The sequence below is a fragment of the Malania oleifera genome, chromosome 2 (genome assembly GCF_029873635.1).
Source record: "Malania oleifera isolate guangnan ecotype guangnan chromosome 2, ASM2987363v1, whole genome shotgun sequence".
Lineage (NCBI taxonomy): Eukaryota > Viridiplantae > Streptophyta > Magnoliopsida > Santalales > Ximeniaceae > Malania > Malania oleifera.
The window spans coordinates 134,284,499-134,356,587 of NC_080418.1; the positions used below are offsets into that span (position 1 = coordinate 134,284,499).

Consider the following 72,089-nt stretch of genomic DNA (forward strand, 5'->3'; position numbering starts at 1 on the left):
TTGAGTCTCTAACTCTACTTGCACTGCATGCTCATTGCTGTTGTAGTTTCTGGAACCTATTTCACTTCTTCTTCCTAAGTATGCTGAAACATGGCTTTCTCATTGAAAACCACATATGTACTAATCACCACCTTGTTTGTCATTAGATCTCACAACTTAAACCCTTTCATCCCTTTCTGATAACCCAGAAAGATGCATCATCTAGACTTTGTCTCAAGCTTTGATCTTTCCTCACTAGGAAGATGCATATAAGCTGGACACCCAAATATTCTCAAACCGGAGTAGTCTACCTCGATGCCTGTCCACACCTCCTTTGCAGCTTTCCTATCTAGTGCTACCCTTGGTGATCTATTAGTCAAGAAACACGTCATATTTACTACCTCTGCCCAGAAGTTCTTCGTGAGTCCTGCATTCAACTTGAGACACCGAGCCCTTTCAGCTATGGTTTAATTCATCCTTTTCGCCACACTATTTTGTTGTGGTGTCTTGCATACTGTGAAATGTCTCCTAATTCCATGTTGCTCGTACAACTCCATGAACCTCAAATTAGTGTACTCAATTCCATTTTCTAAACTAAGGCATTTAATCTTTCTCCCAATCTGATTTTCTACCTCAACTTTCCACAATTTAAACTTGGCAAACGTCTTTAATTGTGTCGTATGAAGTACACCCAGACCTTTTGTGAAGTACATATGCCCCCCTTGTGATGCTACTCTCACCGGCCCCCAAACATCTGAATGAATGTAGTCAAGGATTCCCTCTGTCTTGTGTGAGGCTGCCATGAACTGTACCCTATTATGTTTCCCAAGCACATAATACATGTAGAAATCTAGTTTGCATGATTTGACCCCCTTCAAAATATTTCTTATGAAGCTCCATCATTTCACGCTCTCTCATATACCCTAATCGCATATGCCACAAAACAGTACTATCCGACTCAAACTTTACAACTACAACTCCACCTACAATTGTGGTGCCTAGCAATGTATAAATATTTTCTGGTACTTTCTGCCCCTTCATCACAGTTAGAACTCCCTTACTCACCTTCATTACCTCACTTTTAGACTTGTAACTAAACTCATTACAATCTAAAGTGCCTAATAAAATCAAATTCTTCCTTAACTCTGATATATGCCTAACATCACATAATGTCCTCACCACTCCATCATACATTTTGATTTTGATGTTCCTCATTCCAACAATTTTGCATGAAGCATCATTCCCCCATCAGAATAGATATATATATAGAAGCTTGTTAATAGAATGGGAATATATAAACAGGAGAATAAGACATCTCCTTTCAAAACTTAGGTTATCCCAGAGAAAGTAAAAAGGAAAAACCAAAAAAAAAAAAAAAACACTAGAAACAACAAAAATTAAATCATCATGCCCTATCAATTCAACAAGGAAAGTCATTCACCTTGAATATCCGAAAAGCAATGCCGGTGAAGTTTCCGTTACGCACACTAACGATCCATTTGGATTAAGGATTTTACTTGAAAAAAAAAAAAGAAAAAGAAGGGAACTCAATTTTCATAGTATTTTTCTTTTACATTAAATTATATTAAAAAAGAAAGTTTGTTTTTATATGACTGAAAATTAAGAAAAACGAAAAATTAATGATGTGCAAAATCAAAATTATGTTCATGAATTTAATATATTTTTCATTTTCTTTCTTACCTTTCTCAATAACCAAACATGAAAATGTGGATTTCTTGATATTTTTCTTTCTTTTTTCTAATATTTTGAGAGTTCAAATGGAACGTAAAGAGAAACCAAATATTAAATCTTCTCCTAAACTAGCGAAAAATGACCCCTCAATCCCTTAAAGAAAATTCACTCCTTTCCATCCGTAGACTCCAAACAAAATACAGCAAATAGGGCACAATTTCACAGCTCTTTACCTTCCTTCCCCTGCCAAAATCGATAAAATGAATTGCCAAAAACTCTTCCACCACTTCTTGGACAAGCCAAATGAACATTTTGGTAGGATGTTGCACAAATCTAACACATTTTAGGCTGGTCATTAATTATCTAATGCAACCATCCTCCCTTATCTGGACTTGATATTTAAAGCATTTAATGCTAGATATTTTATATGAATGAAAGATTGGGTTGCTTTCCTTTGGAAGGTCTTGGGGCTCCCGACTCTTGTGTGGTATCAGAGCCATGTCCTTGCCTGGAGTCCAGGAAAAAGTTTAGGCCATAGAAGTAAATTATAGAAGTACTGAGGTGCAAACAGCTGAAAGGGGAAAAACCATTAACCATGGATTCTCATTCACAAAGCTTAGATATTACACCTGCTCGACTCTCTTCTTCCATCTCTCTATATCACTATTTTTTAAAGTTGACTAGCTGTTAATTGAATGTTACTTTCGTCAAAAAATTATAATGTCAAGAGAATTCTTAATATTTGTTAACAACTAAGGCAATGTCTTATTTAGAAAATTCAAGAAATCATTGAATTGTATTCTTATGGGCTTGGCATCCTTTTTCCTTGCATGGAGGCAGTTAGTGATGTGAATCTTGAGACACTGTATTGCTTATGTAGCTAATGCCACAATCCATAATTCTAAAATATTAAGATATTGAAGAATGACGAATTGTGTAGCTAATGAATCAATGGAAAGTGAAAGGAATTCAATGAATAGAAGATTCAAACTTTATGCCCCGTGATTCATGAAAAAACCCCGAAGGTCAAGGGCCAACAGAAAAATAGGCATGCTAAATTTGTTGATTGTTAGTTGTGCATGTACAAATGTATTTGTCCATTAAATGAATTGGAATAGGATTTGGATCTCAGCATCTTTTTGTGCAATTAGTTCAGTGCCTGAATTTTATAAGACTGAATTGGATCGAACTAGATGGGACATCCTACCCTTTGGTTTGCCATCTATAAATAACAAGAACCACAAGCTAAACCTTTGTCATACCAAAATAGCCTAAATATAAACCAATATATTCATCAAACACATTATTAATATAAAACCCTAATTGTTTCATATTGCCACGATCAAAGCTCTAGATTTAATGTCCACAATCAACAAAGCTCTAGATTCAAGAAACTTAGACATCCTTTGATTAGGATTTCAAGAACTTTCATGGACAACAAAGCTCTAGATTCTAGAAACTTGAATCCTTCAATAAGAACTTCACTAACCTGATCAATTTTCAAAGCCTCATTCTTGATACAGAGGATGACTTCCTCATTGTAAGACATCGGCAAGAGATATAGATTTCATAGAGGTTGTAACTCGAAACTGGCAGAGAAGTTTCAAGTGTGTACTCAACAGATTCTATTTCGACAGCACTTGAGAAATGGGAACAGCAGGGATTAAGATAGATATGAATCAAAGATGAGCAGGTTGGGGAGGAGGGGGTGGGAGGTTGACTAGAGTCGAAGAAATGAGCAAGGCATCCTCATCCCTTCTTTGGTTAGTCTAGGCTGGCCAGTTGTTTTCTTGGGAGGAAACCCTATCCTACAAATAGACCAAGACCCCTATTGGCCAATCTGATCTTGCTCACATCTGTTGCACCCAACATGAGTCAAAGGTCCTTAGCATAACCTAGCCTAGCCTACCTACTAAACCAAAAAGACCATTAAAGAATAAGGTAAACCTGAAGCATCCTAGGAAGCACGAACAAAATTTAACAAAGTTCAATGTACTATTGTCAATACAAGACCCTGCATTTGGGAGCATGGATTCGGGGCTTGAATTTGGATTCTTAAATTTGGACAAAATATAATAAATAAATAAATAAAAACTATATTAAATTTATTTTAAAACCCACACAAATTCAAATCCAAGCCAAAACAGAAAATATGGATATGGGCAATCCTACTTTATGCACATATCGGAGTAACAAGAACAATGAAAAGTCCTCACATCTTTTTGGACAAGTATGATGCTATATTCATCAATCAATCTGTAACAATAACCACCAATCATCTACCATCAGTAATCCAATGCCCAAAGTAATAAATTGTAGGTTGACAAACAGCTTAAATTCAAAAATATATGAAAGAAAATTTGTTACAACCAGACAGGCAAATAAAAGGATGCCTTGGTGTTAGGAAGAAGGAATTTGAAAGAAACAAAAAATCAAAAGAAAAAAACCGATATTACAGTCATATAATTCTACATTCTACTTCACAAGCCTAGAAAAATACTATATAAGAGAACTAAATATAATTACATTTAATGAAGTATACCGTGCAGGTCAGTCAAATTCCTAGAGGAGCTTTGTCATCTGGCCCAGCAAGCACAATCTAGCATTTAAAGCTATGTCAGGTAATAATTCTTGCAATGAAGAATAAAATTGAATGGGGGAAAGAAAAAGAATTAAAGCAAGCTGGTAATGAATTATAACAGCTCTCAAAATCAGTCACATAGATATGAGTGTCAGTGTGTGTATCCACATGCACACCCAATAAACATGTTTGAGAATTACTTACATTGCAGTCGAAAGCAAACCTCCTAGCCAGCATAATGGCTGCATTTCTCTCTCTCTCTGATTCAAATGCTAAGGCAAAGGAAAGCTCTTTCTTCGCTTGCCAAAACAGTGCCTGCACAGCAGCATTACCGCCACCTCTGACTCCACATAACTACAAGATCAAGACAAGGTTTTAACATTTGTCAATTTTCCATTAAAAAGAGAACTGAAATTTAATTTTGGCAGACAAGCCCATGCCAAACAAATAAAAAATCTTTCTTTTGGAAGATGAATCCTTTGTGGATAACAGCAGATAAAAAAGAGCAGATCATTTAAATACCAAGACTAAATTGGGTATTCAATAATATAACTACCTTAGTTATCAGCAACCATAACTCCCAACATGAGAGAGAAGGATGTTATAATTATTCAATCCACCAAAGATACCTTAATAGTTCTAACCATCTAGAAGGCCATATCCAGCATTGGTCATGCTGAGCAGGTTCTTGGGCATGGTGATACGTAGATGGTCCCAATCATCAATGTTTTTTTGGATAAAGCAGTCGCCATTAACACTACTTGCACTCACAGTTTTGTCAAGCCAATATGGTTGATCCAAGCAATGGCCTCATGGTTCAAGGAATATATCCTATAACTTCAACATGCCCATTCTCTAGAAAAACTCCTTTAGCATAAATGTCATAAAAGATCAACTATCTGGTCCAATTGAATAATTGAGCAATCACACCAAAGCTCAAGGCTTGGTGCTTAATAGTGATCCTACTAAAAGGTGGAAAACAAAGAAAGGTAAATCTGCATTAGGGACAGCGCAATTGTGGGATGGATTTTGTGTAGTTAAAGGAAATGGTGTTGTGTAGGATCTCTCTCTCTCTCTCATGCATGAATACATGCATGGACGCACATATGCAACATGCACATGCTACAGAACAAACTGATAGCATATTTATTATGAAATTAGCAAAAAGATAATTGCAAAAAGACACAAGCGTGTTGGAAAAACACACTCCACTGTCCACAGCACTTGGGAGGCTGGGCCTTGAGCAGCCAGTAAATAAAAAAATCAGGGATTTTCTTTGTAAATTTTCCCCCTTTCTGCTGTCCCTGCACAATTAGAAATCCTTTTTCTGAAGATTCTAGACTTCATGCGAATGTACCCCACTTTTAATTCCAACTCAGGCTTTCCTGTTGCAATGGATTTTTCCCCCAAATACAGAGATTTAATTCATATACCTGCATAGAAGTAGAATAGTACTCTTTCGCAATTGTTGCCTTTGCTTTGCAAAGCTTTATCCTCATCTTTCCCACATGAAGTACATGAATAGACTCTGATGGATGATCTGTACCATTCATCTGGGTAATAACCACCTACAAATGAACAAAACAAGCGTCAAAAGAAATTTTGCAATAGAGTTACAGCTGAATAATGTTTAGTACACATCGCATGAATCCATACGAATGGACAAACTGAAATCAATAAATATATTTTACTTGAAAAGGCCAACAATTTCAGATTAAATATGACCAAAATGACAAACCACCGAAACTTGAATTAGTTCCCTTCAGAAACCTCATCCTCCAAGGTTTCTGCAAGTACACTTACACCCGTGTCAGGTTTATTCCTCAAGTTAGATGTGAAGTAAATCATTCCATTTCTAGAACCTTCCAAGGTGTTCAATTCTATGAACCAAGGTACAACAACAAGAACAAAACCAAGCCTTAGTCCCACTAAGTGCGGTCGGCTATATGAATCATTTTCCGCCAATTTATGCGATCATGGACCATTTCTTTTGATAGATTCAAGGATATTAAATCCTTACTTACTATCTCCTCCCAAGTTATTTTAAGTCTACCCCTACCCTTTCTACTGCCCCCCCACAGTAACTAAGTCACTCTTTCTCACAGATACACTATAAGGCCTATGTTGCAAATGTTCATACCATCTGAGTCGTCCCCCCCTTATCTTATCTTCTATAGGAGCTACACCTAACTTACCATGAATATGTTCATTCCTTAATTTATCTTTCAATGTTATACCACTCATCCATCTAAGCATTCTCATCTCTGCAACTTTTACTTTTTAGATATTATGTTTCTTCGTCGCCCAACATTCCGATCCATATAGCATAGCTAGTCTTATAGCTATCCAATAAAACTTCTCTTTCAATTTTAAGGGTATTCTACGATCACATAGCACACTTGAAGCATTTCTCCATTTTACCCAACCTGCTTTAACTTTATGCATTACATCATCTTCAATTTCTCCTTCAACTTGCATAATAGATCCAAGGTATCGAAATCTACAAGTGCTATTTATTTCATCATCAAGTTTAACTTTGTCTCCAATATTCCTCCTATCATTACTAAAATTACATTTCATATATTCTATTTTATTTCTACTTATCCTAAAGCCTTTAAATTCCAAAACTTCTCTCCATAATTCTAACTCAGTCTCTACTCTGTCCCTAGTTTCGTCAATTAATACAATATCATCTACAAACAACACACACCATGGAACCTCCTTTTCAATACTCTTAGTTAATTGGTCCATCACTAAAGCAAAAAGATAAGGACTCAAAGCAAATCCTTGATGTACACCTATGGTAATTGGAAATTCTCTAGTTTCTCCATCTATAGTCCTTACACTAGTCATTACTTCATCATACATATCCTTAATGACATCGGTATACCTACAACATACACTTTTTTTTCTAAAACCCACCATAGAACTTCCCTAGGTATCCTATCATATGCTTTCTCAAGGTCAATAAATATCATATGCAAGTCCCTCTTCTTTTCCCTAAACTTTTCCATTAATCTTCTTAAAAGATAAATAGCTTCGATGGTAGATCTCCCAGGCATAAAACCAAATTGATTTTCTGAGATCTTTGTTTTTAACCTTAATCTTTGTTCAATTACCCTTTTCCATAGTTTCATCGTATAACTCATAAGTTTAATTCCACGATAGTTATTACAATTTTGAATATCTCCTTTATTTTTGTATATAGGTATTAAAGTGTTTTTCCTCCATTCATCTGGCATTTTCTTAGCTTTTACAATTCTATGAACCAAGGTGCTTAGGAGAAAAACCAAGGAAAGAAAATATGAAAATACATAGTTTACACCCATCAGGTAAATCATGAGTTCGAAAAACCATCTAGGAGGAACAAAAAAAAAATATGAAAAAACATATGCAATCTGTATATTTCTCTAACTCAAACCCTGCAGTAGTCTCCTGAATTTTTATGACCACAAATCCAGCTATCCACACAGAATTTTCAGTACTCGTTATTGCAAAGTCAAAAATATTACCTCAATTAAGCATGGGTTTAAAAACAACCATTCCTCTTATTGTCAGGCATCCCCTTCACTGTTACACCACAAAATATTGAAGTTTCCACAACTCCAGCCCTACAGTAGTCTCCTGAATTTTTATGACCACAAATCTAGCTATTCACACAGAATTTTCATTACTCGTGATTGCAAAGTCAAAAATTTTACCTCATTTAAGCATGGATTTGAAAACAACCATTCCTCTTATTGTCAGGCATCCCCTTCATTGTTACACCACAAAATATTGAAGTTTCCACAACTCACAACAGCCATTTGTAGTCCATTCCTGTTACTCCCCTCAATCTATGAATCGCATAAAATAGTTTTTCGCCAACACATTTTACCTTTTGTTTTACCCTTTTTTTTTGGATTTTTGTGTGGGAGAGGGGTGTGGGGTGATTTCAAGCTCCCAAGCTAAATTTCTCACATTTGCATCAAAGGTGAATGAAAATCAAAATTGAGATAAAACTGATTGAAGCAAAATAAAAATTTTCCTATTTTCAAATAAGTTAAATAAATAAAGCTTACAAATTGTATTTCTCAACTAAAGCCCAAATCTACAGTCTTTAAATGCTTAATAGAAGTCTAGGAGCTCATGTTCCAGGATGGGTTCCATGAAATACCGTAGTCTCTCTTTTCTTCTTTTTACTTTATTCTTTAAAGAACAACGGTTTTTTGTCATTTGAGTTTGACATGCACGGATCAATATTATAATTTAGTTAATGCCACTTTTATATTTAATTTTTTATTAAAAAATTGATAAATTTACTTTGAAGTTGTTATTTATATTAGTTTGATTGCTAGCGGCTTAACAATATCAATTTTTATCACTAGGATTAGAGCATTGCATTTGAATGGTAAATTATTTTAAATTTTTTTAAAAAAATATTTAGTTTTTGACTTAGATTAGTGATGCAACAAGAAAAAAAAAAAATTGTAATTTTGCTTATATTCTCCTCTTCTTTATTTAGGATTCTTTTTATAAGAATCATGTCTTTAAAATTTTAAGATTTTTCCTTTAGGAAATTAGTGTTTAGGTTATTTCAGTTTCTAAAATTATTTTTCATGTTTTCCAAGTATCATAACTCAATAAAAGGCTCCTACATTTTAATTAGAGTGCAATTAGAATTGATTTTTGTTGAAGCTTGATGCTGCATATATGCCAAGTTAATATCTTTTGTAGAAGAGTTAATATGAGTGCATTGCCTTGAAAGATGCATTTCCCTTTTTTCTTTTATTCACTGATCTCTCAAAATTTTATCCATCTTCTTTTTCAGAAGCATAATCTTGTTGCCAAAAATATCCTTGCCTCTGAAAACTAAACAAAACATGTGGGGGAAAATAGTGTAAATGCAATAAATAAATAAAAATTATAGCGTGTATGCGTCTCTTGTGTGTGTCCTAAAACTCATACTCTTGCCAAGTGTATAATATATCATTCAAAGGAAAAACAAGTCTAGCTTCTAATGAAATATAGGAATGAAATCATAAGCTTAGAATTTCTAGATAACAAAGGTCCAATTGATTGAAATCATTAAATGAACAAAAAATAGTACCTATAACGTACAAAATTTCAGTCAACAAATCACAAGGCCACAATTTACTACATTATTCAAAATGCAAAAAGATAGTGTTTAAATTGAAACAACTTAAATAATCTATTTTCAGACACTAATAAAAAATCAAATAATTTTTTTTAATCAACTATATTGTATGTATCACTTTATAATGTCATTTAAACAATATTCCAATATTCTGTAAATTAAAAGTAGTCATAGTTGGATGCAATATGCTGCGCTAAACTTCAAAAATATCAAGAAAACCTTAAGTCCCACTAAGTGGGGTCGGATAAATGAATCCTTTTCCGCCAAAAGACTGGAAAACATCCATAATGCAAAACTAGTAAGAAAGGATAAAACAATTATTAAACTTATTTGTAATGAATAAAAAAAGGAAAATAAAATATAAGAGTTCGTGGAATAAAAGCCAGGACCTAACAACTCAATTAAGCCCAAAAAGGAAAAAAACAGCAAATTTATCATTTTTTCTTTTGTTCTTTTGTAAGCTACAACATACTGTAAAATATATACAATAAACTACATAACGTAAAAAAGAAAACTCTAAGAAACTACAATAGGAAGCAGCAAGGTATAGCAAAACGACAAAAATCCTCTTTTTTCTCTTCCAGTTATGGATAACCAAGTTGCCATTAATTTACTTATAGTGTGTGTAAATAAGTGCACATGACAAAGCAATATAAATCATCTAATTGCTAAATTCTCCCTCATTTAAAAATAACATATCAAATCCAATCAAATACAACCGCCCCCTCTGCTCCAAAAACAAAAACAAAAATAAAAACAAAAAAAACTACTGTGATAACTAATAGAGTACAAGATTCTCAAACAAATTAAACCATCTTTGTCACCTATTTGATCCAACTTACAATAAAGTTGCACAACATTTAACCTCAATTTCATAAAATAAAGGGAAAAAAAAAAGGAATATCTTCAAAAAATTAAACTAGACCATATCAGGATGGACTATGATATGCATCTTACTACCAATGAATAAAAGCACTACGGAGGTTTAATTCTATAAGGATTTTCAAATGCAATTTATTTAGTTTTAAGTAACCATACAGAAAATAACAACTTTGTTAACAGTGTCATGTAGTACACCTGAACCAACTTTTGAAAAACTAGAAATATCAATGACTTGCATACCAAGAAGCATATTTTTCCAAATCTAAAGGCATTCCCTTATAAGTTATAAGCTTCTATCCACTTTTCTTCTTCGGATTTATCTTGAATTAATATTTTTCGAGTCTAACAATTACATACTAACTTGAAACCAACTCATATGCAATGGCATGTGGAGAGAGAGAGAGAGAGAGAGAGAGATTTATGAATCTTAAATATTTAATTTTTAAGTTTATTAAATGATAATTTTTATTCGAAGTTCCAATTGACACATGGGAATTTTAATTGGGCTCTATTTTCCTTGCAATGAGGAAAATGTCCAGATGAATGTAACATGTCATATACTGACCCCATGATACCTCTAGTGACAACATTGGAACAAGTCCTAAGATTCATTCACCGCAGACCCATCTGCATTTTTTATGATGAGGTAAGCACTGCAGACAGTAAAGGTCACTCAAGTGGCATACCTCTTAAGATAGGAATGGTATAAGATCATGGGATGAGCAGCGATTATTAGGATTCCATTAGCATCTGGGGTGTTTTTTCACCACCACCACCACCCCTGGGGCGCTTCCCCTTAGATCTGAACTTTATCTTTCAAATTCTTCTCTTCTCTTCTCATCTCTTCTTCATCTGCCCCTTTTAGCTTCTCTTACCCTCGTGTCTTCTGTCTTCACCTACGTCTTTCTTTTTTTCTGCTTGGCTCCTCACCTTCTTTCTAACTCAACTCCCTCTTTCAACTTCTTTTCTCTGTTATCTTTCTTTCACTCCTCTTTCTTATTCCTAAAGTTCACAACTTCACATTGCAATAATACCACTCTTTATCTACTTATCAATCTTTCCTCTTTCGACCCTTCCATATATTCATGAAAGCCCTCTGCCCTGGATTACATTATCTTCATATCATGGCCTTGTGGGAACTGACAACCTTACTACTTAATTTTGCCAAACCTAAATAAATCTCAGTATGTGGTGATTGCAAGAATTATACAGATTCAAAACGTGTTTGATTAAATACAAACCGAAGCTTGGAGATGTTCGTAATATTGGGCATTGTTGTTTAGAAAATATGAAATAAAGAAGCTATAAAGAGATTGAGGTGTGCTTCAAATGTTGTGGAATTTCAGCAAGCAAGGACGGCAGCCCACTTGCATGAAAGGCCCTAAACCTCCAAATGGCTCCACTCTAGGCGGTGGTGGGCCAAGCTGAAAATTGGCACCCAAAGTTTGTGATGATGATACTTACCAAATAAGATTACTTGGAATCAGTTAAGTTCATCTTCATTCTATGTAAAAATTCTTCCTAAATGGAGAAACTTAAGTGAATGAAAGGTATATTAAATTTATTTACTGAGCTTGTGGCTGCTCACCCAATTTCTAACAATTGTACACAATTCTACATGATTATAATTTAATTATTTTATGTTGTACAAGTTATTTGGAGATGGCATGCTTAAGTGGATGATAGGTTCCATGTTTATTCACAGTAAATTGCTCAAAAGACACTGTAGGCATTTGGTAATCCAAGAGTCAAACTACCTTTATTTTCTCATTATATCACCAGATTTTTCTTATTTTTAAAGATCCAGAGAGAAGGCTAGATCAACTAATGCACAAGTTTCTTTCCTATTTTTCCTTTTCTTAGGAGGGAGTATTAGGGTGATCGTTTTTGTTTCACAATCATTAACATCATACTGCATTAACTATCTACATTAAACAGACATGTCGAATTCTTATATAAATACCATACATGCTCTTATGGGAGGGTTGCTATAAGACAGTGGCAGTATTTTTCTTGTTTTCTTTTGTTTCAAGTTGATGTTCTATTTTTTCTTCCTCAATCCAAAAGATTGGGGGGGGGGGGGGGGTACCCAATCTTCCTCACAATCCAAAATTTCGAACTCTTTCAAAAGTTCAAAGTGAACAAAGTATCCATGATTCATTGATTCTCCTTAAAACAAATGTTATCATGTGCTGCCCTCAATATAATAAATTATAATAAATGATGTGCAAAGTAAAAAAAATTGATAATTACATCATAAATATTGAATACCTGTTGAACGATTTGAGTTGACATAATACTAAAAAACAGAATTTTCAATGGGTTAATCAACATACATTGAATTCAGTGTCATGTTTCCGCACAAGAGCCTCCACATAGCTTCCCAAACCCGCAGCTGTTTATATAAATAAAAAAATTCATTTTTCTCCAAAAATTCATACAATTGTACAATCACACATATATTTGCACAATTAAATAGTAAACCAGAGGAAAAATAGGGAAAGAAAACAAAATTGTGTATTAAAAAACTTAAAAAATTGTAAAAAGCACAAATAGGGGCTGGTGTTTCAAATATAGTTGAAGAAGAAACATGAAGAACTAACCTGGATCGATTGGCCCAGTGGTTCTCACAGTAATTTTTTGGCCATCTAAAATAATATCCGCTTCCAAGATTCGCCCAACATCAAAAGGCTCTGGAGCATAAACTAATTTGGTGGCCCCTGGCATAGGAGAAGTTAAATCAATACAGACATCATAAAAATTAGGCATTAGCATTTCCACTTTCAACAGCTCCAACCATCTGAATCAATTCCAAAAAATAGTATATTCAATCGACAGAAGTGAAACTTCCACTAGGCATTTTGGGCATAAAGGATATAATATAGTGTAAAATTGTATAATATAAATACACACACATATGTGATTATATATGGAGCCTCTTCATGTAGTGCAATTCCACCTTCCAGTGATCTAATAATCAACTTTGATATTGTCATAAGAGTACGAGGAATATATCTACGGCAGAATATTTCAGAATAAGGCCATCAATGCATCAATTAGGAACTAAATTTCAATCAAATTAAATTGGATAATTTAAATATAAAAACTTAACAAAAAAAATCTCATTATGAAAATCTAAATCTAAATATAATTGATTTAATATCTAATCTGCATAGATTCAAAACCAGCATCATTCTCCCCAGCAGGAAAGAAGGAACCTTGAGTTTTCAAGCAGTGAGTAGTTAGAATCTTTATATGTGAATATGCACAAGTACATGCACAAGTACGAAGCCTTGAAGCTAGAATGATTTGACTTTAGAGAGGAGATATGAAGCTGAAGAAATCCATCTTCATCAGTTCTCTCTGCTATGACAATGTCAATAGTTGACATAAGTTGCACACCCTCCTTCAGTCCAACTTGTTCGTACCCCGCTTCAATCTCTATTGTCTTCAATCTGCTCTATTAAGTCTCCTTAACCTCTTCTTCCTCTAGACAGACTCTCTCATATTCCCCATGCTTATACTAGGCTCCTTTACTTCAACATTACAAATTTACAATCTGTGACGTGTGATGTCTTGAAGAATCAAGACCTTAGATTCTTCAAAATTAACTCCATGAATTTCATCATGATGTTTGCTCTTGCATCATTTTTTATGGATTTTGGTTCTGGATCTTTAGCAGGCATGTCAACTCCTTGTCATGAAACATTAGGAGATCAGTATACCTCTTTTTTGAGCCTTCAAAGGGGAAAACAAAAAAACAAAAAAAAAACAAAACAAAACAAAACAATGTCCATTGAGCTTGTCCCACATTGCATTCATCCCTCTTCCAATTTTTTGCTCCTTAATGTGTTACAAAATATTGACCACTAAAATATTTAAATTACAAGGAAGGAGGAAATCTTTCAGGACAATCCTTGAGTCTTGAATAAGTTACTCATTTGCACCTTAAAAGCATTGATATCAACCTGAAATTTTTTGAAACTCATCCCATAGGGAATTCTAATGTGAGGCCCATCCAATCAATCACCTGCAGGTAGGGTTTTTGCGTGGCTTTTGCAGGCTTGAAGTTAATAAAAAATAAAGGTTTTTAAGGTTATGTCTAGAGTAGGGAAAAAAAAAAAAAGGTTTACTAAGGTTTGATTATTGGGATTTTTAACATAGAGACTTGGGAAATAAAGGTAGAGCTTACAGTCAGAAGGGTGGGACAATAATTTCTTTGATGTTGAAAGAAAAGGAAAGAATTGTAAATAGCAAGTTGGTCACCAAAGAACAACACATCACAATGAATATGAGAGAGAGAGAGAGAGAGAGAGAACAAAATCATTCCAGTCTTTATTCCTCAATAGCCAAAGTAACTCATAGTTTCACTAATCAAAGGCCTACTTAGTATAAGATTATAAAATTTATATGCTCTTAGACTCGGTGACCAAATAAGACCAATGACCACGCAAACCAAGGCCACACGAAAGGTTATGGAACATTCATTTCAGAAAACAAGCCTATGGTACAAGGATGCAAGGAGATTAGAACAGAAGCATCATCTAGAAAGTGTCTTATGTAAAAATTGACAAATATATGATATATGTATTAAACTATTACTACATGTGTGTGTGTGTATATTCTAGACAATAAGTATTGAATTATATGTCTTGCACATAAAGAAACACAATTAGATAAACGTGCATAACAAAGCCAAAGAGGTTGTAAATATACATTGTAATTTCATATCTCTTCAGGGAATGAGGGAAGTTGTTAAATTGCATTGTAATTTTTCATGTGCCTGATGCAACCTAGTTCAGGAAATGAATAAAAACCTTAGTGTGGGGGAGCGTAAGGTCTAGGAACAGTAGGGTTATAAACCTATTAAAAAGTTGAAGTTTGATAAGTTTAAGCTTAAACAGTGGAATAAATAGGTTCTTTGAGAACATCAAAGATGTGAAAAATGCCACCTTCTCTAAAATGGAAAGTCTAGATAGGCTGGAGAAATGTGGCTCGTTAGATGAGGATATGGCTAGAAGGGCTCTTTTCAAAGATTGGAGATGTTATTATCAAGGGATGACGTGAGTTGGCACCAGAAATCGAGGGTGAAGAGGGTGATGAAGGGGGACTGTGTCAAGTGGGAGGGAAGCAGGAGGAAAGGCCTCATTGAAGATTTTTCCTTCAAGAATTTGTATACAAAGGGGTGCCCAAAATGTTGGAGGCCATTTATTGGAGTCCCCTTGAGCCAAATTCAGCTCAGTGGCTCGAGAGGCCTTTCAAAGTTGAAGAAATTAAAAAAATCAATGCTTGAGATGAGCAGACAGAAAGCTGCTAGTTTTGATTGTTTCACAATGGCTTTCTTTCACAATAGCTGGGAATTTACATTGTGATTTTTATTTTTATTTTTTGAGAAATTTAATCATAATAGGGCGGTAGCACTAGTGTGAACTCAACTTTTCTAGCCCTCATCCTTAAAGAAGTCCATGAGTGGTGAGGGACTTTAGGCCCATAAGTTTGGTCACTAGCCTCCATAAGATTCTCTCAAAAGTCTTGCCAAAAGAGAGAGAGGTTTCGCTCGAAGCATTGCCATGCCTGAGTTTTTGTTCATTAAAGACAAATAAACCCTTCATGCAGTATTGGTTTCCAATGAGATGGCTGAGGACATGAGGAGGATGGGGAGGAGGGGGGCTTACTTTAAGTTAAATTTTGAGAAAGCTTATGATCTGGTCGACTGGGTTTTCTTGGTAAGGAAAGGTTTTGGGACTGTGCGGAGAAGTGGATTGGCGGCTGCTTGAGTTTGACCTATTTGTCAATTATTGTTAATGGTCAGCCTAGCAAGTGGTCTAGGGCTTCCAAGGGTCTTAGGGAAGGGGATCCTTTGTCCCAATTTTTGTTTACTTTAGTGGATGTTTTGAGCAGAATGTTTTTGCACAGCCAGAGTCAGGGGCAAGAGGTTTACGAAAGGTTATTACCTTTTTCAAAGTTATAGAAAACATTTCAGGTTCAAAAATATAACTTGTCCAAGAGTTGGGTGGCAGGCACTAAAATGGGAGGTAGGGATTTAGAGAGGTTTAAGGTCTTGGCGTGTTGCATCTCTTTAGATTGGCTGCTCTCCTATGTTGGTCTCCCTCTCAAATGCAACTTCAACTCTGTGGACCTTCAGAGATCCCATAATTGAGAGGATGGCTACGAGGTCGAAGGGGTTAAAGGCGTAATTCTCTCTTGGAGGTTGTATTACTCTCATTTATACCTCCCTTTCCAACTCGCCCATTATTTCTTATCTCTTTTTAGATTTCCCACAAGTGTCAACAAGGCTGTTGAGAAGTTGATGTATGACTTCCTTTGGTCTGGGCAAGGGAAGAGTAAGACAGATCATTGTTAGCTGGGATACTGTTAGGAGATGCAAATCGAAAAGGGCCCAAGCCTTAGCAATGTGGTTTCTAAAAACATCTCTCTAGTTGGAAAATGTTTCTGGAAGTTCCCAAGGTTAGTTCCCTCTGGCACAAGGTATAATAAGCATAGGGTCCACCAGGTTGGGCACTAGACAAAGAGGCATTGTTTCTCATGCAAGCCCATCGAAGTTTGTTTCCTAGATTGCTTGCTTGTTCTTTCTGTTACCCGGTTTAGAGTGGGTAATGGCAATAAGTTCGGTTCTGGGGGGATATTAATGCTGCTGAGGGATTATAGGAGTTGTGGTGCTCAATTTCTCACCACCTTGCTCAATGTGTCAGATTCTCATGTTCCTTCAACTAAGGGTGATGAGAGAGTTAGGAGGGAATTCTTCAGGTCTCTTTACTACTAAACCTTTTTTCCTTCCCCTTTTAAAAACTCCCTCCACCAATCATTTTCCCTGGAACAACATCATTTGGTTCATTTCGATTGTATCTTACAATAGGCTTAATAAGCACAATTTGCTGCAAGTGCAAAAGACCCTACAAGGAAGGCCCTCGACCTTGATATGTACTCCATGAGATGTAACTACAATAAAACAAACACATATTTTCCTTCATTTCTGGGTGGCAAACTATCTTTAGAGTGCTCTTTTCTCTTGTTTGACGAAGCTTGGTTGGCTCCTCAGGTCATAGGAGATTCTTGCAGAGCTTTTGGGATTTTGGCAAAACCAAAGAAGGAATTTTTTTATGGAAATGTGCAGGTTTTGCTACCTTTTGGTGCCTCTTTTTGGGCTCATTCATTTGAGTTTTTTTTGGGGCATATCGCTGCCTGACCTGCAAAGGGATTGGAGGGCAGCTCTTTTGTAATTAATTAAAGCTCTTCGTTTGTTTGTTTTTTTTTTTTTTCAAAGATATCTTGTTATCTAGTGTTGTACTTTATTTTCCTGGTAATACATATATATTTTCCTCATCCAAAAGTATTCATCTCTATTTATAACAAAAAATAATGAATTATTTGCTCTACCAAAAGTATTTTGTCATTTATAATGACAGAAAAAAGGATGTATCATCACAAGAGCAACAAGCTATCATGATTGAAGTGATATTCCATCAAGATTTTAAGGAACGCTGAATTGATCAAGGTTCTGAAACTGAGCATCACCTAGTGTAGGAGCATCCAGTAACTAAGGCATGTTACTCCACCAATAAAAATATCACATATAAGAATAAGATATTTCAAAGCTTATAATACTAAATTGAAAAATAATACTGAATTCCTATAATGTCCCCCCCCCCCCCCCCCCCCCAAAAAAAAAAAAAAAACCAACTTAGAGGCATTTAATTGGTGAGAAAGCCACTGACCCAAGTTGAGAACTTGATTGATAAGCCTGAGGCAGTTATTCCGCAATCAACTTAACAAATTTGTAAACTCCTTCCATATTTCAGCTACAAGGCTAATAAAAACAAAGAAAAAAAACAACACAACAACAAAACCAAGTCTTAGTCCCACTAAGTGCGGTCGGCTATATGAATCATTTTCCGCCAATTTATGCGATCATGGACCATTTCTTTTGATAGATTCAAGGATATTAAATCCTTACCCACTATCTCCTCTCAAGTTATTTTAGGTCTACCCCTACCCCTTCTACTGCCCCCCACAGTAACTAAGTCAGTCTTCCTCACAGGTGCACTATAAGGCCTACATTGCAAGTGTTCATACCATCTGAGTCGTCCCTCCATTATCTTATCTTCTATAGGAGCTACACCTAACTTACCACGAATATATTCATTCCTTAATTTATCTTTCAATGTTATACCACTCATCCATCTAAGCATTCTCATCTTGGCAACTTTTACTTTTTGGATATTATGTTTCTTCATCGCCCAACATTTCGATCCATATAGCATAGCTGGTCTTATAGCTGTCTTATAAAACTTCCCTTTCAATTTTAAGGGTATTCTACGATCACAGAGCACGCTTAAAGCACTTCTCCATTTTACCCAACCTGCTTTAACTTTATGCATTACATCATCTTCAATTTCTCCTTCAGCTTGCATAATAGATCAAAGGTATCGAAATCTACAAGTCTATTTATTTCTTCATCATCAAGTTTAACTTTGTCTCCAATATTCCTCCTATCATTACTAAAATTACATTTCATATATTCTGTTTTATTTCTAATTATCCTAAAGCCTCTAGATTCTAAAACTTCTCTCCATAATTCTAACTCAGTCTCTACTCCATCCCTAGTTTCGTCAATTTATACAATATCATCTGCAAACAACACACACCATGGAACCTCCTCTTGAATACTCTTAGTCAAATGGTCAATCACTAGAGCAAAAAGATAAGGACTCAAAGCAGATCCTTGATGTACACCTATGGTAATTGGAAATTCTCTAATTTCTCCATCTATAGTCCTTACACTAGTCATTACTCCATCGTACATATCCTGAATGACATCGGTATACCTACAACATACACCCTTTTTTTCCAAAACCCACCATAGAACTTCTCTAGGTATCCTATCATATGCTTTCTCAAGGTCAATAAATATCATATGCAAGTCCCTTTTCTTTTCCCTAAACTTTTCCATTAATCTTCTTAAAAGATAAATAGCTTCTATTGTAGATCTCCCAAGCATAAAACCAAATTGATTTTAATCTTTGTTAACTGCTCTTTCGCATAGTTTCATCATATGACTCATAAGTTTAATTCCACGATAGTTATTACAATTTTGAATATCTCCTTTATTTTCGTATATAGGTATTAAAGTATTTTTCCTCCATTCATCTGGCATTTTCTTAATTTTTACAATTGTATTAAATAAATTAGTTAACCATATAATTCCGTTATCACCCAAGCATTTCCAAACTTCAATTGGGATGTTATCTGGTCCCATAACTTTCCCATTTTTCATCTTTTTTAGTGCAAACTTAACTTCGTTAACTCTAATTTTGCGAATAAATCTTATATTTTTAGTTTTTTCCTCATTTGACAATTCTAAGTTTAAGCCTTCTATTTGGTTTTCGTTAAACAACTTGCTAAAGTAACTTCGCCATCTTTCTTTAATATCTTCGTCCTTAACCAAGACAATATCATCCTCACTTTTTATACATTTTACATTTTCTAAGTCCTTGCTCTTCCTTTCTCTAGCTTTAGCAAGTTTCAAAATATATCTTTCCCCTTCTTTTGTACCTAATCTATCATACAAACTATTAAATGATCTATATTTTCACTAACGACCCTTTTTGCATCTTTTCTTGCCTCCTTATATTTTTCAAAGTTATCTCTGTTTCTACATTTTTGCCATGTTTTATACCAAATTCTTTTTGTCTTTATGATTTTTTGTACATCTTTATCCCACCACCAACTTTCTTTGCTATTCGAGAATCTTCCCCTTGATTCATCTAAAACCTCTTTTGCTATCTTTTTAATAGAGCTAGCTAATTTATTCCAAAGAGTATTTGTATCTATCCCATCCTCTAAGGTCCAATCCCCATCTTTGATCATTTTATCTTTAAATTTTATTATATTTTCTCCTTTTAGGTTCCACCCTCTAGTTCTCCTACACTGGTTTATTTTATCTTTTTTATTCCATTTTTTAATACATATATCTAACACTAAGACTCTATGTTGTGTGGTTAGGCTTTCAACTCGAATAACTTTACAATCCTTGTATGATAAACGATCTACCCTCCTAGTTAAAAAAAAATCTATTTGACTTCTATTTTGTCCACTTTTAAAGATTATTAAGTGTTCTTCTCTCTTCTTAAAGCAAGTATTCATTATACTAAAATCATATAACATAGCAAAGTCTAAGATCATCTCCCTAGACTTATTTTTATCTTCATATCCATATCCTCTATGTATCCTTTCATAATTTTTATTATCTCTTCCAATGTGTCCATTCAGATCTACTCCTATAAATATTTTCTCAATCCCTGGTATGCCTTGTATAATACTATCCATATCTTCCCAAAATTGTCTCTTAAGATTTTCTGCTAAGCCAACTTGAGGAGCATAAGCACTAATGATATTTATTATCTCTTGTCCTAATACCATCTTGATTTTTATAATTCTATCCCTTACTCTAGTTACATCCACAACGCTATCTTTTAAGCTTTTGTCTATAATAATGTCTACTTCATTCTTATGTTTTTCTTTTCTAGTGTACCAAATCCTAATTTATCGATTTCTCTAGCTTTCCCCCCCACCCACTTAGTTTCTTGAAGGCAAATTATATTAATTCTTCTTCTAATCATTGTATCCACAATTTCCATGTTTTTACCTGTAAGTGTCCCTATATTCCAAGTTGCTAATCTAATCCTAGTTTCCAGAACTAACGTCTTTACCTACCCACGTCCAGAATGATGAAGGAACCCTCGCATATTTGACACCGTACCCGGGCGCTGACACGGCGCGTTGCTTCGGGGCGACGACCTAGCCCACCCTCACCCACTTTTCGCTACACCCGGGTGGTTCAAGTGTAACGCGTCGCTCGTAGGGGAAACCCTAGCAAATATTCGGGAAGGATTCATATCATAGTGATCTGACAAATTTTACGCTGGCTGTCAGCTACCTAACACAACCCTCCTCCTTAACCCGGGCTTGGGACTGGCTGTGTGAGAAAAAATTAGGACATTAAGTGCATCACAGGCAAAGTAATATGGAAAGATTATAAAGTCATTGATATTAGCACCTAATATGGTAAGATTAGCAAATGCCATCAACAATCAAAGTTATCCAACAAATCTCCTTTTCTTTGTTTTTTTCCTCCTTTGTTGTTTTGTGTTCCCTTTTTGTCGGCTTTTTTTTTTCTTTTTTTTTGGGAGGGAGCACATAGTGAAAAATGCAAATCAAAAAAGTGATCACTAAACTAAAATGTATCTTGTACCACTCTGCCACAACCATACGAGAGAATGAAAAATTAACATGTATTTTCCTGAAGACCCATAACAAAATATAACATAACAGCTCATAAGATTCCATGCATATATTGATAAACAAACAAAAAGCAAAATAGTAAAATACATTTAAACTTTGACAAAAAAAATCATATTTCAATTGTATGCTTCCCCTAAACAAATGAAAAATAAGAGAATGTGTCAGGAAATATTAATAAAGAAAAAAAGAACTTTGTGTTGTTTAAAGAAAGTAATCAAGGTAAAATAATAAAAATTTGAATTTTTTTTCGATATCTATCAATAGTTAAAAAAATAATAATATAGAATGCATATTCTTTCTCGGATTAAAAGAAAAAAAAAATTAAACAAAAATGATAATAATTGAACAAACTACTAAAAAAACCAACTAAATCTTAACAACACAAAGAAACAAGAGTACCACCATAGCCGGTGAGTGTTTTGCCACTTCTCAACAGCAAAACATTATACTCCTAGAGTGAAGAATGATTTTGTGAAAACAACATGAGACCTAAAATTCTATTTTCTCCTCTTTTTTAGTACAAAATTGACGTAGACAAGGAATGGTGAACGTAATTGTGTAAAAATAAAAGCAATAAAAAAAGAAAGAAATTTTGTTTTGGGGCTTCAAACTAGTTGGGCTTGTCAGGCCATAGATAGGTCCAAAATCATGTGAATCGATATCGGATCAAATCATCAGTCGATAGATTCAGCAATGATTCAGTTGTGTTTAGATTCTCTAGTAAGATTCAAATCAATTTGGTGTAGAAGTGATTCGAATCGTATGAATCAAATCGTGAATCATAAGATTCTAACAACCAACTACGAATGGAATAAGTTGTGGAGTTAAGAATGTGCATAGTTACAAGGGACTTTTTGTGTTTGTATATGTGACTCTATATGTAATAAAACTGTAGTTAAGACTTAAGAGCACTATACTAGAACAGCAATTTCAACCCCCCTTTTATTGTTTCTCCATCCCTTCCCACAATTTTGTCCCTTTATCTTGATCAGAAAAAAGTTATTAGTTTCACATACAAACCACTACACCAAGGGCTCCCAGCAACCAACAACAACAAGAAGCTGACAACATCAGCAGTTCATACTGATAATGTCAACATCCATTTGGTGGGGTTTTACATTTTACAGGGGAAAAATTTCTTGCTTTTCATGCACGAAGTCATTTCCACGATAAACGCATGGCTGCCCACCACAAAACATGCTCTTTGTGTTCAGAGAGAGAGAGAGAGAGAGAGAGAGGAAGAGAGAGACCAGTAATCCGGGATCAGTTACATATGGGGAAGAGACTCAAGGTTATGATGCACCCCACCAAATTGACTGGCAAGGATAAAGATGAAAACCTCAGGCATATAGCATAGGTGCCACACTGTTATGGTAGAAAATAGTAACATTGTGATACCGAAGCAGGAGCAGATTTTGCTTCAAAATTCACGCAAACAGCATTACAGATAATTATGAGGCAATCACAGAGCATGATAGCAGCACTTTATGTCATCTACAACCAAATCTACTCCGTGTTTTGGAAAGCAGCATTCCTTTCATATCAACAATAACCATAATTTTCTACAAACTTTTCAAAATTATGATCTGATTTGTAAATTAACACATTCACCCAAACATCTTCATTCATTTAATTATGCCACACTGCAGCATACAAAATCTTAAGTGCACTTAGTGTTTCATGCAAGCAACTTCTAGTGCATTGATAAACCAATACTGGATCCATCTAGCAAGGAATGGTCCTTTTAAAACAACCCAAGACAAGAACAAACAAACTGCCATTTGTATAACAAGTTAAGAGGCAAAAGGAGAGGGAAGGGGATATTTTGTGCATGTGAGTGCAATTTTTTCTTTCTGCTTTTTTTTTTTTTTTTTTTTTTTAGAGAGAGAGAGGAAGAGAGAAAGGTAAATAGTAAACATTAAGTGGGCATGCTATGATATCAGCACATTATAAGACAGAATCAACCATTTGTATCGTTTACAAAATGCACTTTGTTACAAGAAAAACTATTTCAGTATATGCATACCTGAAATAAGTTCCTTTCTGCCACCTTCAGATGATACACGGTACCATTGAATGGAACATTTAAGGAGTTCTGGAGCTTTATCAGAGCAGGGTTGAATCCGCAAACATGATCCTAATGCTTCACAACCATCTAATTCATATAAATGGGTCATGTTTTCCTCCCCCCTCTTGCTAATTGCCAGCTGGAAAAGGCAAATGGAAATTACAGAAGGCAAGAAATGAAGTCACAACAGAAACCAAGTCTCCCACATTTTCACATAATGCTGTAAAGCTAAGCAAATCAAACGTCATATAATTCATCATAATCTTCAGAAGTACCAAAAGGAATGTCATAAGTATGCCAAAAGGGCAAAAGTAAGAAAGCTCCAGCAAACAAACAACTATGTAATATATAATCCCATTTCGCACCTTGAGCATAGCTCCCTTTTTATGTACTACCAGTAAGAATGTCACGGCATTGCACGTGTTTTAAATTGAATAATTTTTATCAATATATTTTTATATTTTAAATGAAATTTCAATTTTTTTAAAAACTAAATTGACAATACATTGACTTAAATCTTAATTAGGCTTATAAAGTTATATGTAGGGGTGAGCATAATTTGGTTAAAACTCAATTAACCAAGCAAATTCGGTCGGTAAGGTTCGGTTTTAAATTTCATTGAATTTCGATTTTCGGTTTTCAATTCTGTTTTTGGATTCGGTTAATTCAGTTACTGAATTAACCAAATAGTATAAATTAATAATAAATAATTGTATATATTACATATTAAAATATTTTATATATTATATATATACTAAATTTTTATTTATTTTTTATATTATATATATTAAAATTACATAAATTATATATTATTTATATTTTATATATATATTAAAAATATATATTTTATATATAATAAAATATTAAATCGGTTAACCGATTTAACTGGAATTCGGTTAAGTCAGTTTTGAGTTCAGTTAAATATGGAATTTTGATCGGTTCTGTTAATGAGATTTTTTAACCGAACCGACCGAATGCCCACCCCTAGGGAAGATTAAGAAACACACCCTAATGTGAAAACACACTCTCTGACGACAGAAATTGGAAATACATACTGATGGAGGATTATAGAGCCATCTTTTGGTGACTCTTTGCCTATTGCAGTCAATTGTCCTCTTTTACAGATTACAATAGTACAGTACCATAACTTCATTACCAGAAAGATTAATTCCATGCTCAAAGTTGAGTTATCATACAACATACAACATACAACAGAATATCTTTACAAGAGAACATGCACCAACCCGCAGAAAACAAGCAAGTAAACATAAAAGAATTTTGCCAAAGGTGAAAAGAAACCTCTTTCTGAAGCTGAAGAGAATGCTTAGACTTCTGTGCAAAATGAACTCTTAATGCATGAAGCTCATGTTCCATGTCCATAACCTGAAAATTTATGTTTAATTTACTCAATAATAAACAAAGTTTGCAAAATTACATATTCAAAAGCAGGAACAATATAGAATTTTTTTTTCATCTAAAACATATGAATTTTCACGAAGTCACAAAACATTATATTTTTGCAGTGTCAAAAAAACGATAAGATTACATATTCTTTAGTTTCATTTTTTTTCCCTTTTCACTGCCTGCTTTCTGTACTTGGGTTGGCACCACCTCAGTGCCTTTTTTTTCACTGCAATACAATCTTAGTTATCTACACAAACACACACACACAAAAGTCACAAAATAAAACATTATGGAGACAAATAGTCAATAAGTTACCAATAACGAACTGAAGCAAAACAATAATTATTACAAATTTACAGCTACACAAGTCTCATCATACCTGTTTCAAAAAGTTATACACCTTAAACTAAAAATCATGATAATTACCATCTAATGAGGATACAATTTTAAATAAACCAGTGTTTATGATCTCAACTTTCCAAGTCAGTCCACTAATTCATTATAAATTCGTTCTACTTGCATTTTTCATCGATCAAATTTAATTCTTGTTAGCTCCCGAGTCTAATAACCACTCTTTCCAATGCTCAATATACACAATAATTCCAACCAGTAAAGTCATTCAAATTTAAATTAAGTCAATGTACATATCAACAAACTAATTATGCAGAATTGATCTAATTTATCCTTTTCAAAACAAAGGATAACAATCTCTGACTTTATCAAACAAAGACTAAAGCCAACCCAGCTGTTCTTCTTTAGAACTCCTGTTGCTGGCCAAAAACCACAAGAGGAAAAAATCAGGATCTAAACGGCATTCCTTCACCAAGAAACTTACTTAATCATGCTTCTGATATATTTAACTGAAAGGTTTTTTAAGTGAAAAAAAAAAAAGGAAAAAATTGTTCTTCTTCCTACCTATCATCAGTTACCTAATTGTCTTATTTATTTCATAAACTTTAATTCAGCTGCTCAAAAATACTAAAATATCCATATTCAACTTTCATTGCTTAGGCTCAATAAATATGCTTGCATTTTAGTTTTAAAAATGCAATTCATATTTGCATTCAAAAATTCTATAAACTGTGCATAGAGGAAATTAATGACAATGACATTGCGTCTTAAAAATTAAAACCTGCAAATATAGAACTGCCTCCATTTGGCTGTTGCGATGCCCCACAATAGTATGAACTGTTCTCACCAGTATTAGGATGTAAAACAATATTTTCTTCAATTTTGAATTTCACACCATCCTATTTGCAGCGAAGATTTGAGAACTAGTTTAATTTCTTGATAAATAGTCAACAATTAGTACCATAAACAACAAGAAGATTTTTATTTTATTTAGATTAACCAAGCTATCACAGATCCAATTTAAATATGTCTCACGCTCCAAAGGCTCCTTAGGTGGGTACTGCTTGGCAGAAATTTTAGTTCAGAACAAATAACATAACTTACCAATTAACACCATAGGTAATACATGATTACCAAAAATGGTTTTAAGACAAGTAGATGGAATCCAGAATTTCATGATTCTAGTCCATTAAGCCAATCTACTAAGCCAATCTACAAATATGATGCAGAATTTTATTAAAATTAACCCATCAAACGTCTAGAGTATTTATAGTGTCTTAAAATGTTCAACCTAATAGCAAAAAAAATTTTTAAAAATTGATTGGAAAAAATCCCGTTCATAGGGAAAGAAAGAAATATACATAAATAAAATTTAAAAAATAAAAATATATACAGTGCTTTTTTTTTTGACAATTAAATCACCCAAACTAGTACTTTAAACTTCATTGCTCAAAGGCATGAATCAAGATGTCATTTAATTCAAACGCTCCATCATCGTCTTTTTTTATCAGCAAAGAAATGTTACTAGATTAAGACAGGGCATCAAGAAGAGGCCATTCAAGTACAGCGAAAACAACAAATAACAAAAACAATACACCAGTCACTGAAGTACAGCAACCAGGCATCAAGAAGATACCATTCAAGTAGAGGGAAAACAACAAATAACAAAAACTATACACCGGACACTGAAGTACATCCAGGAAATAAGATTAACAGAGTTCCTCTCGGGCATCCTATTATGCTAAAAGTCATAGAAATCCAGTTATCCATGACAGCTTGCAAAGAAGAAACCGTCCCATCGAAAACCCTTCTGTTCCTTTCTTTCCAGACCACCCCAAAAAATAGCAAGGGGAATAAGAGAAACAGCTCTCCTTTTGAACTTCTTGGAGCAGATACCTTTCCAAGCCCATATCTCACCCTCATCCGAAGCTGCAATGACCAATTTCTGATTGACCATGGAAATGGCCAAGCTCCAAAGATTCTTAGTCCAGGAGCAATGAAGAAGGGTGTGATCCACCGATACCGCTTCCTCAAGGCATAGAAAACACCTGTTCATGATAGAGGAGCCCTTTCTTTGAAGGTTGTCAAGAGTGAGGATCTTCCCCAGCCAAGTGAAAAAAGCCACCTTCGAAGGGGCTGCTGTTTTCCAAATGGACTTCAATGGAAAAGAGTTTATGCACTCCACCGGGCAGCTAAGGCGATTATAATAAGACTTGACTGTGAAAACTCCCTCCTTGCTCAAGGGCCACTTGGGAATATTGGACGAGGCCTGGCTCTGAACATTGTAAAGGCTGCTGTAAAAATTTATAAGAGTATCAATTTCCCAATCAAAACCATTCCTGATCAGAAGAATGTTCCAAAGTCCAAACGGTCCCATGAGTTGAGTGTTCGTGGTGTTGGCGAATCAGGGCATCTTTATTGCATGAAATACTACAAAGCGCTAAGCTGGGAGCAACAAAACCAAATGTCATGCCAAAAAACACATCCTCCCCTTTTCCAATGCCGAAAGGAATGTGAGAAAAGTTCTCCCACCCTATTCTAAAGAATTTCCAGACACTAGTACCATACCCTTTGGTTGCCTCTCTGGAGGCCCAACCATTGTGATAAAGGCCCTATTTAGTAACAATAACTTCCCACCAAAAATAATTTTTCTCAAACATGAACTTCCAGAGCCACTTCACCAAGAGTGCCTTGTAAAATGTACCAAGGCATCTAAGGCTGAGCCCTCCTTGCATGGGTTGTTTGACAACTCCCATCTTACAAGATTATATTTGAATTCCTCTCCGGTGTTCCCCCAAAAGGAATCTTTTCTGAATGCCCTCCAATCTTTTAGCAACAGCACTGTGTATGGGAAACAAAGACATAAAATAAACAGGGAGATTGGCCAAGGTGCTTTTGATCAAAGTGGGCCTACCACCCTTGGAAAGATAATTCCTTTCACAACCAGCCTCTGGCAAATCAAAGCATCTTTTTCCCTACAGAAAAAATAAATAAAGAAAAATAAGATTTAAAGGCCGATGTATACACCATCTGTCGTGCCAAAAGGTAAACCCTTCTCAATTGCCAACGTAAAAAACCACATGCTACATAAAACCTCCCATCCTTTTCTAATCCACCTCAAACCCCCAGCCATAAGGTTGTTTATCTCTTTTAGTAGTCAGCCCATTCTCCTGTATACATTATTTGACCTTGATTTCCCATCATAAATAATCTTGTTCTTCCTTGAACCTCTAATTTCATTTCCTAAGGAGAAGTTATTGAAAGAAATATATATATATATAAACCCCAGCTCACCTCCAAAGACTGCTTTCTTGACAACCTCCCATTTAACCAAATGATATTAGAATCTCACTCCACATTGCCCCAAAGAATTCTCTTCTGCAACACCTCCAACCCCCTGGCCCTGGCCGCCAAGCAAGGGATCAAACTGAGAACAGATAAAATAAAATGGAAGGTTTGCTAAATTGCCTTTGAAGAGAGTGAGACTATGTACTTATTCTTATATCCATGAGCTTCTTTTCTTGCTAGAATTTCAAAGAATTCTCTCCTTAAAATTTAGCTCACAAGGGCAGGCCCAATTATGTCAATAAGAGACCCCACCTTGCATCCAAGAACCTCAGCCAGAAGCCTCCATGAATCCCTTCACCCGAAAAAATGAATTCACTTCTACTCAAATTTACCTTTAGTCAAGAAATTGATATAAAGCACAAAAAGATACATATCTATTAAAGATTTGCTCCACATATGCCCCCACAAAAAACAATAGTGCTGTCTGCAAATAGCAAATAGGACACCTTCCCTATCGCTTCTCTTGACCTTAAAACCCTTCAAAATGAAAAGTTTCAACTTTCAAAAGCATGTTAGTAAGGGGGAGTTTGGCTCGGGTTATATCCTGGAAGATTCCCAGGAATGTGACCTTTGGAATGCTGGATGCACACATTTGGAAACTGTGGGAATCCTATGAGACAGGAATTGAGATTGCAGATACCCCCAAAACATGGGTATTCAAAGCTCGCCAGCTTCCCATCGGAATCCAACTTCATGGGATGAAACAAACACTGCCATTCAGCACTCCTGGTTGTTCGCTATTATTATTATTATTATTATTTTATTATTATTATTATTTGGGATAGAAAAAAAAAAAGAAATGTCATTACAGATGAAGGAATGTACAAAAAGGAGCATAAGAAATCATCTTAAGAAGACAAAAGAACATTAAGGAAAATTACAAACAAAATAACGCATCCTTCCAAACATGCTGTAAATCCAAAAAACACACCCCCTTAAACCACCCTGCTGCAAATGCCCATAACAAGGCCAAATACTGATTCCTATCCCAAAGCAAAGTCCAGGACATCTTCTTACCCATAAAAATACATGCAATCTCTCCAACCAAATATCCCATAAAACAGAAAAATCCCACACTTTCACAAATCCAAACCATCTCCACTCCAACCAAGCCCCGTAAAGCAATTAGACAACAAATCCTCCACAAAATGTGGACAAACCCAGCTCTCCCAAAAAAACCAAATAGCTTATTTCAAATCCTCCATGAAAAGGAACATTGCAGAAAAAGATGAGAAATAGATTCTGCACTATCCCCCCCCCCCCCCCCCAAAAAAAAAAAAAGGAGAGCACACGTCGGGAGGTAAAACATTAGAAGGCCACCTACTATTATTATTATTATTATTATTTTAGTAGAAAAAGATGAAATATCATTAAAGATGAAGGAATGTACAAAGAGGAGCATAAGAAATCATCTTAACAAGAAAAAGAACAAAAAGGAAAGATTACAATCAAAATAGCACAGCCTTCCAGTCACACTGTGAATCCAAAAAGCACAACCCCTTAAAACACCCTGCTGCAAAAGCCCATAACGAGGTCAAATACTGATTCCTATCCCAAAGTAAAGTCCAAGACATCTTCCCTATAAAAACAGATGCATTCTCTCCAACCAAATATCCCACAAAACAGCAAAGATCCCACACCTCCACAAATCCAAACCATCTCCACTCCAACCACACCCCATAAAGGAAGTAGCCAACAAAAATCCTCCACCAAACGTGGACAAACCCAACTCTCCCAAAAAACACCAAATAGCTTATTTCAATCCTCCATGAAAAGGAACAGTGAAGAAAGAGATGAGAAATAGATTCTGAACTGTCAAAACTAAGAGAGCACACATCTGGAGGTAAAGCCTTAGAAGGCCTCCTACTCTGCAACAAATTATTGGTGTCAAGTCTATTACCCAGATGACTAGATGAAGGAAGAGAAGACAAATGTACTAGGGGTTCAACTAAAACTCAGGAACAACAGTAGGAACAGGTATAAAGATCTGGTAGAAGTACGTGTGTTCCTACTTCCCAGTACTCTAACACAGAGGAGATTCAAAGAATGTAACACAGACACAAGCAAAGAATCAATTCAACATAGGATATTGGGGTTTTGGATCAAGTACGAAAGGCTGTTCTTTATGGCCTCCCTTGAGGTTTGGCAAAAAGACAATGACCTCCCTTGTGGTTTCAAAAATTTCAAAGATCCCCCCTGAGGTTTCAAGAATTCCAGAGACTTCCCCTGAGGTTTGCCAAAAAGACACAAACCTCCCCTTGTAAAAAGATTAAGGGAGGTATGTGTCTTTTTGGCAAACCTTAGGGGAGGTTTGTGGCATTTTTGAAACCTAAGGGAAGGTCTTTGTCTTTTTTCCAAACCTCACAGTAGGTCAATGTCTTTTCCCTAATATCTCAAAAAAAATGACCAACATCTATAACATTTTCAAGTGCGAGAATATCCTAAAAATACATTTGATTGCACAAGGATTCAAGAAGTAAAGAAGGCATCTCTGAATCCTCCAGATCTGATCGAGTTCATCTCCTCTTCTTACAGCATCATTGAGCCAGCTAAGTAAACTCATAGCTTGTCTCTTCCTATGTTCATGTGAGACCCCTAAAGTCGCATCGACAATTATGAAAATTTCCTTGCAACTCTAAAAAATTTGGTGATCCTGCACATTAAATCATCTCAGATTTTCCTCCAAGGGTTTTTGTGGAGTCCTCTTGATTGTGAGATGAGCCAAGGGTTTTTTTCTCAATCTTGCTACAGAGTATTCTTTCGCACAAAATGGGCACAGAATTTTATGCGCGAAAATTTTCTACCAGCCTTTTGCCATGAAGTCTTCAGGAGGAATGAACAACCTTGACCCCCTTGGTTTACCTAAGAGAAAACTAGCATCTTCTCGTAGTTATGATTCTTCAACTCAAACAGTACAAACCAATCCCTTTCTGACCAGAACCCGGCCCAGGCAATATGCGATCAACCACTCTCTTCCAGCCCCAGATACAGCAGATCCTTCGTTTCCTACAAATTTCTGTTACTTGCAAGTGGTCCTTGCTTTGATCCTCCAGCACCAAATCAGAAGATCTGTTCTCAATGGCAACAAATTTCTGCCTTCAAATCTCATAGCGGAGGAGAGCTTTTAAAGGCCCCTTGTATTCTTTTAAATTAGTTAACAAATGATATCTTCCTTGGAGAGAATAGTTTACATCTTTGTGATGAACAGACTAAAAAAGGCTATTATCCACTTATGTTCCTACAGGACAGACTCCACAGAGACCAGGGAGGGGTAAACTAGATAAAATCCCAACTTCTAGCATTTTCGCAAAGTGGCCATTCTTGAACCTCTGCATGTACAAACAGTAAAAAGAAAAGCCACCCACACTGTAGAGTGTCAAAAAAAAAAATCAATAGTATTAGAGTCTACCAAAGACAAGCCACTATGCCAACTAGTCACAGTAGTAATCCATCGGTCTTTGATAACATGTGAGGACATAGATCCTCGAAAGCTCTCTTAATCTTTCCAACCACACAACCAAAAGATGGCAAGGGGAATAAGTGTCAAAACTTTCCTACTTTCATTGTTTGAGTGAATGCATTTCCAAGCCCATAACTCGCCCTCCATTGTTATACTCGCTGATTCCTGATCAGAGTTATGGCAAGGTTCCAAAGATTTTTGGAACAAGAAACGGTACAAGAGGATATGCTCAATTGATTCAGAATTTTCCATAAATAAGAAGCACAGCACCTGTTTATAAGAGACCGTCCCCTCTTATACAGATTGTCAATGGAAAGAATCTTTCCAAGCATTGCCTCCCATGCAACAAAAGCAACCTTTGTGGGAGCTACCGTTTTCCAAATGGGCTTCTAGAGGAAGCTGTGCTACTAGCTGCTGCAGAGGAACTGAGATTCCAATAGTAGGAGCTGAGTGTAAAGCTGCCATTTTTATTCAGTGTCCACTTAGGTTCATTGGAATGTTTCAATTTTGAATTTTGTACAAGCTGCCATAAAATTCTGGAAGGTGGTGTATTATTTATGGCTCTTATACTTCTGTTTTCATAAGCAAAGAAGGAAGGAGGAAAAACATGAAGGGGGCAGCACAACAGGACTCGTCAACGAGGAGCCTATGCTCGTCAACGAGGAAACAGCAGAGGTTCGTCAACGAAGGTTCTGAAGCTCGTTGACGAATAATTACTGAGAGCAGGAAATTTTAGACTTCTAACATCATCGACGAGAACCTTTTATTCGTCGACGAAGGTTTTTCATGGTCTCGTTGACGAGGCTCTGTGTTTGTTGACGAGAGGCGCCTGGGCTACGGCAGTTTTTCTGAATTTTGAATTTTTGAACGTTGGGTGGTTGGGCAAACGGGGGGAAACCTTCGAGGAACCTCTATATATGTCATCTAGGCATATTTTGAGAGAGAGTGTGATCATTAGAGAAGTGTATTGTGTACATTTTTATTTCCTTAGTGAAATTTGTGTGTCATTGCTTTCGTGGATGTAGGCTTTGCCGAACCATGTAAATCTTTGTGTTGATCCTATTTTGGTTGCATGTATTATTTACATTCACTTGTTGTTTATTTTTCTGTACATCTTCATTATACGATCCCTATCACAACAAATTGGTATCAGAGCGTAGTTGTTATGTTCTGCAAGATTTGACGTTGTCAAATTTGATGGAACCGGAAACTTCGGTTTATGGCAGAAGAGAGTAAAGGATATTCTAGTGCAGCAAGGAATGGCTAAAGCATTGCTTGATACTCAACCGGAAGGAATGGATGAGACAACATGGGTAGATTTGAAAGCAAAGGCAGCATCGACAATATGCTTGTGTTTGGTCGACGAAGTTCTCTATCAGGTGATGGAGGAGGATTCTCTAGCGGCTATCTAGCGAAAGTTAGAAAGTCGGTACATGTCTAAATCCCTCAATAACAAACTTTTTCTTAAGCAGCGTTTATATTGGCTTAAGATGGTAGAAGGATCTAGTCTAAATCAACACATCAATGCATTTAACCAAATCACGGAAGGTTTGGGTTTACTTCATGCGTCACAAGTCTAGTACGTTTGCCAAGTTTAAGATTTGAAAGGCTGAAGTGAAAAACCTGACATGGAGGAGAATCAAATATTTAAGGTCAGATAATGGACCGAGTACGCTGATTCTCGATTTATGGAGTTTTGTGCGGAGCAAGGCATCAAGAGACATTTTACAGTTTGTCGGACACCTTAGCAAAATGGTATGGCAAAACGGATGAACCAGACTCTTACTAATAGGGCTCAGTGTCTCAGATTGAATGCAAGGCTACCGAAGAATTTCTAGGCCGAGGCAGGTAGTATGGCTTGTTTTCTGGTTAACCGATCACCAATGACATCACTAGCGGCTAAAGTGGCGGAAGAGATTTGGACGGGAAATGCAGTAGACTACTCCGAATTGAAGGTATTTAGGTGTCTAGACTATGTCCACGTGTCTAGTGAGGAAAGGTCTAAGCTTGACCCAAAATCTCGTCGTTGCATCTTCTTGGGATATCCAGAAGGTGAGAAGGGGTATAAGCTGTGGGACCCATTGGCAAACAAGGTGGTGATCAGTAGAGATGTAGTCTTTGATGAGAAGGCTATGGTGTAGCGTACTCAAGAGTTTGATGAAAAGAAACAAGAGCCAGAAAGCTGGGACAGTGATGAACATGTTGTGCAGGTGAAGTTGGAAGCTCAGGGCAATGAAAATGATCATGGTCCCTTGATTGCAGGGAGCTCTAGCTCGGGAAACTAGCAAGTCGACGATATTCCTATACGAAAATCCGAACGCACTATCAGGCCTCGATCGATTTTGATGATTAGTATCTTATGCTTTCCTTTCTTGTTGCAACCATCCAACTTCTTTTCAAGAGGCAGTGCAAGGTCAGGAGAAAGATAGGCGGATGGGAGCAATGATTGAGGAAATGGAATCACTGCATAAGAACAAAACTTGGGAATTGGTGGAGCTTCCAGATAGGAAGAGACCGATAGGTTGCAAATGGGTGTATAGGAAGAAGGAGGCAATTTCAAAAAAGGAAGGAGAGAAATTCAAGGTACGGTTGGTGGCAAAAGGATACTCACAAAAGAAGGGGATAGATTATGATGAGATCTTTTCTCCAGTGATCCAACATACTTCTATCAGAATTGTGTTGGGGTTGGTAGTTTATTAAGATCTTCATTTGGAACAAATGGATGTGAAGATGGCGTTTCTTCATGGTGACTTGGAGGAACAAATCTACATGGTACAGCCGAAGGGATTCATTGAACTAGGAAAAGAAAATTCTGTTTGCAGGTTGAAGAAATCTCTTTATGGGCTGAAACAATCTCCAAGGCAATGGTATAAATGGTTTGATTAGTACATGATGAAGATTGGCTACAAACGGTATGAGTATGATTGCTGCGTTTATGTGAATAAACTTGAGGATGGTTCTCTTATTTTCTTGTTATTGTACGTCGATGACATGTTGATAGCTACAAAGGATTTAACTGAGGTGAATCAGTTAAAGGACCTGTTGTATAAGGAATTTGACATGAAGGATCTTGGTTCAGCCAAGAAAATACTTGGGATGGAGATTCGCCGTGACAGGATTGCTAGGAGATTATGGTTATCTCAGGGCGGTTATGTTTAGAAGGTGTTGGAGAGGTTTGGCATGGCTGATGCAAGACCAGTATGTACACCTCTAGCGAATCATTTTAAGTTGTCTACTGCAAATTGCCCAAGTTCGGATGAGAAAATCCGGGACATATCAAAGGTCCCCTATGCTAATGTTGTGGGGAGTTTAATATATGTCATGGTATGTACGAGGCCAAATTTGGCTCATGTGGTAAGCGTGGTGAGCAAGTTCCTCTTGTTGGGAATAAAGAACAAATTCCCGAAATCTGTGAGAAACAGAATAGAAGAAAAATAACGCCAAAGAAAAAATCAATCACACGCACAAGATAATATTTACGTGGTTCGGCAATTTTGCCTACGTCCACGGAGTTGCAGAGATTTCAATATTATTAGGAAGAAAACACAGAGAGTGCGGCGATACAATGCTCTCCCTCTCGCTCTCACGCAGGTACAACCACGCCAACCCTAATCACCAGAAAACAATCCTTTTTATATGTTGCGCCTAGGGTTCCGTTCCATGGACTAAGTTTTAGGATAGAAATCTCTAATTAAATAGAGGTCGGGTCGTCATCCAAATTAAAACACAACTAGGTTCCACAAAAGCCCAACAAATCTCCCACTTGGAGACTAGTTCAATCACCAATATCAACTGCAATCCTCCTAAACAAACAATCCCTTATCCTTGCAACTCAACCTCCTCTCCTCAAGCTAGAAGACCAACTGAAGCTACACACAACTTCAGTTTCTCAATAGTAACACCCTTAGTCAACATGTCTGCTGGGTTCTTAGATCCACATATCTTTTCAAGTATTACCAGCTTATCTTCAACAAGGTAACGGATAAAGTGGTATTTTGTTTGTATGTGTTTCGACTTTAAATGAAAAGCTGAATTTTTGGCAAGAAAGATTGCACTCTGACTGTCACTGTATAGAATGCCCATCTTCTGCTTCTTACCCAATTCTTCTAAGAAACCATGTAGCCAAATCATCTCCTTTCCAGCTTCAGTTGCTGCAACATACTCAGCTTCTGTAGTTGACAAAGTAACAATCTTTTGCAAATTTGAAGCCCAAGATATAGCTGTACCACCCAGAGTAAATACAAATCCAATAGTACTCTTTCTACTATCATTATCACTAGCAAAATCAGCGTCTACATAACCTTGCAGTTTCAAACTTGCACCAGTGAAGCAAAGACATGTATCTGATGAGCCCCTTAGATATCTCAGAATCCACTTTGCTGCCTCCCAATGCTGCTTTCCTGGCCTACTCATGAATCTGCTCACAACTCCCACTGCATGTGCAATGTCTGACCTTGTATACACCATAGCATACATCAAGCTGCCAATAGCTGAAGCATAGGGCACCTTGCTCATATGGTCCCTTTCTTCTTCTGTCTTCGGTGACTATTCCTTGCTTAGTTTGAAATGACTACCCAAGGGTGTGCTCACTGGTTTAGATTCATTCATGTTGAATCTGCTGAGAATTTTCTTCACATACTCTGACTGTGAAAGCTTCAATGTACCATTAGCCTTGTCTCTAATAATTCTCATTCTAAGGATTTGTTTTGCAGCTCCCAAATCCTTCATTGCAAACTGTTCTGACAATTGCTTCTTCAAATTATTAATCTCCTCAATGCTAGACCCTGCAATAAGCATATCATCTACATATAGCAGTAAAATGATATAAGAATTGTCAAAGAACTTAACATAACAACAGTGATCAGCTTCACATCTCTTGAACTCAATTTTATGCATAAAACTATCAAACTTCTTATACCACTGTCTTGGAGCTTGATTTAGACCATACAAGCTCTTTCTCAGTTTGCAGACTAAATTCTCTTGTCCCTGGACAATGAACCCTTCTGGCTGAATCATGTAGATGTCTTCCTCCAAGTCACCGTGAAGGAATGCCGTTTTCACATCCAACTGCTCAAGATGTAGATTTTCTGCAGCCACCATTACCAGTACCAGTCTAATTGTTGACATCTTCACAACTGGAGAAAATATTTTTGTAAAGTCAATGCCTTCCTTTTGCTGAAACCCTTTGACAACTAATCTGGCTTTGTAGCACTAGCTACCATCATGTTCGTTCTTTATTCTGTATACCCACTTGTTGTGCAGAGCCTTCTTCCCTACTGGCAATTCAATTAGTTCCCATGTCTGATTCCCCAACAAGGAGTCCATCTCATCCTTCATGGCTAACTCCCACTTGCTTGAACTTTTGTCCTGCAAGGCTTCATCATAACACTCTGGCTCACCACCATCAGTTAGCAGAAGATAATTTAAAGCAGGTGAATAACGCTGTGGAGGTCTAGTGGCCCTGGAAGTTCTACGGACCGCAGCTACAGGTGTAATTTGAATTTCCTGCGATTCTACATTCTCCCTATCATCTTCACCCCTTTCCTGGACAGTATTTTCAATCAACTCATCTAAGTTAATAAACTCAGAATTTTTCTGGTCTATCGCTGTGACATCTGACACTACGGTTGACCTGTCCTTGTACATAACCTGTTCGTTAAATATCACATTTCTACTTCTGATGATTTTCCTATTTTGTTCATCCCAAAACCGATAGCCAAATTTCTCATCACCATAGCCAATGAAATAGCATATTTTGGACTTTGCATCAAGTTTACTACGAGCATCAGAATCAACATAAACATAAGAAACACAACCAAAAACTTTTAAGTAAGAAAAATTTACCTCTTTATTGCTCCAAACCTCATAAGGAAGTCTAAACTTCATGGGAACTAAAGGTCCTCGGTTAATCAGATAAGCTGCAATACTAACAGCATCAGCCCAGAAAGTTTTTGGTAGTCCAGCATGTAGCCTCATACTCCTAGCACGCTCGTTGAGAGTTCTGTTCATGAGCTCAGCCACACCATTCTGCTGTGGTGTCCCAAGAATGGTCTTTTCCATTTTGATTCCATGTGCAGCACAATACTCTCTGAATCCTTCATCTATGTACTCTCCTCCGTTGTCCGACCTCAAACACTTTATTTTCAAACCTGTCTATGTCTCAACCATAGCCTTCCACTTCTTAAAAATTTCAAATACATCATATTTATTTCTCAGAAAATAAACCTATACCTTTCTGGTTGAGTCATCAATGAAAGTAACGTAGTACCTTGAACCCCCAAGGGATGCAACAGGAGAAGGACCCCATAAATCTGTGTGCACTAACTCCAATTTTTCAGCCTTCGGTGTTCTGCCATTTTTCAAGAAACTCACCCTTTTCTGCTTTCCTAGGATGCAGCTTTCACACAAGTCAAAATCAATGGACTTCAATTCCGGTAGTTTTCCTTTTGACAGCAGCATCTTCATCCCCTTCTCACTCATGTGACCAAGTCTGCGGTGCCATAAGCTTGTATCAGTACTTGCTTCAGCAACTGCAATTGTATCTCTTGGACTTGAGATCATGCATAGAGTACCAGATTTCTTTCCACGAGCCAATACTCTGGCTCCCTTTGTAACCTTCCAAGTGCCACCAGCAAACAGCATCGCATGCCCTTCATCATCAAGCTGTCCGACAGAAATCAAATTCCTTCTCAGGTCAGGAATATGTCGTACCTTCTCTAGTAACCAAACAAACGCATTTGGCAGTGACATCCGGACGTTTCCCATACCCACAACATCCAAGGCTGTACCATCGACCAAATACACCTTACCAAAATCTCCTGCTACATAGTTCTGTATAATTTCATGGTGTGAAGTAGTATGAAATGAAGCTCTTGAGTCCAAAACCCAATCATCAAGTGGACTGTCTACTGCAAGAAGTAGTGCATCCTGTACCTCTTCTGTTACAGCATTAGCAGAATCATCCTCACTCTTCTTCTTAAGACTTTTGCATTGTCTCCTAAAGTGACCCGTTTTCCCGCAGTTCCAGCATTGTCCCTTTGGCCAGGTCTGGATTTACTTCTGTTTCGATTATAATTTCTGGATTTTGATCTACCCCGATCTGAATTTCGGTCATTACCTCTGCCTCTGGTCTCAAGGTTTAGGGCAGAGCCGGATCCTGAGGTTTCGCCTGCATCTCTTCTACGAATCTCCTCAGCCAGAATTAAATCCCGTATATCATTATACTTCAGGTTTTCCTTTCCAGTAGAGTTGCTTACTGCCATCCTCATTGCCTCCCAACTGTTTGGCAACGAAGCCAAAACGATCAATGCACGAATCTCATCATCAAAATCAATTTCTACCGACGATAATTGATTTGTGATAGTATTGAACTCATTCAGATGTTGTGCTACAGATGCGTTTTCTGCCATCTTTAAATTAAATAATTTCTTCATCAGATGTACCTTGTTATTCGCTAATGGTTTTTCATACATACCAGACAAAGCCTTCATCAGATCTGCTGTAGTTTTCTCCTTCACGACGTTGTGTGCAACAGACCTAGACAGAGTTAATCTTATAACTCCCAGTACCTGTCTGTCAAGGAGAGTCCATTCCTCGTCCTTCATAGTAGCAGGTTTTTCTCCTAGAAGCGGTAGATGTAACTTCTTCCCATAGAGATAATCCTCGATCTGCATCCTCCAGAATCCAAAGTCTGTGCCATCAAACTTTTCTATTCCAGACGCCTTTCCTGCTTCCTCTGCCATTGCTCCCACTCGAACCTAACCCTAGGCTCTGATACCAGTTGTTGGGAATAAAGAACAAATTCCCGAAATCTGTGAGAAACTAGATATAGAAGAAAAATAACGCCAAAGAAAATATCAATCACACGCACAAGACAATATTTACGTGGTTCGGCAATTTTGCTTACGTCCACGGAGTTGTAGGGATTTCAATATTATCAGGAAGAAAACACAGAGAGTGCGGCGATACAATGCTCTCCCTCTCGCTCTCACGCAGGTACAACCACGCCAACCCTAATCACCCGAAAGCAATCCTTTTTATATGTTGCGCCTAGGGTTCCGTTCCATGGACTAAGCCTTAGGATAGAAATCTCTAATTAAATAGAGGTCGGGTCGTCATCCAAATTAAAACACAACTAGGCTCCACAAAAGCCCAACACCTCTCTAATCCAAGAAGGCAGCATTGGGAAGCCGTCAAATGGATACTTATATACTTACGGCGTACATCGGGATATGGCATCATGTTCAGCAAGTAACAGGGTTGTCCTTCAGTTATGGGATTTGTTGATGCAGATTATGCTGGGGATATGGATGACAGAAGGTCTACAACGGGATATGTGTTTACCCTTGTAGGAGGACCGGTATGTTAGAGATCTATGGTATAGTCTCCGGTTGCATTGTCCACGACTGAGGCGGAATATATGGCAGTCGTCGAAACTACAAAAGAAGCCTTATGGCTTACTTTTTTAGTCAGAGAGCAGGGGTTTCAGCAAGATGGTGTGGTGCTGCATTGTGATAGTCAAAGTGTCATTTACTTGGCAAAGAATCAGGTATACCATGCTAAGACCAAGCACATCGATGTGAGGTTCCACAGAGTACGGGAATTGATTACTTCAGATGAACTTATGTTGGAGAAAGTTCACACATCTGATAATGCAGCAGATATTCTGACCAAATTAGTTACTTCAAAGAAGTTCAAGCATTGCTTGGACTTACTCAATGTCTCCAAGTGTTAGAAGGGAGACATAACCAACCAAGCATTTTCAAGTTCAAAGTGAAGCAGTTCATGTTTTTGAGATTCTCCTAAGGGCCCTATAATCGCCAAGGTGGAGATTATTATTTATGGTTCTTATACTTCTGTTTTGATAAGCAAAGAAGGAAGGAGGAAAAACATGAAGGGGGCAGCACAACAGGACTCGTCGACGAGGAGCCTATGCTCGTCGACAAGGGAACAGCAGAGGTTCGTCGACGAAGGTTCTGAAGCTCGTCGACGAATAATTAATTACCGAGAGCAGGAAATTTTCAGACTTCTAGCATCATCGACGAGAGCCCTATATTCGTCGACGAAGATTTTTCATGGTCTCGTCGACGAGGCTCTGTGTTCGTTGGTGAGAGGCGCCTAGGCTGCGGCAGTTTTTCTGAATTTTGAATTTTTGAACGTTGGGTGGTTGGGCAAACGGGGGGAAACCTCCGAGGGACCTCTATATATGTCATCTAGGCATATTTTGAGAGAAAGTGTGATCATTAGAGAAGTGTATTGTGTACATTTTGATTTCCTAAGTGAAATTTGTGTGTCATTGCTTCCGTGGATGTAGGCTTTGCCGAACCACGTAAATCTTTGTGTTGATCTTGTTCTAGTTGTGTGTGTTATTTACATTCACTTGTTGTTGTTTATTCCACTGTGCATCTTCATTATACGATCCATATCACAACATGGTCTATCTCCCAATCAAAGGCATTCTTTACCAAAGAAATGTTCCAGCCTTCCAGGATATCCCATGATCAGTATTTTGAAAATGGTTAACGATTAGACTTTAGAGCCTCTAATGCTACGAGGAGAAGGGCAACACCAAATGGTCATGCCAAATGAAAACATTATCCCATGTCCACTTTGAATTTAATAAGGGAGAAAAACTCATCCCAATCCTAATGAACCTCCTAACCCCAACACCATAGGAACTTTTCACTTCTTTCGGCGCCCGACCATTATGATGAAGACTATATTAGAAGTGATGATTTTTCTCCAAAAATGGTCCTCCCCCTTCATGAATCTCCAAAGCCATCTTCCAAGGAAGGATTTGTTGAAAGTATAGAGAGACTTTAGCTCTAAGCCTCCCATTCGAATAGTTTGCTTAACAACAACTTGATAAATAGAAAATAAGGTATTTGAAGTCCTCCCTCATCCTTATCCAGTGGAATCTGTTTTGAATTCCCTCCAATCTTTTGGCAACTCTTGAGTCTTGACACACTTACATGTGAATTATCCATTCGTGTTGAATTGTATATAAATTTCAAGAAAGCACAGTTATAAACATTTCCACCATTAAATTTCTTATCCTGGTTTGTAGATGTTAAAAATTGTAGGCAGCCTAGGCTGAATTTTATTCTTAGGCGATACAAAATTTGTAATTAGGAAATTCTCTTCTTTTTTTTTTTTTTTTTGGTCAATTCACTCAAAAACTATATGCATATAATTTTTTTATGCGCAGTATTCAGAAAGCTGCCATATAAATTATTCATGCTCAAGCATGGTGCAACTAGAAATGATATTTATTTGTATTTCTGTCCCTTCATCAAAATATATTCATATTTCTGTCTATTCCATCCTTCACAATTGTAGAAACATGCAACGTTCTATCACATATATGTTTATTAGGCTTATTTTTAAAAAATTATAATAATTTTTTGCTTAATATACAGGAATTAGAATAAGGAGGAAAATTAGTTTTAAAAAACTCAAAAAGGCATAAACATATACAAGAATTAACAAGAAGCACATCTAAACATGAAATAATTCAAAATATTTTTTTTCTACGACAATTCTAAGAGAACAAAAGTAAATATACAGATATGAATACCTTGCTTGGCTGATGCAGCATTTTTATCCGCCTAGCCTCCTGAACCTCCTTCATTAATTCTTCGATGTCCTAAAAATCTCACACCAGTCTATTTTTGTTGGAAAAGTAAAAAAAGAAAATGGACAAGTTATACACATACTACCTACAACATTTTGAAATTTTGAATACTTGGGAACACAAAACTTCTAAAATTTTATAAATTTCTTGGCCATTGTTTATGCTTGGTATATTATTGTTTTTTTTTTTTTTGTTCAAAATTTTTCGTATTCATATTTTCTTTTAATAAAGTTCCCATTATTTTCAAAAAAAAAATGGAAGAAGAGAAACTTATATTTATATGTGAATGCAACCAAAAAGGTACAATTACCTCTTCAGACATATTTCAAGCAATGACAGTGCATCAACATGCATCAGAGATGTGCCCAAATAAAAATAATTAAAAATAATCCTGTACTTAGTGCAGACACGACTCTTAGGACTCACCAGGTTCATGTTGGAATACATGTAATAAAACTTGGTGGCATGTTTTTTATAAAGAAATGTGATAAGGTGATTCGTAAATCCACACAAAAGTAAAACTCGTGATCATTGTCTCTCTCTCAGAATTTTTTTTCTTGAAAACAAGGAACATGCCTCTGTGTAAGTGTGTGTGTGTGTGTGTGTGTGTGTGAGAGAGAGAGAGAACTTCACTAGCTGAGGTGATTTTTCTAGTTGAATTTTTTCTTTTTTCCCCTTCCAAGACGAACAGTAAAAAAGATGACCATCAACTAATATACAGTCAAATTTATCAAACATAAAACTTCAAATAATATTTTTATTTTGAAAATATTCTTGATAAATGAACCAATAACCGTAAACTTGCCTTATAGGAAAACTAAACAACAATCTGGTTTGTTGTCTTGCATCCTTCTCTCTTATAATTTGGGGAATTTCTTTCTTATATTCCTCACAGCCAACAGTTAGAAAATCCCAAAGCTCTAGAAAATAAGTTTTCCTTTGGAAGATTTCTAGGAAACAAAGCCTAAGCCAATTTCAGAAAACTTCTAATGTGACCATGAATTAGTATACCACTGTCATAACATTACCAAGAGTGTGGGACAAAAGCAAGATAGAATAAATTTCACACATTTACCAATGGGAGTGGAGGAAAATTTTGCTGAGTAGTGAAGAGATGTAATGATTGTTGGATGAATGGGGGAAAGTAATAAGCTAGTGCAGCTCAAAGCTAAAATTGAATTCTAGCCAAATATTACAGCAAACTTCAAGTCTTAAACAAAGAAAATTTCAGAAATTAGAACAAACCTGCTTCCCTGAAGCCCGGGACATCCGTTCTTCTTCCTGAAGGGCCTCTTCCACTCTCTGAACTGCTGCTCTCGCATTCTCAATTTCCGCACGAGCAAAAGCCCTCTCTTCATCAACAAGTTTCTTAGCATCTTCTGATGCCTGCACATGGAATGGACACGTACTAAACAAATGAGGGAGAAAAAAACAATTAAGTGCATATATAAGCACATTAGCATATTCCTTAGCATCTTGTGAGATACTTTCATTTGGAATGTAACATGCACTAAATACATGACGCAAAAAAATTGGTGCATGTATATACAGGCTTGCTGCTAACTATAAAATAGTTCTAGCTGAAAATGGATAAACCAATTAGTTTATTGACTAATCACAAAATAGACAATCAGAACTTGCTCATGTCACAAACTAATAAAAATACTGATTGATTTTATACCATAATCCATATAAAAACAACAAAAAAAAAAAAAGACAGAGGAAGGAAAGAATTTTTTAACCCAATATCTAAAACCAACATGAGGGCCAATTCCGTGTTCTGAAGTAGTTGGCAGCAACAGTAAACTTCCAACAAAACAAGGGCAAAGAACAATTATAACAAATGCATATATGTTACATTTACTTTCCAAATTGCAATCTAAGCCAAACATTAAACCATATAAAACATATATGTCACATTTACATTCTAAATTGCAATCTAAGCCATTGTTAAACCATGTAAATTCATAAAAACACATATACATGAAACATTTGGTCTCCCAAAAACAAAAGAAAAGGGAGGAGAGAACGAAAAAGAAACAGTTAATTACCTGTTTAAGAAAATTTGCTAGCTTTTTCACTTCCGCCTTCTCTTGAAGCAGTTCACCTTCCCTTTGAGTTAACTGAACAGCCAAAGCTTCCACCTAGAAAAAGTGGACAAAATATAATATAGGGTCACACACACAAAGCTAACTAGAAATCAAAGGAAATGGTACCAGAAACATCTTTGAGAAACAATGACAAATGTAAAGCCAAAAAAACACAGACAATTTGTAACAACACAAGATTTTCTTAGCCAAATAAATGATAAATAACTCAACAGTTACACATTCATATGAAATTTGTCAAATAGTTTGATATATATTGTTGGAGCTTCAGCTTTGAGGTAAAGTAGTGATGTAGGATGGCATGAGAGCTTAGGGTCCAGTAGGTCTTGAGATCAAGCCTCATATTTTTGGGATAAGAAAATTTATATTATCAGCAAACCAAATAAGTACAATAGGAGGAGAACAAGATGTCCTCCAAAAAGCAAAAGAAATCAACCAGGAAATTACAACAATGCTGCCTCCAATCCCAAATGAGATCAGGTAGTGGCAAACCCCCCTCCAAAAAAAAAAAAAACGAAGTAATGAAACCTAGAAAGAGGCCAAGAAAACTGCTCTAACCCACAACAGACAACAGAAGGTTGAGTGATCCTTAAAAGTTCTTACATTCTTCTCAATCCATGAGGTACACAAAAAATAGCAAAACCTGTGTTGCGCTAAAAAACTTCTCCCCTCCTACTCTTGCCGAAAGCCCAATATCTCACAAGAAAATAATTGCCCATTGCCCAAGGTGGTACCCAACCTTTTCCAAAACAAGAAAGAAAGGCACTCCATAGATGGGTTGCCACCCTGCAATAAGGAAAAGGTGGGCATTCGTTTCATTGGACTCATGTCACATCACACACGTATTAGGGTTAAGGGCCTTCTAATCTGAAAGAAATTGTGTTTTCTCCCAATATAGCGCACATTGATTTGTTTGTATTTCATATATATGTTAAAGTTCATATGTTTGCTTCTTCATGTGAAAGGCAAGGTCGCATGTGAGGGGAAGTGTGGAATAGCTTGATGTGCAATGTTTCAAGTCCTGTTATATGTGTTTTTCCCCATGAAATCTGTTAGAATGACTGTTCTATTTGTGTTTGTGCACCTTTTCAGGTTCATCTATTTGCCTTTTCACGCGCAAGTCAAGGTCACACATGACCAGGGGGAGTTCTATAGCTTGATCTACATTGTTGAGCCACATGGCAAGAGCTTAAGGTTTTAGGTTGTGGGCCAACAATATAATATAAAGCATTACCATTCCCTTTCAGGCTGCACCAGATTGCACTAGGGTTAAACAAACAAGTAATTACACCCATTATTAAAAATAAGAAAATTTTAACAAATCGACAACCTTATTTGTTTGATTGGATAGACACACCAAACACAGGGAGCTATTTCCATTTACAAGATCAAGCGATTGAACAAAATCTACATAAGCGGATATGGCTTGACTACAACCTCATTTGTTTATTGGATAGGCATTTTTAATAAATCTTTCTTTTCTATTGAGAGAACAGATATAAGCTTTTGGCCAGACTAACATGGTACCATGCTGCTTATTCAAGCGAAAGAATGTCTAGTGCCCTGCTCTAAATTTCAGTAGCCTTCCCAGATTTGTCTCCACTGTGGATTGAGTACTAACAAATTTTGCCATGAGTTGTAATTTTACGACTAGTACCAATTTTATCTTCTCCTCTTTCTACAAAAAAAATACAGACATTCCTACATCCCTTAGGCTAGTTAAGAGCACTAGCATATGTTATTGAATTTTTTTTAACATGTGTGCTTCAAGTAGTTATTCCAGGTTGTACTATAATAAACTGTGGCATTATCCAATTAATAATGCCATGTGCAACTACTATCTAATCATGTGGCTAAAGGACAGGTTGACCTGGAAATTTTAGCGTTTTGTAGGAAGGTTGTAACTTGTAAGAGAATTGAGTTCATAGATTTGACAGGAAAAAGCTATGATGGGTGAAGGTAATAAATTGCTGAAAGTTGAATAAAAAAATTGGGGGAAATTATGGACAAGAGATCAATAACCAGCTGCATTACTAGATCAATTTGACAGTAAGCCAACAGGTTGGGGAAATTACAGTCATAACAGACTGCTTTCAAGTTTAAAATATTGGATTAGTGGAAAAGCAATGTTTTTTTCTCTCTTATTGCATTTTTTTTGTGACTAAAGCAATCAAAACCAGATAAACCAGAAGAAGTATAAGTACAACAACAACAACAAGCCTTATGTCCTAGGTGAAGTCAGCTACACGAATTCTTTTCCAGCACTTTGCAAAATCTAGAACAATGTTTTAAAAGGCTCAATCAAGGCTTGCCTTAGTGCTCGCCTCAAGACAAGACAAGACATTCCTAAAACACCTTGAGGCTTAGTCTGAAATACCAAATCCCCCAAAGGTCAGTGCATTACACACCAAGGCTGTCTAGTTGAGGCTTATGCATTTTGGATGTGTGAATTTCAAGTTAGATTTTGCTATAAAATTGTAACTACATGTTTATATGGAAGAAATGTCATGATACAAATTGGTATCTAAAAAATTTTTAACCTCAACCTTTCCAAAATAACGCATCCCAAATATTGAAAATAATTTGAATTTTGTGAAGTTGTAGGCATGATTTCCTTAATGAATTCAAGTTTGTATTTTTTTTTTTTTAATGGCCAACAAGCAGTTTACATTTTTTTTTTTTTAAATGCAAGTTTTTTTACATATTTTATCTATAAAAAAATTTCTCAAAAGGCTTATGCCTCAACAACCTAAGGCTTATGCCTTGCCTCTTAAGGGTTAAAACACCCTGTGTTACACCTTTTGCCTAAAGCAATATCCTCTGATAAATGTAAGGCTATCAAATCCTTAGTCCAAGTTATGCTAGTCTATCCCTCCCCCTCCTGCCACTATCATTTACTAGCTCACTCCTCATTAGTGTGTTACCTGGCCTACATAGCACATGCCCGAACCATGTTAAACCCCCGTCCCTTATCTTATATTCTACAGTGTTATGCCTAACTCACCATGAAATATTTATTAAGTAATTAAAATCACTCTTAACCCCCACCCCCGGGGGCTTAAGCTTCATAATGGACTAGATCTGTAGCAAAAAAGTAGAAAACCATGAGAGCTACTTGCCATTATAACTCCAAAATCAGAAACTTCACAAAAATATAAGTTGGATAAGCAAAACTATTGAAAGGTCAAAGCAACCCATCAACATCCAGCAGTAGTAACATTCTGCTGAAATGTGTCCATAGACAGTTCTCTAGGGTGCTTGAAGGACTGGAGTTATCATGTTCCGTTCTTGTGCTCTAAGAAGAAAAAGCCTACTTCTAGATATACCAGGGATGCCATTCCAGAAACTGAGTAAATAATTTTCTTTTTCTTTGGCTGCTTGAATAATGCATTTGAAATTAAACTCACAAGTTACACAAACGTAACCATAACTACCTAGCTATCTTACCTATCACATAAGACTGCCAAAGACAGTAGACGGACTCAAAAACGGGCCAAGGGCACATTGGCCCCACTAGAAGTTAATAAAGTATAAAATTTCTGTTTGAAGTTTATTCAATAGGAAAATTAAGTGGCTCCCATTAAGAAAATATATAACATTTTCAAGACTCAACATCACCCAAAAAACAATCCTAGATCTGTCCCTGGCTAAAAAGGGACTGCCACTACCAATCTACCATACAGTGACAAAATGTGAATCAAAATGAAGAGCTTTGGAAGAATTAATAGCATAAACAAGACTAACCATAGCAATGGCCTCCTCCACATCATCCTTGTTTCTACCTGCCACACGGCCTTTCAAGGATTCTAGTGCATCTCTAAGCTTCTTCAAAAGAACATGCTTTTCAAGTGAAGCTGCCTCCCTTAGTCTGGCCTGGATTTCAAAGATAGCAAGGTTATACTTCTATTACAATACCATCAATATCAACTAGAAACTAATATTCATGACCGTTTTTATGCAGGGAAAATTTAAAACACACACACACACACACAACAACCCTTAAATGCACACCATATGTCCAAGCTTTTGATATTTCTATAATGCTCAAATCAGCCACTGAGAAATCTAAGGAAAAGAAAACAAAGTAATATTTTTGAATCTTACAATTTGTTCTGGGTTTCTAAACAACAAAACACTTATCTTAATAGAGTCAATATGAAGTATTAGGCTCCAATCCAGAAAGCAAAAATCCTAAAGTTTTGAGATCCCAAGAATCCAAATAGTCACCCGGCCTAATGCCAGAAATTGGCTAAATTTGCAAAGTTCCACAACTTCTAGAAACAGAATATAAAGCAAGAAACTTAAGAATGATACTTCATTGTCCTTTCTTCAACTTTCTCAACAACCAATGAAGCCTGTATTTGTGAAAACCGCATAAAATTATATATAATTAATGGAATAAAATTCTGCAAGATGTCATAAAAACACACAGAAAAAGCACATAGTCATACAGGAAAATAAACATACAACTTGGAACGATCAAACCTTATCAAACGTCATCCATTTTAATTAGAAATTATTACTCTTGATGTCATTCATTCAGGAAAAATTTTATAAAAAAATACCCATATGGGCACCTAGCTTTTTCCACGTTTCGATATTGCTCCAATCAGTCACATAGAAATCTGAAGAAAATAAAATGATAGTTTTGACATATATAGTTTTCCTTTTTTTTTTTCTTTTTTTCTGTTGGTATCTAAATTATCAATATATATCTTAATTAATCCAGTTCATAATATTAGGCTCTGCTGGGTGAAAAATTTTCAGTTTTTTAGGGTTCCAAAAAGAAAAAATTGTAAAGATTTTTGAGATTCCAAGAAAATAAAAAAACGTTCACCTAGCTCAATACCAGAAATTGATAAGTTAGTTATCAATTTTTAGAACAAAATGTAAAAGATAAAACTCAAAATAATACGTCATTGTCATTTTATCCACTATCTAAACAAACAAGAAAGCCTGTGGTTTTGTGAAAACCACCAAACCAAAAAAAAAAAAAAGGCCGAGTTAATGAAAAAGGGCATAAAATTCCACAACATGCATAAAAGACACAAACCAAGAGCTCAAACTGGAAAATAAACATAGAAATTAAAATGGCCAAACCTCATCAGATAATTTAGCAGCTGCTGCCAACCCCTTCTCAAATTTGTTGGCAAGGTCACGAACTGAAAGGCGTTTCTGTTGCTCTAGAAGCTGGGCAGTCTCTCTTGCAACAACTTCTTTCATGGATAACAACTTTGGGTCCTCCTTCACCTCCACAATCTGGTTATTGGCTCCAATTTTGTAATTCGGAAAGCGACTGGAAGCAAAGATCACATCAGTTGAGACTGCAGGCACCACCTCCTTTTGCATGGTACCTCCAAAATCACGGCTTACCCTCGTCATTATTTCAAACGAACTAATCTGTTGATTGCCAAAATCAAAGAAAATCCATCATGATTATCAACCATTTCATAGCTTACAGAAAACAACACTTTAATATTGCGAGGAGCTCCCTGAGCATGGTTTCTTGGTACAATAAAACTTCTTTTAAAAATGCCTAAATTTGTGAATCTGCAACCATCTTTTGATAACTAGAATTATCAAGTTTGTTATTGTCAGATGAATTTCATGACCCAATTATTACTACCTCAAAATCTCAGCCAAACTTATCAAAAACATATATTGACATGGCATATGAGCATATCTTTATTATTCATTTATTTCTCTATCTTTTTATTTATCAGGTTGAAATGGCAAATCTACCCAAAGTTGATAGCCTAATCTTGCCAATGTTCAGCCCAATTTTGGAATTTATGGCTCAAACATATCCCCATTAAAATATACCCTTGTTCAGTCAGAGGTGCCTTTCCTAATCCAAACTCGCCCAACTAATCACCGAAATATTAAAACAAAGTTCCCAACCTAAAATCAGAATGTGGGTCAGTGTTTGCCAGCCCCAATTATTCAAGTAAAGTACTTCATCTAAAATAATAATAATATACTGGAGTAATTATAATATACAACATTTAAGTCAGAGGTTCGGAAGAAAACAAAAATATTTTTTTTAGTTCCATTCATGACTAAAATATTATTTTAAAAAATCCATCCATCCATAACAATGATCATAGACAACCCAAGAGCAAAAGGAAAACTTTTTAACAGTAAGAACAAAAGAAAAACTTATAGGCAACACAAGAAGGAATTCAAAGAGCTTTTGTCATATCAGCGAGAAACTAGTGAACATTCATTCAAGGAAAGATGAACATTAAACATAGTTACCCCGTAGTGGTAGAAAAACCCATGGTAAATGCCAGAACAACCGAGCTAAAACCCTATCTAGTAAAAATCTTCCGCAAAGGAAACAGAGGAGCAATTCACAAAAAACAACCGCCAATGGAGCGAGGCCAAAAATTTGCACTTACTGATCATGAAAATGTTGCCAAATGTATATCGGATTTCAGGGCAGAGATTCCCGGATCAGATGCAGCGGCAGCTTGATCATCCACGGACAAGTTGAACGACGACCTTGAGAGAGAGAGCTGGGAGAGAATACAAAAGAACGTTTTTGCTTTTAAAAAGCAAAAGCAAAAGCGCCCTTCTCCCTCCTCCAATATCAGGAGCGTGGGACTGCAACTTCATTGTCTATGCGTGTGCCTGAAACTTCTACTCAATGGCGGGGTCCCACGTGTGGCTGTCAATAACTTAAAATGTCCATTTTACCCTTACAGAAGTAAGAAGGGAGGGCTTTCTGCAGTAATTTACGGTGGTGCCACTGTGCGTGCTCCGACAGCTGACCCACCCTGCGGACCGGATCCGGCCACCTGCGGGAACAGTCTCGAGCTGACTGGTCGCCGGACCGGCCAGTTTTCTCTTTTTCTTTTTGAGGTCAATGACCCTCATGCCACCCAATCAGCATAATTTTTTTTCCATCATCATATTTGAATTTTAAACATTGATATTGCTCAAATAAAGTCAGTGAAAATGTTAGAAACAATCCAAAGACCAAAAAAAATCAATTAATTAGATTGTATTTTCTTTTGACTATCTCTTAATTTAATTAAATCAAATCGGGATTTATGTTTGATCTCTTATCATTCTTTTACATTTTTTGTGATGCAATTGGTCAACTGTTCTTGTATTTGGGAACAAAAATAAGAAAAATTTAAAACGATAATCATTATTTTTATTTTCTATTTTTATTTCTATATAATGAATAAATATATTATAAAAATATATTTATTTATGTTATTAATTTTTTTGTTTTCGTTATCAATTTTAAGTAGTTTGGAAATAAAGTTAAAAATCATATTTTATGATTTTTAATTATTTTGACAACTTATTCTCATAAATTCTAGTATTCATAAATAGTTTTTTTTTTTAAATAAATCATTCATTTTATACACTTTTAAATTAAAATTAAAATTAAATGATTATATGAATTTAAATAAACACAACAAAATCAAGCCTTAAGTGTGACACCCCAATTTCCATATCATTTTTTTTCTCCAATAAATAATAAAATTAACCAAACATCGACCACATCAAAAACTCTGATACCATTTTAAACATAATTCGATCCGAAGAGGGTGTCGGGTAAATAGTCATACAAACAGCCCTAACAGCGAAAGTCAATATTTATAAACCATTCAGGATACAAATAACGAGAGTTCTAACTATTTATATATATATATATCACATTCCCAAAAATCAACAAAAAATTCTAGGGGAATCATACATACCTAACTCAAAACACTCACTCTGTCTATCAGGGTACCAACTCCCCTCTATCTCGGAACTCTATCTCTAGATCTGTCACGGTTTACTAAAATATTTAGATATTTGGATAAGACACATCTTAGTAAATGGCACATTAAATTTTATTGTCTATTTAAAAGGAAATATGTGAAACCTAAACAGGTCTGTAGAGTAGAAGAAAAATGGGTACCAAAAATAAACCCCAAGACCTCCTCCTTCAACCTTAGGATAGAGAATTTAGTGGAATTAGTCACATAAACAAATAAGGGTCGTGATGACTAATAGGTTTGGGGAATAGTATTTGCTAAAAATGTAAAATCTTAGTATATGTATTTACTACACTATTATTATACTAAGAATCCTACAAGAAAGTTAAGTCTATATGATTCCTTTAAGCATTATACCCAATATGACTACCTAATGCTTTTAGATCATAATAACATATTGGATAGCATGCAAACCTTGATTTATTCAAAGTGCAAGTAGAGAGATTAACTGTCTAAAATATCAAGAATCTTATATCTTTGTAATGAGTAACATAAATTATAATATTGAAAAATAAATCCACTTCCAAATGGACTAAAGCATCGTTGTTTAGCAAACAATTCTTCATGCTTAACCCATACTTAAATATTAAAATCTTAAATTAAGCAAATCATGTCCATTGCATAAGACTGAGCCTTAGAATATAAATCATATTCTAAGTATCATCTAATCCTAAACTCATCCTTGGAACTTTAAATGCATAAATCAATCATCACTCTAGTCACAAGCACTAATAATCATAAATTTCATATCTATCAAGTGCTTATTAAAAGACATCCTATTATAATCAAATCAGGGGCATTCTCTAAGGGATCCAAATGGTTTATCAAGACATTTTAATAAATATTCCTTTTGTGCTTAAAATATAAAATTACCTAATTTTGATTTATGCTAACGTTATCTCTTCCATAAGAAATCTTTAACATATCACGATCATATCCGGTAAAGATTCATCTATTTTAGGCTCGAACCCTTACTTAAAATTGAAGACGTACTTATAAGGTACCGTCCAATGGTGGGATAATCAGAATACCTAAAGAGGTATTCAAAAATTAATATTCTCTCAAATTGCTCTTTGTCTAAATAGTTGGATATATTCGCTTCCACGAAATAATTTGAATACTGTCCACTCATAATAAATATTTTTCTAAACTTAATGATAATTTAATTGTTAAGAGTATTTGTCCAAACTCACTTTACAAGCTCCCAAACTTCAAGTCATATCTATTAGAAGCTTTTGAATAGGTCAAATGGCTAAGTTATTTACAATAGGTCTCAATATATATAAAAATGCAAATACCTAATAAACCTATGCGTTGAGATCTATAAAAAAATAGACAATATAGGCTTATGACCATGAAAAAAAATTATTTATGACTTTTTGGTCCTCTAAGTTAAAGCATTCAACGCCAAACTCAAATCAGTGAAAATCTTAGAACACTCGGCTAAACTGGTGAAGAATGATTAAAAAAAAAAGATATAAGACGATGATAACTGCATAACTTAGGGAGAGCATTTCTTTTTAAATTCATGACTCTATGCTCTCATAATTTTTCTTTATGCCCATATGTCTTTATGAAAACAGCATTGCAAATTTATGTCCATATTATACTATATGATGAAATTTCTTTAATGGACAGTTTATAGTTTATGATTTGTTAGTTAAGCTACCTGATTGCTGTTGGGAATTAGGAATAAATTCCTAAAACCTGTGAGAAACAAAATAGAGAAAGAATATATGCCAAAGAAAAATCAATCACACACACAAAACAGTATTTACGTGGTTCGGCAATTTTGCCTACGTCAACGGAGTTGCAGGGATTTCACTATTATCAGGAAGAAAAATACAGAGAATGCGATGGTACAATGCTCTCTCTCTCGCTCTCTCGCGAAGTGTGACCGCATACCCTAATCACCCAAAAACAATCATTTTATATGCTACGCACAGGGTTCCGAATAGGCTACAAAACTGGCCCAAAAAATTTTTTTCCTGCCTCATTAAAGCAATGTCGAGTCATCATTCAAATTTAACGCAACTAGACTCCACAAAAGCCCAACAATTGCATGTTTAATCTGGAACGCCTCTTGCATGGCTGTTGCAATAATGAAAATTGCATGCTGGTAGATAATTTAGGTTGTTACATTCTTGAAATAAATTACTTGTTGAAAACAACTAGATTTTAGTTACATATTTTTTATGGAAAAAACTCAATTTACAAACAGTATGCTACCGTAATTTCGTTAAATCTTTCTAAAATAAAATCATGTGATAAGATGATTATGATAGAATAAATGTTAAAATATTTTTGAAAGGATGAGTGAATGCAAAATGAAAATTTTTTCCTCATTCTTATTCGATAATGCATGCTCATAAATATTTAGGAGAGCTGAGCTCCATGCCTAGAGAAAGAGCATAAAGAATTCATGTGCATCATGGTGTCACTTAGTTGGTCTAAGTCATTCTAAAATAATTGTTTATACGATTTGGAAATATTAATGAAATTAATCCTTAATAAGTATAAGCAATTCATTCCATCTATGCAAATATTCCAATTCATAGGGGGAGCATCTGGAAATTATTTCCTATCTTATTATTGTAACGACCTGCTTAACTAATTCAATAATAAAACATAATAAATAAAATAGTCAACCCAAACCCGTGGGTAACGGGGACACCTGTCACACACATCAGAACTTAGGCAACAGTAAATGTAAATCATCATTCTCATAACCACAAAATATATATACCAGAGTTAACTATACTTCAAAACACTGTATTTATATACAATCTCCCAAAAATACAAAAATATTACTAGGATCCCACATCAGAATCTCCTAATTCTAGTTCAAACTTACCCTCCTAACAGGGTAACACAACAAACTCAACGGCGGCCATGACCCACCGATCCTTTTGGGTTTCCTGAAAATTATTTAAGTTCGGGGGTGAGACACTTCTCAGTAAGGGAAAATAAACTAAATATAGTTATGTGGCAACATGAATATTTGATGCAATTATATATATACAGTACATTTCATATACCTAAAAACATTCATCATAACATACTGAATAACCATATACTTTCGTATTTTCTAATAAATTATACAGTTCATAAAATGTTTGATATAACTGATAATACTGAAAATTTACCCAAGATGTATAACTAGTTGATGTAATGTATTACCCCCCATGACGGGTTGTGCAGCCCGAAGGCGGGACCCAACGATGGTTGGCCGACCACTGCAGAGTAAAAAATGTATGTAAGTACGATGGGCCCGCCACACCCTGGTCCGAACTGTTAAGTGGACGTCAACAACTCTACACTGAAAGCCACATCGACTATCCATTTTCCACCCCCTCGTGGGGCAATTGGTACATATCTAAACATAGTAATCTAATCTGTATAGCTACGGTACCGTGCTCCTGTAACTAAACTGAACTGAACTATCATCCGGGTTTTGATAATACATAATACATGATAAAATACAGTTTAACGTAAATAGATTGATAGCATTTTCTATAATAACGTAAAAACATACGGCCTTGCGTCGTTTACTTCCATATATGTGGCCTTGCGCTAAAATCATACATACGGCCTTGCACCGAAATCATATATCATACACGGCCTTGCGCCGGCTATTAATCACGGTCTTGCGCTGAACATTTCATAAATATCGTTCTGAATAAATAATTTATTTATCATTTAGTTGAAACCATGATGTACTGCATTATCTCATAATCTGAAAAAAAAACATGTTTTATTCGTAAAATTTCCATAACATAATACTTTTCAGGTAAAATAATATTCATGTCACACAATGCTGAATAAAACATACATGCCATTCTAAAAAAAAAAAAATCATATTTCCTGACATATCATACTAATATATATACTTTTCAACATAATAGCAGTATTTTCACAAACATGCATTATTACCAATCTCTTCATATATATTATACATTCTTCCTGAAAATAAATTTGCTGATAAATTATAATAATATAGTTTGTATGGAAAATAACTACTTTAGTTTATTTCCTTAGTTGAAACTGAAAAGAAACCCCCTAAAAGCACTGGTCCTGCACCCGCAGGGTTCCCCGTTCAACACCCTAAAATGACAACTCTTAGAACTAAACTTCAGTATTTTTCCGTGAATATCATTTCTTATAACTACGCTAAGACCAAATTTGACATAAAAAGTCTTATCTTATACTAGGGATGAATTCTAACTCAGCTCCATCAACGATCCGCTCCGGCAGACTTGGAGAGAACTTCTTTAGGAGCATCGTGGTGGCCTCAGATCATCGATCCAGTGAATGACGGAGCCGAAATCAAAGAGAGAGGAGAGAGAAACCGTAGGGAGGAGAGAGAGAGAGGGTTTGAGCGTCGAAATTCCGCTGAAAAAATGAAGTTTGGCCTTTTTATATACTGGCCTTCGTTATAGTAATCGGGAAAAAAATAAAATTTTTAAAAAATAATAATAAAAATAAAATAACAAAATAAAATAAATTAATTAAATTAACAAGTAAAATGAATAGTATGATAAGGGAAAATATATATATATATATATATATATTGAAACATATATATATATATATAAGTAAGTTATTATGATATATATGTAATATATATAAGTTAAAGGTGTATATATATATATATATATATATATATATAAAGTGTACAATCTTTTTTAAGAAACTTTGCTTTAATTAGCTAGTTAATATGATATTAATATATATATATATATATATATATATATATAATTGTGCAAGCTTTTCCAGGAAGCTTGCTTTGATTTTGGTGTGTTCTCTCTCTCTCTCTCTTCAATTCCGGGCCAGTTTTACGCCGGATCGACCAACCGAAGCCACCACGACGCTCCTGGCGAAATTCTCTGCAAATCTGCTGGAGCGAATCGTTGGAGAAAGTAATTTGAAAATCATCCCTAAGTTGAGGTAAGGCTTTTTAAGTCAAATTTGAAGTTGCAACAGTTGAGAAAAGTGTTATACGCGTTGAAGTATTAAAGTTTAATATTGAGAGTTTTCGTTTCCAGGGATGTTGATTGGGAATGTTGAGAATCATCCCTAAGTTGAGATAAGACTTTTTAAGCCAAATTTGACTTTGTGGCTGTTACAAAAAATGTTGTACGTACGAAAATACTGAAGTTTAATATTGGGAATTTTTGGTTTCAGGGTATTGGTAAGGAAATCTTACGGGGGTTAGACTAGATTGTTTTGGGGGCTTTCTCAGTAGTCAGGTAAGGGGATAAACTAAACTAGTTTTGTTTTGAGAAAATGCATGTATATATATGTAGCATCTGGTTTAAGGAAAAATAAATATAATTATATATGATTTATATTTGGAAAATACTGTTTAAATGATGATATGTTGAATACGTGGAAAATTTGTTCAGTGTGACATGAGTATAAAAATGTTGTGAAATACTGTTTTCTGGGAATGGGGATGATATGGATTTCTATGATGGAAAATCGGCATACGGGTCGAGATATATATATATATATATATATATATGTGATTTGCCAGCATACGGGCCGTGTTATGTGGATATGTCTGCCGGTGTACAGGCCGTGCTATGTGGATATGTTTGCCGGCATACGGGCCGTGCTATATGGATGAGATTTGCTAGCGTACGGGCTGTGCTATGTGATTTGCCGACGTACGGGCCGAGCTATGATAAAATGTAAAATACCGGCATACGGGCCGATGATTTTCATGATATATGTATATGTGAAAAATGATATGAATGATTTGATAATTAATGATATGAGTTATCTATGCATCACAATTTTAGTATATGTATATGATATCAGAACTTGGTTGGCTTAGTCTAGGCTAGCACTTGCACAGTACCGTTGCTATGTGTCTATGGTCTTCGTGGTCATGATATTTGTGTTAACGCTGCTGTACGGAGTGGTGTGAGATTGGATGGTTGATGTTGTTATTTTCAAGAAGTGTGTTGTTATCGCTCCTGGTGTACGGACTAGTCTGGGTAGACCCATCGGACCTATAGACTACTATTTGACTTGGCAGTGGTCGGCCAACCATTGTTAGGTCCTGTCTTCGAGCCATACAACCCAGTCATGTGAGGGTAATACATGACAACAGCTAGCTAACCTACCAGGATTGTTTTATGTTATTATTATGATATGAGATGAGATGAGATATGCTTATGAAATGCAATATGTTCTGCCATGTTTTGATATACATATGTTTTCCCAGATTTGATAAACATTACTGAATATGATATGTATGGTATATGTAGAACATGGTATACTCATGTTACCACACACTAGTATTAGTTTATTTCCCTTATTGAGAGGTATCTCACCCCTAAATCTTATTAACTTTTCAGGAGCCCCGGATAGGAGAGCGGGAAAAGCCCCGCTGATATAGTACGGTCTATCTACCCTTTTTGAAGGGTAAGTTTTGTTGGGACAGTTGGATTTTGTGGGAAATGTCCCTAGGTTTTATTTTTGGGATGTATAGATGAAAATACAATGATTGTAGTAACTTTGGTATATTGTGGTATATGGTATTGAGATGTACATGTTTATATATTTTCTACTGCTAGGGCTTCTGCTTTATGTTCTGATATATCCCTGCTGCTCACGGGCCCAGGTGGATTGTGACCTGCTGAGCTAGAATATGGGATATGTGATATTGATATTATATAAAAAAAAATATGTGGAAAAATGAGCAAGTCGTGACAGCCATCAACGAGCCACGTCACCTCGTCAACGAGGTCAAGAAGGCTTCTCGTCGACGAACTCTCCCCCTCATCGACGAAATTTAGATTTGCCAAAGTCATCCTCTCGGTATCTTCTCATCGACGACACGTACCCTCGTCGACAAGCCCATAGTGCAACGTCAAGCCCTCTGCCGCTTTTTATATATATATTTTCTATTTTTCTCTCTCTTATTATTTAAATACCATAATTCTTCAGGTCATTACAATTATGCTCACCAATATTTTGTTGCTTAGATGTGCATTGAACTTTCTATGGCATGCACTCAATTACTATGATCTTATTGAATATTCTAGATGAAAAATATATTGTGTTACCACAAGTTCCTTGAATTAACCATATGATCTTATTTAAAAATTCATTGATATAATTAAGATCTGTATGGTTAGTCTTTCTGATTATAATTCTTTTCATAATGTACTTAAAGCAAAAAATAAAATAAAATTAGAGCATAAATTTTTTTTTCAAAAGGTGAGAGATATGTATTAGAGTAAGATTTTGTTTGAGATCTAAAGGAGGAGAGAAATTTTTTCTAGATCAAAAGGGGGAGAGATATTTTTTAAAACTACAAAGTCTACAATGTACATAAGCTTAACTGAAAAAAAAAAAGGGGGGGGGGGAGTTTTTTCTGAGCTAAAATAACAATTTTTTCAAAAAGGGGAAGTCATCCTTTTTAAAGTTAAGAATTTTTGTTTTAACACTTAACTTAACCCTTTTACTGAGGTCAAAAAAAGGGAGAGGATTAGTGAGTAACATGATATACTCCTTGTGTTTAAAGGGAGATGATTAATGTGCATATGCTTTATTACTATATTTAGATGCATATTGAATTAAACTTAAAATTTTCAACTTGAAATATCTAAATGTCTTCTCTCTGGATATATTTGAATTACAATATCTATTTTGAAATTTATGCATTTTGCTTTTGTGTTTATCATCATAAAAAAAAAAAAAAAAAAGGGAGATTGTTGACTTTTTGAATCAGATCTCGTTTTAATAATGACAAAACACAATTTTCTCATTTGTGCATTGAGCCTTTTAGCAAGATCATAATTTAGCATGCACGGATGGTACAAATGCTATGGAAGCTATGAGGAACTTGAAGCACATTCAACTTGACACATTCCATGAAATAAAAAGAGCAAAAGGATGAAGATACCTCAGATTTTCAATTGTAATGTGTGTTTAGTCTCACTTGTATTTACATATTTCATAAGATATAGTTGGAAACTCAAATATACCCTAGACTGACCTTAAGACTCATACATTTCATGAAAAATATATTTACATTAGTTCTAGGTTAGATGGATATTTTAGAGGCAAAATAATACTGGAAAATAGAGGCATCGTCGACGAACCCTGTGGCCTCGTCGACGAACATATGAAGGCCACTCGACGACGAATGATCTGTTCTCATCAATGAGAAAATACCAAGAACTCAAAAATCTCATACAGTGCTCTCGTCGACAAATTTATGTTCACGTCAATGAATGAGTGTTGAGCACTCGTTGACGAACGCGTTCTCTCGTCGTCGGGTTCCTGGAGCAGAATGATGATTCAACGCGGACACGGTCGTAAATACTTTATTTTAAATGATCCAACGGCCAGGAATTGATTCAATGCCGAGCATACATGTTTAAACACACCTAAAACCCTAGGAGAATACAACAAGACAAGAAGAGATCATTTTTGCATACTTTGCATACACTCTATCAAGTTCAAACATCTTTTGGACATTCTCTCAGCTTCAAAAAGAGCATTCGCGCACACATCCTGCTAAGCACATTTGATATCGAGGTTTGGTATACAAGGTTTTATATTTGGGCACTTAATTTTCATTGTAAAAGTTTATCTTCTCTCATATTTTTATTTAAAATTTTATTAAGAGAGCAAAAATCCTAAATTTCATGTTTTTGTTTGAAAAATCTTGTGGGAGAAGTTCATTCTAGGATTTTAAATCTTTGAAGCATTTTCGATATTATTTTTATTCAAAGATTTAATATTCTTTTATTCATGCCAAAAGTTATTTGAGAAAACCCTAGACCTCCAACACATATTATTTGAAAAATCAATTTTTAGAGATATATTGCATTGGGTGTAGATCTTTGAGAAAACTCATTATACATATTTTTATATACAAAGATCATATATTTGATTATTATTGAAATCATCACATACATTAATTGAGCTTCAGGTTATATCCGATGAATGTGTTTTAGGAATTTTATTATACTCATTAGCTTGTAAGAAGTATCTGAGTGTTCAGGAATTTCATTCAACTATTGTATTAACAGTTCGAGCTGTGAATCAGGAAGGAGGAAGCTACGCCTCTCGTAAGTAGTGGGGAAGGAAGGAGTTACGTCTCTTGTAAGCAGTGGAGTAGCAAGAAGCTGTGTCTCTCGTAAGCAGCGAGTTTTTAATGGGAAGCTCCGCCCGGATTTAAGGAGCAGATTAGTAGAATTTTTTAGGGTTTTGCCCAAGGCGAGGACGTAGGTCGGGTTTGGCTGAACCTTGTTAAAAATTCAATGTTTGTGCTCTCTCTCTCTCTCTCTCTCTCTCTTTATATTTCTGTACTTATATTCATATTATATCTGTTGTACATGTTTTAAATGTTGGTATATATGAATATCTAAAAATATGAGAGAATAATTGGGTAATACTGAATTAATTGAGATATCTACTTATTAAATCAATTTAGTCGCATAATACTGAAATCGGTGTATATCCAAAATTGTGGATGTATAGTTAGGTTTTCAATTAAGGATTGAAATAACAAAATATTTTTAAATACCCAATTCACCCCCTCTTGGGATTACACCTAAATTAACATTTTTATTTATATCTTGTGCTTGATTTATGTTTCATAAATTGTGATATAATTGGTTGCAATTTTACCAAGAGTTTTTATTTTGTAGAGAAAGCCCAAATACACGAAAAGAATCCATTCACCCCCCCCTCTGACTCTATATACTCCCGTGTGGGACGATTAACAAAATACATACAAATGAAAGCACAAACATTTAACTCTCAAACAACACTCAAGAATATGGCACACAAATTTTGATGAAATCTCCTAAGATTAGCAAATTCAAGTACAAAAATATTTAATGATAGAAGAAAGTGTTTAAAATTTTAGTAATTCAATCTAGATAGCTTATATGTTGTTCATTGGGCTTTGGAGGGCATACATATAGAGTTCTTAGTAAACTAACCAGTTTTACCTATTAAAGTTTGTTTTCAAGTGAGATCGGTTGACTTGTCTCAAAGTCGATCAACCTAGTACTAGCTATTAGAATTTTGAAGTAATTGCTGGAATCTCAAAAATGTAGGATCAATCTACCTATTCCTTGGACCTTGGGCATTCTATCAAGGCTGGTCGACCAACCTAGGTGGCCTGGTTGACTATCATAGGTTGATAGCCCAAAATAGTTTTCAATTTGTATATTTTTTTTTCTTGATTTTGTTACTTTTATGTGATGATCAAGGAATTCCAAGAGATTTATATAAAATACAATCCAAAAACTACAAAGACTATGCAATTAAAAGTAGCAAAGTCTCTTCAAAATGTCTTCAAGTTTAGTCCATTTCTCTAATTTTAATTCTTTTAAATTTGTTAAGTAAATCACTATTTGAATGGATAATTGAACCAATCATCCATTGGGTTTTACCCAATCGACCTAATCCATTTTAAAAAATAATTAAGCACGTAAAAAGTTGATGTAAATTTTTTTCTAATGTTACACACTTCTTTAAAAACATGTAAAATGCGCATTGACCATATTATACATAAATCATAAAATTTTGTAATATAAAATATAATTATGATCTCACTATTCAATTGAATAATTGAACCAAACATTCATGAATTAAATGTTAAAAAATATTATTACACCCCTAAGCTACACTATTTACTACAAATATCCCTTTAAATTTCTATGAGTGGAACTTATACCTACTAAATTATTTTTATGATTGTAGAAAACCTTTCTATTAACAAAAATAGTTAAATCTAGCAGATATTGTAAAACACGTTACAATGAATGATTAATAATTTTTTAAGATAACATGATCTTTATAAGCTTAAGTATATTACTTTTAACAAATTTTATAGGGTGAACATGGCAAAAATGCCCATAAGAAAAAGAAAAACAAGACAATAAATTATTTTGGAACATGGACGGCAAAAAAAGATAAAGAAAAATAAACAACATATGGAAAAATAAAAAAATTAATTCAATTACAATAATAAAAAAATTGAGAAATTAAATAATTAATTTTATAAAATAAAAATACACCATACCATATCACACAGGTGATATAGTATATATTAATAAAATACATATTATTTATTGTAATATTTACTTATTCACAAAACATATATCTTACGAATCACATTGGACTATCCCAAAAAACCCTAATTAAATTAATAATTTAACTTAATAAATAAAATAATTAGTTATTTATTCATAAAATTCAATGTATTTTGCACATAGAGAATATAAATGATATTTGATATTGAACATCAACTTAAAAGTTGTATAATTTTTTAATTCTTGTCATTGAGAAGTTGTTATCAAGTTAAATAGAGCAAAAAGATATAAAAAATATTTTATTATTTTAGTTAACTAATGTTAATTTTTTTAGCTATGATATATAAGTACAACCACAACAAAACCAAACCTTAAGTCTCACTAGGTGGGGTCAATTATATGAATAATTTTTCACCAACTCATGCAATTATTGACCATTTCTTTTGAAAAATTTAGGGTTATTAAATCCTTATTCACTATTTCATTCCAAATTATTTTAAATCTACCCTTACCCCTTCTGTTGCCCCTCACAGTAATTAATTCACTCTTCCTCAATGGTGCACTATGTAGTCTATACTGCAAGTAACTAAACCATCTGAGTCATCCATCTTTTATCTTATCTTCTATAGAAGTTATACCTAACTTACTGCGAATATGTTGACTCCTTAATTTATCTTTTAGTGTTATACCACTTATTTATCTAAACATTCTCATCTCGACAACTTTTATTTTTTGAATATTTTATTTCTTCGTCTTCCAACATTCTGATCCATATAACATAACTGGTCTTATAAACATCCTATAAAATTTCCTTTTTAATTTTAAGGGCATTTTATGATCACTGAGCACACTTAGAGCATTTCCCCACTTTACCCAACCTACTTTAATTATATGCATTACATCATCTTCAATTTCTCTTTCAGTTTACATAATAGATCCAAGGTATCAAAATCTACAAGCGCTGTTTATTTTTTCATCAAGTTTAACTTTGTCTCTAATATTCCTTCTACTATTATTAAAATTACATTTTATATATTATGTCTTATTTATGTTTATCCTAAAGTCTTTAGATTCCAAAGTTTCTTTCCATAATTCTAACTTAGCCTCTGCTCGTCTATAGTTTCATCAATTAATACAATATCATCTACAAACAATATACACTATGGAACCTCAATTTGAATGCTCTTAATCAATTCGTTCATTACTAAAGTAAAAAGATAAGAGTTCAAAACAGATCCTTGATGTACACCTATGGTGATTAGAAATTCTATAATTTCTCCATCTATAATCCTTACACTAGTCATTACTTCACCGTACATATCTTTGATATCCTTAATGACATTAGTATACCTATTGCATATACTTTTTTTAAAAAAAAAACCCACCGTAAAACTTGCCTAGGTACCTTATCAAATGCTTTCTCTAAGTCAATAAATACCACATGTAAGTCTTTGTTCTTTTTTTTAAACTTTTTCATTAATATTCTTAAAAGATATATAGGTTGTGTGGTAGATCTCTCAGGTATAAAACTAATTAATTTTCTTATACCTCCGTTTCCAACTTTAACCTTTGTTCAGCTACTTTTTCCCATAGTTACATTGTATGGCTTATAAGTTTAATTTCACGATAAATATTACAATTTTGAGTATCTTCTTTATTTTTTTATACAGGTATTAAAGTTTTTTTCTTTCATTCATCTGACATTTTTATTATAAAAAAATTTAAGAAATGTTATAAAAAATATGAATGTCACTCCTTATCTTCCACTCCTTCATCTTCCACCCATTCATTTTTTCACCACAATAAATGTTTTGCTATCCTTATTGCCCTATAAAAGGGCACCTTCCCCCTCTCATTGGAAACACACACATTGCATGCTTGTATATATATATTTGCATGCTTTAAGTAAGTAGGCATATAGAAAGAAGAGAAGAGATATATCTTATACAAGTCGGAGATATTTTGTACAAAGCCAATTCCAATTTATTTTGTAATTCCTTTTGAGATAGTAAAGTTTTTTATCACATTCGTCCGTGGAGTAGGCATAAACGAACCAGGTAAATTTCTGTCTTATCTCTATTTATTTTTCTATAGATTTTATAACACATTATCAGCACGAGACTCTAACTTTCTAAAATATATCTTTAAATCCTATTTAATTTATTTCTTGTAACTTTTACTTTATAAGAGTATAATATTCTCTAGAAGAGAATATATCTTTTAAAGTTTAAAAAGTATCAATCTTCGGAAGAAATGGTAAGATAGTCCTCCTAAAGAGACTGTATATTTAAATTTCTTGTCTATATATTTAATTCTTCGAAGAGATAGACCTCCTGAAGATGCTATGTATCTAATCTCTAGAAGAGATGGTAAATATTTACCTCATGAAGAGAGTATATTTTTAATATCCTGAAAATATATTAAATTCGCCCTCTTAAAGAGGTGAAACGTTTATCCTCCAAATGAGGTAGTATATGTAAGGACCCGACCCGAGAAATGTGAATTAAACAAATAAGAAAAGGGGAAGGAATTTGAAAAGGTAAAAACAGTAGGACTCATCAACGAGGCTCTTTCTCTCGTTGACGAAGTCTCTTCTGTGGCTCGTCGGTGAGGTTCAAAGGATCGTCGACGAGTGGATACCGAGAAATTTCAGGAATTTTGGAATCTTAGGCTCGTCGATAAGGCCAACTCTGTCATTGACGAGCACCCTTCTTCTGCTCGTCAATGAGCGCTCCACTTTGTTGGCGAGTCTGGCTGGGTCAACTAAATTATAAATATCTATTCATTGCTTCATGGTTAAGAAAACTCAAAACTCTCTCTCTCTCTCTCTCTCTCTCTCTCTCTCTCTCTCTCTCTCTCTCTCTCTCTCTCTCTTTCTCTATATCTCTCTCTCTCTAGAACCGACAAACTCTTTCTCTTTCTTTCTTTCTCTCTCTCTCTTCGATCCTTCGTTGTTCGTCACTCGAATCCAAGATCCGATATTACTACGTGGATCAGAGGGAAAACCTTTACGGTTATAGAAGATCAGATCTTCGTTTTGACAATTTTCGAGTTTCATCCCGAAATTGAGGTTCTGTGGTTTATAGGTTCTAAGAACTCGGTTCGCTATTTTGGGAGCCATATAGTTCGTGTTTCAGAGTTCGGGGAAAGGTAAGGGGATTTGTTTACATCAGTCATTTTATAAAACTAAACCGCTAAAAAGTTAGCTTATGTTTATATGCACGTATTGACTGCTTATTTACAAAGTTTCACGGGGTAAAAATACCGGTTTTACAATTTTACAGTTTTGGTAAAATTGAGGGTTTTAGCGTATGACCTCCAAACTTTTCAAAACTTTGTTATTTGCATTAAACTTAATGTAGGAGATTCTTGAACCCTTTTTTTCCCATTTAAATGTTATTTTTTGAGTTATATATTATATATAGCGAATTTTTGATCAAATGAGTGTGGCATATGATATGAAATGGAATATACTGAACTATCATACACGTATATGAACTATGGGAACTGAAGTTCCATTTTGCTATCTGAAAATGTGGAAAATAAGTGTCGGTTATATACCGAGCTTTATATGTAAAAAGGGTTAAACCGAGAGTGTGTGTGCTGGTTTATACCACCGTATGAATGAATAAGTTTGTGAAATTACTAGAACTGTATAGGTGATTTATGAATTTGAAACAAGTTAATTGGTTTTATTATAAATTGTATATATAATATTGGGACCGCAACTTGTTACTATGAGAGCCTTAAAAAGCTTAACATTATATGAAGTCTTAAATGCTTAAGCACGATTTCGTTGCTATATTCAAGATACAGTGCAACCACACATCTGTTTTTCAATGTGGGTATCAAGATAGTCGATTGGGTAGGAGTGGCCACTAGTGGATTAATGGACCAGGTGGATTCAGTCGGACTATAATAACTATAATGATTGATAGTGCCTGCATAAGGTGGGGCTTGTTCAGGGATTCATGATCGCATAACCCGCGCCAAGGGGTAGTGTTGGCATTAGTTATGATGCTTCTAAGCTAGATGGTGTTCTAAATATGCATATACATGATTTAAAAACTAAAATGGGCAAAGTCACAGGTTTGAGTACCGGGCGGAGGGATTGTACAGTGTATGGGCCTATACCCTACCCTAACCTCGGGAACTCTTGCTCGTTATGATGCTAAACTATCTATTGTAGGAATTATATCTATATATATCTCCTATATTATAGTATTGAGAATATGCTATATATGTAACTGCTTTCAATTGAAATAAACACATGTTGTCACACACTGATGTAATATCTTCCACCTTACTGAGAAGTGTCTCACCCCAACATACAACCTTTGTTTCAGGTCCTACAGGATGTCGGTCCTAGTTGGTAGAGGGACTTGGAGTGTCGTATTGTGTGTAGATTACATAAGTGTTTTGTATATGTAATAGACTTAGTTCAGAATGTCTTTTTGGGGATTGTAAGAATAGGTTATGTTTTAAGCACGATCGTATGTATGAGAGAATACAGTTAGAAACTCTGGTTTGCCTACTAGATTCCATATGAATGTTTATGTTTTCCATTGTGCATAAGATTTCAGATCAGTATGAAACACCAGTATGTACCTATTTAAGGTGGGTTGTACATGTATGTTTATCAGATATAGGTGTATTATACATGTGTAGTACAGGTGTAGTAGCACTCTGTGGCCGTATAAAGGGTTGGGGCGTTAATGTAATGATCCAAAGAATAATGGTATTTAAATAATAAAGAGAGAGGAAAATGGAAATAGGAAAAGAGGGCGAAGCATTCGTTAACGATGTGGCATTTTGGGCTCGTCGACGAGGGTGTGTTTCGTCGATGAGAAGATATCGAGAGGCTATTTTTTTTCAGCTCTGAATTTCATTGGCAAGGAATAGTATTCGTCGATGAATTTCCTTCTTGACCTCGTCAACGAGGTGACATGGCTCGTCGATGAAGATCGGTGTATAAATAGCCTTAAACGCGATTTTTCAGCTAATTTTCACACAGAAACCCTCTCCTTTCTCTCTTCTTTCATCCCTTCTCTCTAAGTTTTTGGGCCGTATTTTTGCCGATTCGATGATCTGAAACCACCACGACACTCTTGGGGAAGTTTTTTGCATATCTGTTGGAGTGGATCGTTAGTAGGGTTAGTTTGAAATTCATTCTTGATTCAAGGTAAGGCTATTTATTCAGAATTTGGTCTTCCCATAGTTATAGGAAATGTTATTCACGGAAAAATGCTAAAGTTTGGTTCTGGAAGTTGTCGTTTTTAGGGTGTTGAACGGGGAACTCTGCGAGCGCAGGACCAGTGAATTTTAGGGGAGATTTCTTTTCAGTAGTCAGGTAAGGGAATAAATTAAAGCAGTTATTTTTCTATGAAAATTATTATTAAGTTATTAATAGAATTATGTTCAGGAAAGCATGTAGTATTTTTTAATATTATTGAGAAAACGCATATTTGGGAAAATACTGCTATTATATTGAAATGTATGTATTAGTATGAAACGCTAGAAAATATGATTTTTGAATGGAATGTACGATTTTATTAAGCATTGTGTGACATGAATATTAATTTACGTGAAAAGTATATATTATGACAATTTTATGAATAAAGCATGTTTTTAGAGATTATGGAATAATGCAGTACAATATAGTTTCAAAATATATAATAAACAAATTATTTATTCAGATTGATATGTATGAAATATTCGGCGCAAGGCCGCGATTGATAGTCGGTGCAAGGCCGTGTAATATTTATGATTTCGGCGTAAGATCGTATGTATGTATGATTTCGACGCAAGGCCGCAAATATGAAAGAAATCGGCACAAGGTTGTATGTATTTATGTTGTTACAAAAAATGCTATCAATCTTTTTACGTTAAATAGTATATTATCATGTATTATATGTTATCAGATCTCGGATGTTAGTTCAGTTCAGTTTCAAGAGCATGGTACCATAGCTATACAGATCAGATTATTATGTTCAAACTTGTGCTAACCGCCCTGTAAGTAGAGGGGGTGGGAGATGGATAGTCGATGTGACTTTCAGTGTAGAGTTTTAGACGTCCACCTGATAGTCCGGACTAGGGTGTGGCAAGCCCATCGTACTTACAAACATTTTTGACTAGGCATTGGTCGGCCAAACATTGTCAGGTCCCGCCTTCGGGCTGTACAACCCGTTATAGAGTGTAATACATGACATCAGCTAGCTATACATCCTAGGTAAATTACAGTATCGGACATTTCATGATCAGTATGGCTTATTAGAAATTATGAAAGTATATGATTATTCAGTATGTTATGATGAATGTTTTCTAGCATATGAAATGTATTGTATAAGTATTATATCATTACATATTCATGTTGCCACACAACTGTATTTAGTTTATTTTCCTTTACTGAGAAGTGTCTCACCCCCCCAAACTTAAATTATTTTCAAGAAACCCAGAAAGACCGGTAGATCGAGGCCGCCGTTGAGATAGGTTGACACTACCCCGCTAGAAGGGTAAGTTTTGATCTAGGGAGAGGAAATTTATGTAGTGGGTTCCTAGATATGTATATATTTTTTGTATTTTTGGAGATTGTTTATAAATACAGTATTTTGAAATTTAGTTGACTCTGGTATTATGTATTTTATGGTTATGAGAATGTGATTTACATTTACTGCTGCTTAAGTTTCCACTGTGAATGTCAGATGTGTCCCCATTACCTATGGGTTTGGGTTGACTATATTAATAAATATATTTTACTATATGATAAGATAAGTAGGCCATTATAGTTACAATATATTTAACCTCCAGAAGAGATGGTAAATTATTACCCACTTTAATATTATAAATTGGAATCATACTCCTGAAGAGTACAAATTGAGAAAAATAATATAATGTTTATGAAGAAACATATTTAAGTACCTCGGAAGGGTAGAAATAATATTATATTATTATCTCAAGTTTATTTCAGTTTTTATATATATATTTTTTAGATTACCTTATAATTGTTAATTTATTCAGATGTCGAACGTAAACAAAGTTGAATTTGTTCTCTTTTATATCAAAGACAACAATTATTTATCATGGATTCTTGGTGTTAATATCTATTTAAATGTAATGAACTTTGGAAACACTATTTTAGTTAGAAATATCGCATTCCCGTAGGATCACACAAAAACTATGATCATCCTCTGTCATCATTTTGATGAAGAATTAAAGACTGAATACCTCACTATTAAAGACTCACTTATCATATGAAAAAATTTAAAGGATAGATTTGACTACCAAAAAACTATGATTTTACCAAAAGCTCGATATGAATGGTTGCACCTGAGGTTGTAAGACTTTAAAACAGTCAATGAATATAACTCATCTTTGCATAAGATTAGCTCAAAGTTAAAATTATGTGGTGAAAATATTATTGATGAAGACATGCTTGAAAAAAACTTTTACTACTTTTCATCTCACTAATGTGCTCTTGCAGCAGCAATATAGGAAGAAGAAATTTACTAAAACTGTTGAACTTCTATAATATATTCTTGTCGCTGAGCAAAATAACGAGCTTTTGATGAAAAATCATCAAACTCATCCAACTGGTTCAACCCCATTCCCTGAAGTGAATATGAACACATCTTTTGGTCGAGGACAAGGCCACAAGTATGGTTGTGGGTAGGGGTGTACACAGTTCGATTCGGTTCGGTTTTTGCCAAAATTGCCAACTGAACCAAAGTCCTCGGTTTTCAAAATGACTGAACTGAAATCGAACCATATACCGTCGGTTTATGAACAAACCAAACCGTGAACTTTGTGGTTCGGTTTGGTTATTTTCGATTTTACCGAATTTTGAACAATCAAAACAACACTAATACAGAGCCTGGGCTGCATCAACAGCCATAGCCCAATAGCCACAACCCATTATGACATTATATAACTCTTAGGCCAAGGCTTTAGTTGCAAAGCCCAAAACATGAGATAAAATATATAAGGTGGGGATACCAGTTCTTTTCCCATTTCCAACCGATGTGGGATGGCTAGCATGTGGTTCCTGCATATGCCTTGCCCTCTTTGCAGTTCGCCGGTGGCCTCTCTCTCTCTCTCTCTCTCTCTCTCTCTCTCTCGCAAACACACATACACAGTGCGAATTAGAACAAGAAGAAAGAAACATCAGTTGCCGGACCTTGTGCTCCAACTCCTGCTTCAACCGTTCGACCTCCTTCTCTAGTCGCTTGTTGTCGGCAATGTCGAGGCGTAGCTGGAGGGTGCAGTGGTCGACCTCCA

At 35.3% G+C, this 72,089-nt stretch overlaps 2 protein-coding genes across 3 annotated transcripts in view; both read right to left on the minus strand.

Annotated features, from left to right (window-relative positions):
- Window positions 1-3,991: 3,991 nt before the first annotated feature.
- On the minus strand, window positions 3,992-51,847 carry LOC131149027 (stomatal closure-related actin-binding protein 1-like). Of its 2 annotated transcripts, XM_058099065.1 has the most exons (13): window positions 51,367-51,776; window positions 50,066-50,365; window positions 48,710-48,838; window positions 44,909-45,001; window positions 44,103-44,243; window positions 42,801-42,869; window positions 24,961-25,044; window positions 23,620-23,800; window positions 12,875-12,991; window positions 12,608-12,666; window positions 5,686-5,820; window positions 4,457-4,606; window positions 3,992-4,270 (listed from the first exon to the last, which is right to left on the minus strand). In XM_058099065.1, the coding sequence occupies exons 2-13, from the start codon at window positions 50,345-50,347 to the stop codon at window positions 4,226-4,228; spliced, it is 1,485 nt and encodes a 494-aa protein (XP_057955048.1). In that variant the 5' UTR covers window positions 50,348-50,365; window positions 51,367-51,776; the 3' UTR covers window positions 3,992-4,225. The 2 variants fall into 2 exon arrangements, with proteins under 2 accessions (XP_057955048.1, XP_057955047.1); XM_058099064.1 differs by having other exon boundaries at window positions 3,992-4,606; window positions 51,367-51,847.
- A 19,473-nt stretch (window positions 51,848-71,320) lies between these two features.
- The window catches only part of LOC131148397 (homeobox-leucine zipper protein ATHB-52-like), a 1,172-nt gene continuing 403 nt past the window's right edge, over window positions 71,321-72,089 (minus strand). Inside the window, exons 2-3 of the mRNA XM_058098102.1 lie at window positions 71,944-72,089; window positions 71,321-71,422 (exon numbers count right to left, since the gene is read on the minus strand). The exon at window positions 71,944-72,089 is cut by the window's right edge and continues 170 nt beyond it. Coding sequence (XP_057954085.1) covers window positions 71,321-71,422; window positions 71,944-72,089 — 248 coding nt within the window. The remainder of the gene's footprint in view (window positions 71,423-71,943) is intronic.

Bases quoted from the DNA above. Each gene is read 5' to 3' on its own strand.
- LOC131149027 (XM_058099064.1), bottom strand. From the start codon at position 50,347: ATGACGAGGGTAAGCCGTGATTTTGGAGGTACCATGCAAAAGGAGGTG. The intron at 45,002-48,709 runs GTTAGTCTTGTT...CACTTTTTCTAG, and splicing joins TGGAGGAGGCCATTGCTATG to GTGGAAGCTTTGGCTGTTCA. The intron at 5,821-12,607 runs GTATGTTGATTA...GTTCATTTGTAG, and splicing joins AACATGACACTGAATTCAAT to GTGGTTATTACCCAGATGAA.